At 36.8% G+C, this 72089-nt stretch overlaps 1 protein-coding gene across 5 annotated transcripts; it reads left to right on the top strand.

The window, feature by feature from the left end:
- The first annotated feature begins 11731 nt into the window (after positions 1–11731).
- Positions 11732–59745, top strand: LOC140874568 (eIF-2-alpha kinase GCN2). 5 transcript variants are annotated; one of them, XR_012148145.1, is made up of 32 exons: positions 11732–12078; positions 12848–12916; positions 12999–13058; positions 13138–13243; positions 14985–15089; positions 16711–17106; positions 18235–18366; positions 18452–18538; positions 18621–18707; positions 18799–18910; positions 28428–28545; positions 38142–38196; positions 38380–38549; positions 39308–39492; positions 44931–45076; positions 45148–45397; positions 49709–49991; positions 50106–50199; positions 50380–50460; positions 50554–50610; positions 51773–51904; positions 51975–52058; positions 53018–53126; positions 53208–53344; positions 55167–55274; positions 56495–56580; positions 56683–56785; positions 56852–56974; positions 57927–58066; positions 58288–58323; positions 58400–58498; positions 59281–59744. XR_012148145.1 is itself a non-coding variant. In XM_073277888.1 (30 exons), exons 1-29 carry the CDS (start codon positions 11963–11965, stop codon positions 58035–58037), a joined length of 3702 nt encoding a protein of 1233 aa, XP_073133989.1. In that variant the 5' UTR covers positions 11732–11962; the 3' UTR covers positions 58038–58059; positions 59278–59743. The 5 variants fall into 5 exon arrangements, 2 of the variants coding, with proteins under 2 accessions (XP_073133989.1, XP_073133978.1); XR_012148146.1 differs by having other exon boundaries at positions 58400–58513; XR_012148150.1 differs by lacking the exon at positions 58288–58323 and having other exon boundaries at positions 58400–58513; positions 59281–59745.
- Positions 59746–72089: the final 12344 nt, after the last annotated feature.

Raw genomic sequence — 72089 nt, 5'->3', positions numbered from 1 at the left:
CACGTCGTGGATACTGGACAAATACGGTGGCAAGGCTAACCGATAAGTCAAATCACCGATGCTCTCCAAGATCTCAAACGAACAGATAAATCTAGGAGACAGCTTTCCTTTGAGACCAAATCTGAGAATCCTGCGGAAAGGTGAAACTCTCAAAAATACTTTTTCCCCAACATCGAACTACAGAGGTCTACTCATGGTATTAGCATAACTGGTCTGATGATCCTATGCAGTCTTAATACGTTTCTTGATCTGATCAACAATATCTGTGGCCTGCTGGACTAACTCTGGTCCCTCGGCCTGTCTCTCCCCCACTTCTTCCCAGAAAATTGGAGTGCAACATCGTCGCCCGTACAACACTTCAAAAGGTGACATCCCAATGCTACAATGGTAGCTGTTGTTGTACACAAACTCAATCAATGGCAAATGATCCTGTCAGGCTGAACCAAAATCCATAGCACACGCCCGAAGCATATCCTCTAAGGTACGGATAGTGCGCTCTGTCTGTCCATCAGTCTCCGGGTGATGGGCAGTACTCAAACTGAGAGTAGTGCCCATGGCACGCTGAACACTCCCCCAGAACCTGGAAGTAAACCTGGGGTCTCGATCGCTGAAAATGCTCACCGGCACTCCATGAAGTCAAACGATCTCCTGAATGTACAACCGAGTCATACAATCAACAGTGTACTCTCGACTATAGGAAATGAAATGTGCTGACTTGGTGAGTCGATCCACCACAACCCAGATAGCATCACAATTTCTCGAAGATACCGGCAAATGGATCACAAAATCCATCGTGATAAGCTCCCATTTCCACTCAGGAATAGGCAGACTGTGAAGCAAACCTTCAGGTCGTCGGTGCCCTGCCTTGACCTGCTGACAAACCAAGCATTTCGAAACATTTGGATATATGCTGCTTTTCATTCCTTTCCACCAAAACCGAGTACGCAGATCTTTGTACATCTTGTTGCTCCCTGGATGAATACTCAACTTAATGCGATGTGCCTGAGACAAAATCTCCCCCCGCAGATCCTCATCCTCCGAAATCACAAGCCGACCCGACAAACACAAAAAATCGTCTGACTGATAGTGAAATCCAGAAGTACTACCCTCATTGGCTAGATTATTCAAGATAGCTATTTTCTTGAAGTCCCAGAATATTTATGTAAATGTTTACTTGTCTGATTTGATTTATAGTATTTTCTATCTTGAACATGTTTTATGTATTACATGTGATACTTACAGATTTGTTGGTATCATTGAGTGATTATACGCTCATATGATTATATGATTGATGTGTTCAAGGTGTTTTATAGTAGTTAATGCATACAAAACATGTTGCATTCATCTTGAACTCCAGCCAGTAAAGCACAGAGGGTTGAAAGGCCTAGAGTGCATATGACATTTGGAGGGCTGTAGTTGAGTGGCACGGAATGTAGACTTACTTCCAGAGCTAGAAGACTCACTATAGTTGCACCAAAGTTAGGGAAAATGAAGTATTCAACTTCACCTCGATTGGGTGAGTTGGTATTTGTTGAAGATTTTATTTCCTCGGGATCCCAAAACTACGATTTATTGATATCAGATTTGATAGCCTATTCCTTGGCACATGCATTGCATTTATGCATTAACCTAGAGATTTCTATGGTTTAGAATATGTGTTTATAAATGCTAGCATGTTATGTTATGACATTCAAGATTTGAATGAGTTTATATGCTTGTTATTGAGATGAACAAATATACTATCATATGTTTATTTGATGTATATGCATGTTGTTCATACTGAGATTTATTCTCACCGGAGTTATCCGGCTGTTGCTTTGTTTGTATGTGTGCATTGCATCAGGTTGGGGCATGATCAAGCTAGAGTTGACTTGGATAGCTCGAGAAGAGAGATAGCATGTGGTGATTCGGGTTTTAAGCAGATGACATGTATTTATGATTTGGTAAACATGTTAGAAAGCAAAAATCTTTGTATAGGTTGTTTTTGTCAAGTATTGATTTATACTTGAGAGTTCATGTATTCTAGATCACTTGATATTAGTTTGAATGCATTTAAATTATCTAGAAGCATGTTTAGAAGTTTATATGAATTATGTATGAGTTTTGGAATCACATTGTACAACAAAAATTCATTTTATTTTTCTAGACAGGGTGCCCGCTCGATCGAGTAAACTCCACGGATCGAGCGCGGCCTGTGTTTGCAAAAACAGAGTATTGAGCTTTTGGGCTCGCTCGATCAGGTGATTTCCACCGATCGAGCGAGGCCAAAATTGTTTCAGACCCGAGAGCTGGAATTTCTTGCCCGCTCGATCGGGTGAATTTATCCGATCGAGCGAGGTGCTCAGTTTTTTAAAAAAAAATTTAGCTCTTGGTTTGAATATTCTTTTATTGTTCGATTAATTGTTTATTAATCGTTAATTGCCCTAAGATGAGATTAGCAACCCGGATCCCCACAACAGGTGGTATCAGAGCGTAAAGTCTTGGACTAAGCTAGAAGTTGAGCGGGGTAGATTGAGTCGCATGCATTTATAGTATTGCATGATTATGCTTTACTTGCTTTACAGAATTGTATGCGATGATGATTGTTTGATTGAAAACTGCTTGCTTTATCGATGTGCGAATTACATGCTTATATGCTGATATGTATGCATGATTTCTTGAATTCATTAGAATAAATGAATTCGTTGCCAGCATGTATTATGTGAAAAGCATGAGAATTTGCAAGTATGTGTTCTATTCAGAAGCATGAGATTATATGTATGTTATACTGACATTGTATGTTATAATCTCTGTCATATATATTGATTCTGTTATTGAATAAGACAGCTTATGTAGATAGCATGAGAACCCCAGACAGAACAGAACCTCAGATAGAACAGAACCGTGTTGAGGTAAGGTTTTGAACCGATTGCACTGAGGAGTATGTTAGTTGAACAACTCCAAAGCTATTGATCATCAACTCAGAAAGATACAGAATATGATATGCCTAGACATGGGTTGATTTGAAGAGCTGGATCAGTTATTCAAGAGAAGAATATTTAGATGAAAATAGACTCAGCTTGATTTTATATCAACTCTAGGACTTAGCAAGAAGTTGGTGAAGTTGCCAGAAGAAGTACTGAAATTGTTTGGCAGGTAAGTAAACAGAATTGTTACTTTCCGTATATGCTACAGAAGATAGAACAGTAGACTTTGCAGAATAGAAGCATAAGTTGATTTCAAGCCAGTAATAGAAGAACAAAATCATGAACCGGTAGTACGAGGCAGAGTTGAATTGTTATTCACGCCTCTGTAATTATGAAAACACTATGATCATCACCTTCACTAAACTTTCATAGCAGTATAGCTATGAAGCAAGCGATAGTGACAATAACAGCAAAGATTGATTTAGTCTAAACGCCAGCAGATGAAGACATATAAGCATAACTCCCCCAGCTGAAACAGATCAAGAGAAAATTTGAATGATAGATAATGTCATAAGCAATAAGCAAGTACAGAAAATGAGGCTCAAGTTGTATCAGATAAGAATATTATAGGTAAGTGAGTTAATTCTAGTTAACCGCTTATATATTGATTGCATAGCATACATTCATAGATCAGTGATTTGTTATGTTATAATCTGTATCTGATGAGCCTTTATTCATCGTATTTTCTGAAATTTTGCCTTTGAGTAGATGGAATACATTTGTAAGATGAGTCATAGAAGATGAAATACAGAATTGAGGAAATAAGATTGAATGTGCTGATATCAGATGTGAGATATTAAGCTAGAATGCATTATAGATATTAATGCAATAACTGAGTACCAGCTACCAATTGATTGAATCCGTGCACTAGACATAACTAGCAATTTATGATATGAGTTTCAGACATTAGATTTTATATTTCGGTACTGGTTATATCACGACGACCGTGGAAGAATGTCAGTAGATGTTTAGTCGATATATTGAACTAGTACAGAATTAACCTAGAATTGACAGCTATGTCAATGGTTAGAATGTACAGACATAGTTCAATGACATATTTCGACCTTTCTACAACATGAATGCAGTTCTATATAGAGTAAGATCTCGTACGAAGGTATTATGGCAACTCGTATAGAAGAGCATTACGTGAACTAAAAAACTTCAGAAACAGCTAGCAGATTGCGTAGAAAAGAGTTATGTAGTACCGAAATGATGATTAATTCTATGACAATAAGTTACGTCGAAAAGATTATATTCGACTATTGTCAGTTAATAATTAATAAATGAACTCATATCAATAGAGAATAAGAAAAATCAGTTACAGTTGAGCTTTTTCTTCAATTTTGCTGAAGCTATTACATCATAGAAATCATGATTCTTGAATTTCTTAATATCGATTCAGAGGTTGTGTTATTTGACCTCGATTGATATTGATTGACTCTTATTCTTTGCTAGAGTCTACTTTGATTCACTCGCTGTCATTTAAAATATTTGATTTTGACTGACATTTCCTTGAGCGAGTTCCTTTGATTTGAAATTTGAGAATTATTGATTATTTGATGTGTTTATTCAGTGTATCTTAATGTATTTGGCTCGTAACTGATAGAAATTCTACAGATCTGTACTTGTTGAATGTTTATGCTTGACAAATACATAAATGATCAGAATTGTTGCGATCCAAGCTAAACTCGAATTGGTTTGGAACGATAAAAGCAACATATTGCTTGAGAACGCTAGATTAAGATAAGAGATAAGACAGCAGAGCAGAACAGATGAATTTTTGCGGTGAATAATTGTTTGATTATGCCAGATATTCTAGATATGGAATATCAGATTCTGAAAGAGGCATATGACAACATGTCTAAACATGTATGACTTACATGTAGTCATTACTTGGAAATCAGTATTGGTGAAAGAATTGAAAGCAGATACGACATAATTAACAGTACCAATACAAAAATTCCAGTGAAAGAAGCAGAAAAGAAGAACTCAAGTGGTTTCTGTAACAGATTGGTTACATAAGAGTTGAAATCAGATCAACTTTTTGAACGACTTTGGTTTGCATCTACTTGAATCGTCATGATTTTGCGATTTAGAGTGTAGTAGATTTCGACAGATTCAAGAATATGTTGTATTAGATATGATACAAACATAAAAAGATACTTGTCATGTATTTAGCAAGATGATCAGATTACAGGAATTCTTGAAATCTATTGTCGAGATAGAGACTTTAAATTTGTTTTCTAGATTGTGGCATTGATTGACAGATGTTCTGAGTGTTTGATTGTATGAGATTTCATTATACCATCATCTGATTAGTGGACTATCAGATGTGATTATCCAAATTTCCGAGGATATATGCTCAGAACTATAGTACTAGATTTGGTACTAGTTGATTGATTATTTGCCACGTGATTACTATGATTCCTGTGACAGCTATTTGATAGATATAAAGACAGTATTTTGATGATTGATTGATCAGAAACACAGAATTGTCTTTATATTGAAACAATCTTACAGAAATATCAGCTATTAGACCAGCTATGAGTCACGAAATGATAGCGAATGTGCAGATTGCTTTGAACAGAATAAGAATAGAGCAGCATTAACAGAGCTAGTAGATGAGTAACAAATAGAGATTTGAAGCCTGAACAGAATGATCAGTTAAGAAGTTCTTTTTCGAGCATCATTAGTTTCAGAATGAGGTTTCAGAATTGATTCCGATGAGTAATTGACCTAGCTTATTGATTAATACTCGAATTGTCAGATAGATGAATTATTATCCATATGCATTGGCTGAAGAATATCAGCTAGAATATGTATGTGCATTCAATTCAGATACAACAGAAGTCGATAAGATTGTAAGCAATACAGACTAACTAATGCAGAGTTAGATCACGAGAAAGAGCAACTTAGATATAAGTTGACTCAGTGATTATATGTATTGCCAAAGCAATCAGAAAGAAGATTAGGATACGATAGAAGAGAAGATATCAGAATAGATATCGAAAGCTCAGAGAATTGAAGTCAGTATTACTTCAGTCAGCTATATAGCTTACGAGAATCAGCAGTAAGATCGAATGCGATTTCGAGGACGAAATCATTCCTTAGAGGGGAGGAAATGTAAGGCCCAAAAATATTAAGTTCTTAATTACGAGATTTAAGATTTAAATTCCGAATAAGAGAGAAAAGATGAATTTAACAATGTATGGAAATTAGAAATTTCAATTTCGGGTCAGAAATATTTAATTTGAGGATTTTCGGATTTTAAGATTTTAATATCCGGAATTCTTAAATTAAAAGATTAAAAATATTTGAATTGATATTTATGGAATTTAATATGTGAATTCCAAGATGATAAATATCAAAGATTGAATTTGAGAATGAAATCCGAGCAAGGACCCATTTGCACATATTGAGTAATTTAGGGACTAAAATGCGATAAGGTCCAAAATGATTTAATTTTAATCCAAGAATATTTAATTTGAGAATATTTAGAGTTTAGAATTAAATTCTAATATTTTTAAATGATTTAGGATTGAAATTGAATTAAATCGCTTGTTCATGGACTGATTTGCAATTAGGCCAAAGTTCTGGGGCTAAATTGCAAATAATATATATATATATATATATCTACTTTGAATGTGGGAATCAGATTAATTCAGCCCAAAACCCAGAAAGTGGCCGAGAGAGGAAGAAAAAGGGTTCCAAATCCATTTTTGTCCCTTCAAGTCCCGATTAAATTCAATCCGCTCGGTAGAATTTCCGATTAAGCATATATTTGCGATCACAGCTCCGAGTGCTACGTTTGGACGTAAGTTTTGTGAAGTTCTACCATGTTTGAATTTTAAGTTGTTATGAGCATTAAGATTTGATTGTATAAGCATGTTCTAGCATATACGACGATAACATATCTAAGACGGATCGAGAAAAGATCGTCGTTTGAACATGATTTCGATTTTTGTAAGAATTTTCAGAAATTTGAAGTTTTAAGGCTTACATTTTCGAGATTATGCTATTGAATTGGTGATGATATTGAGTTTAAATGATTAACAAGATGATGTTTATGCTTTTGGAATTTTCGGTTTTAATCCGTTACGCCGCCGGTTCAAGATTTTGACTTGTTATGCATTCTAAATGTCTAGAGCTCATATTCAAGTTTATTGTGGATGAATTGAATATGATATTGAGTTTAGAATGTAGATATGATGATATTTGAATCGAAATATTTATCGGACTCGAATAGTTGCGACGTTGGTTTGAATTCTGATTGTCTTAGCAAGATTTGAACTGAATAAGCTCTAAAGAAACATCGATTCAGATTGGAAATTGATGTTCAGATATGGTATAATCTATTTCAGATTTGAATTGAAGATTATCGAAGTTGAATCGACGAGTTCGAGTTCGAATGACTTGAAGTGTTTGAGATTGAATCAAGAACACCTTCAATTAGCAAAGATTGAAATGAGCAGAATTTGATGACAGATTTGGGTAGCTTGTGTTGATCAAGAATTGACAGAGTGTCAGATCTTTTAATCAGAATACAGGTATGAATAGACATTAATAAGATGGACAGAATAACTCGAGATAGTTTTTGTTTATCGAGTTGCCTAAAATCACATACATGCATTTTTTCATATATGTTATGGTTTACGTTTACATAAATGGGATAGATTATTCAAGATAGCTATTTTCTTGAAGTTCCAGAATATTTATGTAAATGTTTACTTGTCTGATTTGATTTATAGTATTTTCTATCTTGAACATGTTTTATGTATTACATGTGATACTTACAGATTTGTTGGTATCGTTGAGTGATTATATGCTCATATGATTATATGATTGATGTGTTCAAGGTGTTTTATAGCAGTTAATGTATACAGAATATGTTGCATTCATCTTGAACTTCAGCCAGTAAATCACAGAGGGTTGAAAGGCCTAGAGTGCATATGACGTTTGGAGGGCTGTAGTTGAGTGGCACGAAATGTAGACTTACTTCCAGAGCCAGAAGACTCACTATAGTTGCACCAAAGTCAGGGAAAATGAAGTATTCAACTTCACCTCGATTGGATGAGTTGGTGTTTGTTGAAGATTTTATTTCCTCGGGATCCCAAAACTACGATTTATTGATATCAGATTTGATAGCCTATTCCTTGGCACATGCATTGCATTTATGCATTAACCTAGAGATTTCTATGGTTTAGAATATGTGTTTATAAATGCTAGCATGTTATGTTATGACATTCAAGATTTGAATGAGTTTATATGATTGTTATTGAGATGAACAAATATACTATCATATGTTTATTTGATGTATATGCATGTTGTTCATACTGAGATTTATTCTCACCGGAGTTATCCGGCTGTTGCTTTGTTTGTATGTGTGCATTGCATCAGGTTGGGGCATGATCAAGCTAGAGTTGACTTGGATAGCTCAAGAAGAGAGATAGCATGTGGTGATTCGGGTTTTAAGCAGATGAATGTATTTATGATTTGTTAAACATGTTAGAAAGCAAGAATCTTTGTATAGGTTGTTTTTGTCAAGTATTGATTTATACTTGAGAGTTCATGTATTATAAATCACTTTATATTAGTTTGAATGCATGTAAATTATCTAGAAGCATGTTTAGAAGTTTATATGAAGTGTGTATGAGTTTTGGAATCACATTGTACAACAAAGATTCATTTTATTTTTCTGGACAGGGTGCCCGCTCGATCGGGTAAACTCCACGGATCAAGCGCGACCTGTGTTTGCAAAAACAGAGTATTGAGCTTTTGGGCTCGCTCGATCGGGTGATTTCCACCGATCGAGCGAGGCCAAAATTGTTTCATACCCGAGAGCTGGACTTTCTTGCCCGCTCAATCGGGTGAATTTATTCGATCGAGCGAGGTGCTCAGTTTTTTTTTAAAAAAAAAAAATTTAGCTCTTGGTTTGAATATTCTTTTATTGTTCGATTAATTTTTTATTAATCGTTAATTGCCCTAAGATGAGATTAGCAACCCGGGTCCCCACAATGTGTATACTCAATTCTTAAAAATATAGGATGTAACATGCAATTAATTTATCCCATATTTGGTTGAATAATCAAAGATAATTTATAGTTGACGCCACTGTTGTTTTACGCTTAACCCTTGTTTGTATATCAGTGCCATCTTTTTTCGGGTTGGTTAAAAAAATAGGACTCTCATGGGTATATTTTAAAAAACAAGGATCTTGACTTTTTTTTTTTAAGAAAAAGGGAGTTGACCGTTCTGTACACTTTCTCCCAAACAAAAAATAATAAACCAAAAATAACTTGGGTCGACTAACCAAGACAAAAAAATTGGTTGACCCAAACTTAAAAAAAATGCTTGGTCGACCCAAGCATTCATTGTGCTTGGGTCGACCATATGCTTGGGTTGACCCAAGCATTTAAGTGCTTGGGTTGACCCAAACATTCAAGGTTTATGGTCGACCCAAGCATATCCATATGCTTGGGTCAACCCAAACATTTTGGGTTGACCCAAGCATATGCTTGGTTGACCCAAAAAAAAGCTGGGTCGACCCAAACATTTTTTTTGGGTGGACCCAAGTCAAGTTAGTTGGGTCGACAAGACACAATTGATACTTGGGTTGACCCAAGTCTGGGTCTTGTGAAATTAGCGAATTCATATGTTAATATATGTATAATTATATAACATACTTGTGATTTTATTGGATTCATATGTTAAAACATTTACGATTATAAAACATATTTTTAGATTATTGGATTCATATGTATGTATCATTGTAGAACATAATCATGAAGTTAACGGATTCTTATGTTAAAACATATATCATTATAGAATATATTTGTGAAATTAGCGGATTCATGTGTTAAACACGTGCGATTATATCACATACTTGTCAAATTAGCGGATTCATATGTTAATATATGTACGACTATATAATATAGTTGTGAAATAATTGGATTCATATATTAAAAATGTATCATTATAGAACATACTTGTGATATTAACAGATTCATATGTTAAAACATGTACGATTATATAACATATTTGTGAAATTAACGGATTCATATGTTAAAATATATACGATTCTAGTTCAACATATGCTACAACTTAAATTGTAATTCACCCAAGTGTAGGTTGTCTGCAAGTAATATACTCGTAAGTATGAAATCGATCCACGGAGAGGATGTTGTAAGTTTTAAGTTTAATAATTATATATTGTAGTTGAAAATATTATTATAACATTTAAGTACATAAATTATAACGTGTACAATTATATAACATATTTGTGAAATTAACAGATTCATATGTTAAAATATATACGATTATAGGTCAACATACTTGTGACATTAGCGGACTCATATGGTAAAAGATATACGATTTTAGAACATATTTGTGAAATTAGCAAATTCATGTGTTAAAACATGTACGATTATAGAACATACTCGTGACATTAGTGGATACATTGTTAAAACATGTACAATAATCAATGACCGTGAAATCAGTTGATTCTTATATGTATAATCATATAAAATAACCGTGAAATCAGTTGATTCTTATATTAAAATATGTACAATCATATAACATAATCGTGAAATTAGTTGATTGATATGTTACAATATGTATAATCATATAACATAATCATGAATCAGTCGATTAATATTTCACAATATGTATAATCATATAACATAATCGTGAAATTGATCGATTAATATGTTACAATATTTATAATCATACAACATAATCTTGAAAAATAATGGATATATATGTTATACTAACTAATGTTATAGTTTGTGAAATAACTGGATTCATATATTAAAACATGCATGATTATATAATATATTTGTGATATTAGCGGATTCATATGTTAAAACATGTACGATTATACATATTTGTGAAATTAGTGAATTCATATGTTAAAACATATACGATTATAGGTCAAAATACATATGAAATTATCGGATTCATGTGCTAAAACATGTACGATTATAGAACATATATGTAAAATTAGTGGGTTCATATGTTAAAACATGTACGATTATCGGTCAACATTAGTGGATAAAAACATGCATGTGAAATTTGCGGTCTCATACGTTAATATGTACGAATATAAAACATACTCGTGAAATTAGTGGATAAATTGTTAAAAAATGTACAAATATATATCAATAAACATTAGACAAAATTGTGTAATTACATGTCAAAATTATGTAATTATCGGTCAAACTTGTGAAATTAATGAATTCATATGTTAAAATGTGTACGATTATAGAACAAACTTGTGAAATTAGTGGATCAATATGTTGCAACATATACGATTATATGTCAAAATTATGTAAATTTTGATCAAGATTGTAAAATTAGCAACGAAAAAATTATTTAACTTTCTAATTTTTTTTACAAACAGAAATGTTAAAAATACAAATAAATGTGTTACAAACAAAAATGTATTATGGAATTGATAATCAACATAGTCTCTTATGTATCGCATCCCGAATTTAATGAAACATGATCTTTTCGCGGCACGCAATGCTTCTTTCCGCAACGCTCATTTGCGCGCTACGAAAACGTTTTTCCACAATGTGCGAAAACATCTCGCAGCACAAGTTGGGTCGACCCAAGCATGAGTAAGCTTGCTTGGGTCACCCCAAACATAAAAAAAAATTTTGTTCTTAAAATCTATTAAATATTTTTTTTATTTTTTATTAATTAAACACAAAGATATATAAGTAAATGATGCTTGCAATCCTTTTTTTCAAATAGCATAGATTTCACTTCCTTCTCCCTAAATATCCCATCTTTCTCCCCCATTTCCAACCAATTTGCAGAACACCTCTCCCACCACCGATATACCAACAAAATCGACTGGATTCGGTTTCATGTTCGTTTGAGTCGAAACCTAGTGAGTTTTCAGAATCTCACTGTGAAAATGCTCAAGTTTGATGCTGACATCGGTGATTGTGGTGATAATTGATGATTTGATTTGAGAACACAGAGTCTGAACAATGGGGCGTAGTTCGAAGAAAAAGAAGAAGCACGGCGGGAGAAGAACACAGTCTAAGGACCATAATTCAATTGCGGCGGATAGCAGCGAGATTTTAGCTGAGGAGCTCACCGCTCTGTAAGTCTTCTGCATGTTATGTGAATGTGTTATTTCTTTTATGATCGTATACTGACTGTTGAAAAAATCTATTCTGTAATTCGTTTATAGCTATCATTATTATTATTATTATTTTACTGGTGACTGTCAAAAGTCCTTTTTTTTTGACCTTATGCTGTTATCCATGCGACAATTCTCAACTCTTCAAGGCATGGATATTCTCTGAATATACTGATTCTTTTTGTTTCTGTATAGATGATTTGTAGACGAACTTGTGACTTTCTACCTGGTTTTACTTGTGGTGACCCAAAAAAGGGTTTCAATCTCAGGATATAAACGTAAACATTACCATTTCATTTTGTTTTCTCTCCCAGAAACTCATCGATATACTTTTATATTGTAATCCAAGACTTTGTATTTTAAAATACTCAACAAGCCATTAAAACACGCACTCTATCAATAAATGTTACCTATTTTTACATGACCTGATATCTGCACTAGCAATTATCTCCTCGAAAAAAAATCAAATTTCTAGAAAACTTATCTGTGGAAATGCTGAAAAAATATCAAATTTCTATAATCTTGCATCTTGCTTGTGTTTATACTGAAGACCTTTTTTGCGATATAACTTTCTGCAAGCGTGTCTGGTTCTTTTGGTGAATATGCACATTACATTACGATACATAAGTGTATAGAAATCTATAAAACATTTTTACTTTGGCCAGTACGCTTCTTATAAAATTTATAAAATTTTGTAGCCTACAACTTATTCTAGTTCCTCGGTATATAGGTCTGCCATATTTCAGGAAGATTGTGAAGTTGTTTCTGAATCACCTCCCCAAATCGATATCAAGCTCAGGTTCTTAATTCAGTAATGTCCCTCCAGACATACAACAGCGTCTCTATTATTTTTAACCAATGCTTTATGGATGAAATAATAGGCCATACTCCAAGGATACAGGATATGAGGAGCATGATATTTCTGCTGTGCTTTCCGTGAGGTTGGATGATTATTTCCAGTTAAGTTGTACCAAAATCAATTTCTTCTTTTTTGCTGACTCATGTTCATTCTTATTTTAGATGTTTACAGGGTTATCCGTACAAATGTCCAAAGCTGCTGATAGTACCAGAGAAAGGTTTACTGAAAGCTGATGCTGATAACCTTCTAGCTCTACTTTATGATCAGGTCGTGGAACTGATATTTGTTCCTTGTGAAAGGCTAAACCTTTTGACCGTAGAAAATGCTCTGATTGTCAAAGGATGGTCTGCATGTGATTTTGTTTCTTAAAGTTGAACTTTATATTTTGTAAATGCTGTCTATTTTTCGAATGTGAAGAGTGCATGTAGACAATTATACAGTTTTTGGCTTTTCACTTGCATATGCCATGCGGAGGTGCTAGATGTTAATAGCCAAGACATTTACTTATATTTCAAAATAATTGTTGTCATTGTTCTCCTAAGGCCTTAATTGGTTGCCAAATATAAACATAAGTTGCCTAGAACACTTTCTTTTCAATATTAGTATGATGGCATGCTATTGTTTCTGCTCATTTGGTCTTTTTACCGGGTTCCTGATTAAGCCAGTTTTTTCTAGTAAGACTTGAAATAAGATGGGTGTCTTAGTCTGTTAGTGATTGTTGCGGGCTTGGTTGGTTACTGTAATGTAACATGTGGTGGACAACTTCTGTTTTAAATGGAGGATAAATTTATCTTTATGTCTGTATGCGATTAATGAAAATAAGATGCATACTTTGCGTTGACAAAAGGATAGAGTCAATATATACACAATTTCAGTGGATGTAGGGGGGCAAGGGAAGACATTTCATTAAAAATCCAAAATAGTGTATGCAACTGATAGACTTACCTCTAATTATTAGAATTTATTTTTAATGATTGTCACCCAGACCCCTTCACTGTAACCAATTCTGGATCACTCGCTCTTGAGAGCATAGGCCCTGGAGTTAACCAAATACTGTTCCTGAGGTGTGACAAATGCCAAGTACGTATAAGTGAAAAGACAACTAATTGATTGAAATCATTCACAAGCCCTACAATCACATACCCAAGCAATAAATGTCGTTTACCCTGCCACATGATACACACACCCCCTATCAATGTATATGTGCATCTAGATCACACTCCTACGTCAATAATGTATGTGGCCATGGTATGTAATGGTAACTCAGGTCCCCTCACATACCTAATGAAATACCGACTACAAAGTCAGGGCAGATTGTGGCTTTTACAACCTTACAACCCCTTCACAATGCTCTCAACTGACCATCATAGGATTCATAACCCGAAGTGTATGACGTTATACCAACTGAAGTTTACGGTTATCAACATATTTCAATGCAATACCTATTCTATGAATTACCTCAATTAATTGTAACATTAATCGATCTTCTAACACATACATAATGATACATAAGTAATGTTTTTACTCAAGATACAACCTTTAGAGAAATCAACAAAGTATAACATCTAACCCAAATTCACATGAAAATCCATACAATAACAATTGCAACATGTCAAAAATATTATTGTTGTAATGGAGAGAGTTTTTTTTTTTTTTTTTAATTAAAACTACCCTACTTAATTCATAAATAACCAATCGTGGCTCAAAATCGAGGGTATGACTGATAAATCACGGAATTCCTACTGACTTAGTTCATACCCCGAGTTTTAGTTCACATGCTTTGGAACTTACAATCCTAAAACTATATTTTAGAGATGTCACTGGAAGTTTAACATTTAATGACGCTGATGAAATTATGTTGAACGGATTTGATAGAGTGAGAATTCTTTATTATGTTGTCCTTCATGACACTATTCCTATTTTTCACTGGATTTATGCACCATTTTTCCTGTAAAATTTAGCTCTTCATTTCCATTGCTGCTACTTAAAAATGTTGGAACCATTGCAGGCAAATTCAAATGCTAGAGAAGGACGTGTGATGATCTACAATTTAGTCGAAGCTGCCCAGGAATTTTTGTCTGAAATTTTTCCTCAGAGGATTCCAAGAGAATTGGTAAACAACGTTCTAATTGATTTTAGTTTTTCTGGTTTATTGCAGGACATGTTTACCTTTATTTCTTGCCATAGCAACATTGGTGATTATTTGCTAGGAGAGTGCTTAAAATCCTTCATCGAATGAAAAATTAAAATCTGAAAAGGAGCTAAAAGATAATCCTTTTCTTTTTTGTTGGGTGGACATTTTAAGAAGATTGTAGACAGGAATTGGTCTGTTTCTTCTAATACTTAACAGAGATCCTGGGCACGTTTCTTAAATATTCGAACTTTGTCCACTTTCTGGGTAATACAAATAAATCAACGGCTCATCTACAAAATTTTGAAAAACAGGAAAATTAGTTGGCATTTTACAGAAAGAAAACCATGACTGGGTAGAGTTTTTAAGAATGTTTCTATCTCAAATTTATTAAGAGATTGAGCTTTTGTTTACTGTTGATATGATTAGGGAGTCGATCTTTTCTTTTGTCATTTGCGGATTTCATGTCCACCTTTTATATTGATATCTTTCACATATATAATGTATTATCGTTTCTTTTAAAAAAAAAAGACTCTGTAGAGTTTTTAATACAAAACTATGTTTTGTGGTATTGCTGTTTAACCATTAGTAGAAGGCTCTGTATTGCTTTACTTCTAAGGGCTATGTGCCGATACAAAATTCCTTTGCCGGAATCGTCACAGACACAGATGAAATCATTCACTACCACTATCGTCCCCTATTACCCAGCGTATTCCATAACCACGACAAAAAAAGAAGAAAAACGATAAATATAATCACTCATTACAACATGCATGTGCGAAGGCTACAAAACTCATGTCTATATAGACTAAGATAATAGAAAAGTACCACATATTGTTCAAGTTCATGTCTTCTATCGAGAAAGGGAGTAGATAATCATGGTCTGAAACAAAAAGAGTCTGGTGTAATACACAATGGGAAACTGGCAGAGAGGGTTGAAAACATCAATTTGATACCACAGAATTGTGCAAGGGTTTTTTTAAGAAATAATTATGATATAAATAATTTATCAAGTTTTTCTTGTAGCACAAGTTGTGATCCAAAAAAATTATTGATTTATCTATTATTTGTAATTTAATTATCTTAGACAGGATGTTTGAATTTTATTATTTTAAAATATTTACTGAGTTGATAAGTGATGCCCATGTTATCACAATCAATGATAGATCAGTAATTTTAATAGTCGATCAGCGGTAGGACTATAAAACACCAGATACAACATAAATAGGGAAGTGTTATGTTACACGGAAAAGCTTCTTTAAATTACTTATGAAGTCGGATGCTAAAATTACATGAGATTTGTTGTGGACGGCAATGCAACAAGAAAATTTGTGATACTAGAAATCTCAAAAGATCGTAAGAGCTATGAAACTTGCACTTGGTGGAGACTGAACTCTCCAGTCCTTTTGTGATAGAGAACCTACACTAACATCCATCTTGCTCGGGTTTTGCTATTTTTTAAAATCATTTTTGAAGGTCCAAGAATTTTTTCAACTAAATATCTGTTCCAAGATTTACACTTCTGTTAGAATGGAATTTGTTTATTCAACTTTGGTGTGTCTATACTTGAATAATCTCTTTTTGTAATTGGTTCTTCTTGTAGGTCCTGAGCGGTGGACTACATGAGAGTCATCAGCTCTCCCAGAAGGATTCTACTGTCTCAAGTGGCACAATCTGCTCTTTTGTTGATGGTTTTGTCTATAGTCACGTTGATCTTTTTAGTGGTTCTGGAGAGTCATGGCATTGGAATCTAGGAATGGACGAGAGCAGCAAAACAGTACCTCCTCACATGTTTGAAGGTCTAAAACAAGGAAATCTTGATATGAATAGACAAGTGAAGAAGCACACGGAGTCGGTTGTTGAGAACAATAAGCAAAGTACTTTACTTGAGCAGGCGCTTAACTTAGGTGCACTGGAAGAAAAGAGTGAAGAAGAGACCGAAAGTACGGATTTGAGTACCAGTGAATCGGGTGAAAATGGCTGCACTGGCAACATTAAGGTAGCATGTTGGGGATGATCATTTTAAGATTGACCTCCTTGTGTAAGAGAGTGCTCTGAAACTTGCTCCCTGCATGACTAAATTAAATTAGAAATGTAAGGCTGCAGATTATGCAGTTAAGGAATGTATATTTAAAGACCTACTCTACAAAGGTCCAACCATATTATAGATTCAAGAGAGTCAATATTTATCCTATAATACTTCCCCACAAGCATGTGTTAGTTTTACACTGGTCACCCATGCTTGTTTTGAAGAAGATGGGTGGCTCTTTAAATTAATAATCTTCTCCTTAGGCTTCCTTTAATATCATGTTATACTTATGCACAATTGAAGGATGTGGAATGGATTAATTTCACGAGTTTATGTGGCTTGCACACATTCTTTTGAAATGCATAATTTGGACTAGATTGAACCATTTTTATGATGGTTGCAGGCAGCCTTCCCGTAGTGACGCTGATACTCGTATCAAAGCATTTGTTTGAAAATGCCAAGGTTCAAATAAGAATAGCTGAAACCCAGATTAGTTAATCTAGAATTTGCAAAAGGCTTCCAAGGCCTTTGTGATTTGTTACATTTGGATTCAGCATTCTCTTCACCATCATATGAGCAATTGTAATTCCTGGTCGGTGGAATGGAAAGTTGAGGGTCTATTGTGATGCAAGCAAAGACTTGTCTTCCCTTCATAGGTCAATGACATTAGGTTTTATAGTTACTTGAGTGCCAATGTTGAACGTTTGCTTTCTTCAAACTGATGGATAGTTCTTCCTTTTTTGGAAATGCAACATCTAAACTGGAAACCTTCACTGTATTCGATACAGAACATATTAAACTCTGAATAATACATAGGCATGTACAAAGGAAACTGTTGAATTTCATCATTTTTACAGCACTTACTCATCCATTATAGCTCGCCATAGTTGCTTTTTTGTTATATTTTTCTCATTGAATCAGTTATTTCTGTAAAATACTTCATACACGTATCATATCACTTCATGTGTTCTGTAAGAGATTCTAGATTCAAAGAAGCTTTCTGCTCTACCTTCCCTTTTTTCCTTTTTATTTTTGAGCTGCTATATGTTTTTTGTTCCTGGAGCATCTTTTGACACATGATATTTTTTTACTTTACAGGATATTTTTGTTGAAGGAAATCTGACCAAAACTGAGTATGATTATTTGGATGATGAGCTTTCAGATTCGTTATGCTCTGAACCTGTCACTCGTGATCAACCTACTCAGATCGCAGAAAGAGATCTGCTCATGGTGATTTTCTCATGGTCCCTGGCTGTTTTTTCTTACAACTCTCTGGATATCCACTTCAAGTATGGGCTAAGCTATGTTTCCATAGGCTCACCTTCTTCGTATTGCTTGTGCACCTAGAGGACCACTTTCTGATGCTTTACCGGACATAACATCTGAACTCCTCCACCTGGGGGTGCGTGGTTCATTTTGTTTTATTAAAAGACCTTAAAAGGCCTTTTTGAGTTATTTTTGGCTCTAACTGTCATTTTTCTCAGATTGTTTCTGAAGGCGTACGAGATCTGGCTATCAAACCATCATCATCTTTTGACGAGATTTTTCATCGTGTGTTTAGGAAGCATATCGTTAGTCAATTATGCAATTTTCTGAATTATGCAGGCTGAGTCTCCATGTATTCAATGATGTCATTCATTTCTCGTGTATCGTGTTTTACAGATTTCATCTACGAATGCCCCATTTTGGAGAGCTGCTTCGCATTATGGATCACAAAATTCTTCTACTCTAAGTTCCCGTTATTTAGGTGACTTTGAGGAACTTCAGCCACTTGGTGAGGATGTTTATTTTTATTAGTTTGATCTAATTGGATTCCATACATTTCAGCATGTTACCTTCATAAATTGTAAAATGCAGTTGAAATTATTTGACTGTTCAACTTTTAGTTCGACATTGGTGTGTAATAAGAGAATCCTTCCATTTCGAACTTTCTGTCTAAAGGATCACTTTAATGAAGCTAAACTGTACAAGGTCAGGGATGGGGTCATCTTGTACCAAGGCAAATATTTTTTAGCCAAGAATTATACCCTTGAAGATTTAATGCTACAGGAGTTCCATAGCGCTCTTTCTGGTGGTCGTGCAGGTGCACAACACACCGACCTGCATGCGACACTCTGTGGCAAAATGCTATATTCGCGAGACTACAAATACTCCAGTGAGAAACCTTATTGTCACTACAACACACAGAGGTACTGAGAGCGAGTTTGGGAAGATCTTGCAATGGACTTCGTCACAAACTAAGGGGTACACTGCCATTCTTGTGGTAGTTGATAGGCTAAGCTCATTTTAGTCCTCTACCAACCTCATATACAGCTAGCCAAGTTCCGGAATTATTCTGTTTTATGGTTATTCAACTACATGGCATCCCTCGTTCCATCATCTCTGATTGCGATCGAATTTTCACATGTCAATTCTGGCAGAAAGTGTTTGAACTCATGGGGACTCTATTAAGAACGAGCTCAGCATACCGCCCGCAAACTGATGGGCAATTTGAGGTGCTCAATCGTTGTTTGGAACAATACTTGTCGGTGTTTGCAACGGATGGAGCAACATCTTGGTCTAGTTTTTTGTGTTAGGCAGAGTACCATTACCAGATACGCCACCAATCATCTATCAGATGACACCTTTTAAAACCACCTACAGTTCTTGCATATATGAGAGGTAATACAGCATTGGCAGCTGCGGAACAAGATTTACTTGCACGGGATGAAATATTGAAAAACTTCGGCAGCATTTAGCACAGTCCCAATAGAGGATGATGCATCTAGAAGATTTCCATGTCAAGAAAAAAAAATTGTGGTGGATCATCTACTGCTAGTCAAGCTTACACCATATCAGCAAACAACAGTTAGCTTACAATGTTAACATAGGAAGATATTCCTCTTCTCAAACCAATAGATTCGAGGTGCTTAGTGTTGAGCCTGGAGTAGAGGAAAATGCCTCTATTCGATTATTCTAAGATGATCCTTGAGCAGGGTGGTGCTCTAGAGCTTTAGGTATTATCCTAGATCAGAGCGGGGCTCTTCAAATAGGCCATGCATGAAGGAAACATGGATTGGCCCTTAATTGCGAAACTTGAGATAATGGAACCATGGGTTTAGCTCCAACTATTTATTTTAACCAATCAAATGGGAGTTCTTGGAAAGGGGTTGACGAGGAATTATTGGATGAGCGACTAGTGTATTAAAACAAAGGGTATTTGTGAAGAGAATTGGGGGGGATGATTTGGATCTTGTTGTGGGCTCAAGACATCAAACTCTTCTTCTGCGACGACTGAAGAGTTGCTTAAAACTCTAATATGTGCAAGGTGGGTGTTATGACTCACGTCAAATATCGATTCGAGATTATAAAACCAAATGAACAAAGGAACAAAAATGACTATTTTGTATTAGGAAGCACGAAAATCCCAGAGGCAACCCTCTGTACAAAATGGAATTCCCTAGCTAAGTGCTAGTTACTCTCTTTACAAGAAATCAAATCTCTAATGCCTCTCATACCAACTAACTGCTATTATATATTCTCTTCCCCTTCACGTGTGTTTCATTTGTTTCTCCTAACATACGCTTTGATTGTCTTGGGCTTTTCATCTTCAGTCTCACTTGGGCCCTTTGAATTTGATGTTCCTGGGCCCAATGGGTCAAGATATTGCATATTTGAATCTGGGCTCATAACAGTACCGGCCTCCTCAAAAATCGCTTTGTCCTCAAGGCGAAATTCAGGAAATTGTCTTTGGAAATCTCCCAGGTTCTCCCATGTTGCTTCCTCATCAGTTCGTCCCTTCCATCGTACTAGGACCTGTTGATAGGGCTGCCCTGCTATGTGTTTAATCCGCCCTGCTAACACCCCATCAGGTTCAAATGTCATAAATAAATCAGTGTCCAGTTCATCTGGTAATCTGATCTTGACATCATGGTTACCCACTGCTTGTTTCAAACACGAGACATGAAAGACCGGATGTACCCTAGACCCCTCAGGTAACTGTAACCTGTAAGCCACTGTCCCCACCTTCTTTCCAATCTTAAAAGGCCCATAAAATCTGGCTGCTAACTTCTGAAAAACTCTTGTGCAAATCGAGTTTTGTCGATGTGGTCGCAACTTCAAATACACCATATCACCTTCCTGAAAATCAACATCTCTCCGCTTTTTGTTAGCATGCTTCGTCATATGTTGTTGAGCTCTTTCAAGATTATATTTCAGCTGCCTTAATAGCTCATCTCTATCCCACAAGGCCTGCGATACAGCTGCTACCACTGTCTCGCCCGGAAGAAATCGAATCATGGCAGGTGGTTTGCGTCCATATACCACTTCGAAAGGACTCATGCCCGCGGATATGTGATAGGAGGTATTGTACCAATACTCGGCCCAATACAGCCGCTGAGCCCAATTCTTGGGTTGCTCCGAACAGAAGCAACGTAAATAAGTCTCAACGCACTTATTCAATGTCTCACTCTGTCCATCGGTTTCCGGGTGGTATGAAGTACTCATTTTCAGTTGAGTCCCTTGCACCCTGAAGAGTTCGGACCAAAAAAGACTCATAAATACAGCATCCCTATCACTCACAATCGTCTTTGGAACCCCATGCAATTTCACCACGTTTTTTATAAACACATCCGCCACTGTACTAGCTTTGTAGGGATGTTTCAATAAAAGAAAGTGTCCATACTTGGACAACCTGTCGATCACAACGAAGATAACATCATATCCCTTTGACTTTGGAAGCCCAGTAATAAAATCCATTGCTAAATCCTCCCAAATCATCACTGGAATAGCCAAAGGTTGTAGCAAACCCGCTGGTTTTGTGGCTTCATACTTTTGTTGCTGACAAATTACGCATTCAGCCACAAACTGACGGACATCCTTTTTCATTCCTTTCCAAAAGAAATTACTCGCCACTCTTTTATACGCTCGTAATGCCCCGGAATGGCCTCCAACTGGTGTGGTATGAAATTCATTTAACAACTTGGAAACCCACTGCGACGAACGGGGAACTACCAATCTGCCTTTGTGCAACAAACACTCGTTGACTAATCGATAATGTGTGCAGCCCTCATTATCCTCCCGGAGCTTATCAATAATTTTCCGCAGTTCTTGATCTTCCCACACTGCCTTCTTAACTTCATTTATCTCAACCCATTCTGCTTTTGTTAAAACACCCAAGCCGCCTTTGTCCTCTCTCCGTGACAAAGCATCTGCTGCTCCATTATCCATACCAGCCTTATGCTTAATTTCAAACTCATAGCCGAGCAGTTGGCCAACCAATATTGTTGGTCTGGAGTGGTTATGCATTGTTGAAGGAGGCTTCGTAATGGTTTATGGTCCGTGAGCACGATAAACTTGTGCCCTAAAAGGTAATGACGCCAATGTTGTACTGCCAAAACCAAAGCCATTAGCTCTCTTTCATAGGTGGATTTTGTTAAAGCTCGATCGGCCAGCGCCTTGCTGTAGTAGGCAACAGGTCTGCCTTCTTGTGTCAATACAGCCCCTAGACCAACTCCCGATGCATCACACTCAACCACAAACTCCTTATCAAAATGAGGCATTCGCAGAACCGGAGCAGTAATAAGTGTATTTTTAAGCTTAACAAATGCATCTTCTGCCAAATCGTTCCAGCAAAAATTGTTTTTCTTTAGCTGGTCGGTAAGAGGTCTTGCAATCTTTCCATAGTCTCGAATGAACTTCCTGTAGTAACCAGTCAACCCAAGAAATCCTCTCAAAGCCTTTGTGTTTTGTGGTCTCGGCCAACGACTAACGCTTTCGATTTTGTTTGGATCCACCATCACCCCCTGGTCAGTGATAATATGTCCCAAGTATTCAACTTGACTCAACCCAAAGTGACACTTTTTTTGATTCAAAACAAGCCTGTTACGCACCAACACATCCAACACCGTGTTCACATGCATCAAGTATTCCTCCCATCCTTTACTATAAATCAATATGTCATCAAAAAAGACTAGCACAAATTTCCTCAGATAAAGCCGAAATGCCTCATTCATCGTGGCTTGGAATGTTGCTGGAGCGTTTTTCAGTCCAAAGGGCATTACTATAAATTCATAATGCCCTTCGTGCGTTCGAAACGCTGTTTTAGGAATGTCCTGAGGTTGAACACGAATCTGATGATACCCCGACTTGAGATCCAACTTTGAAAAGTATTTAGCCCCATGCAATTCATCAAACAACTCTTCAACCACCGGAATTGGGTATTTGTCGGAGATCGTAATATCGTTTAAGGCCCTGTAATCAACACAGAAACGCCAGCTGCCATCCTTTTTTTTCACCAAAATAACAGGACTGGAGTATGGGCTGCCACTGGGTTGTATGACACCCGATTTGAGCATGTCTCGCACCATGCGTTCTATCTCGTCCTTTTGGTGGTGGGCGTAGCGATATGGCCTCACAGAAACCGGTCCACATCCCTCTTTGATGTTAATAGCATGATCATGTATTCGTCGAGGTGGCAAGTCGATAAGTTCTTGAAACACCCCTTCATATTTAGCGAGGAGACTGGCCATATCCCCATGTAAATTTCCTTGCTCTGCCTCCAGTTTGCTTCCCCCACTGTCATTCCACTTTACTGAAACTGCCCCACAAAATTCCACCTCCCGTACTTTAGCAATTGACTTGAGAGATACCACGGATCTTCTAAGTGTTGGATCCCCCCGTAGAAGCATCGTCTGCCCTTTCCAAGTGAATCTTATCTGCATATTGGCCCAGTTCAGCATGACATCGCCTAATTTGCGTAGCCAGTCAACTCCTAAAATGAGATCAAGCCCACCCAATTCAAACAAATACCCTTCGATTTGTATCTGGCAAAGACCCAAATCGACTTCCAAATCTTTACACATCCCTTGACTTGCTACGCGAGCCCCATCGCCAAGACACGCGCCAAATCGCACTTCCTCATCCACCTTAATCCCCAAATCAGTGATCAAGCTTCTCGAGATGAAGTTGTGGCTAGCGCCACTATCCACCATTGCCACCACATCTCGGCCCGCCACTTTCGCTTTCATTTTCAACGTCTGTGGTTGATTAATTCCACTGACTGAATACAATGGTAATTCCAAAGTGTTGTACTCGGTGGTAGGAGTTTCCTCCCACGTTTCAATCTCACCCTCTTGATGACCAATTTCCTCCACAGCTGCCCCCTGTTCGAGCTCGCATGTTTCCCCATCTTCCTCGGCCAGAATGGTTACCTTTAAACTCTTATTCACACAACGATGCATAGGATGGTATGGTTCCCCACATTTAAAACACAACCCCTTCTCCCTCCTGTGCAAATACTCTTCGTGTGATACTATCCATCCCTGTGCAATACTCTTTGTGTGATACTATCCGTCCCTCACGGTTCCTCTGTATCGGAGCCTTAGATATTCCGCCATTGTTCCCACCAAGATTTGATCGCGATCCCCCACTGTAAGCTGTCGTAGCTAGCGGCCGACGTTGATACCCTTCTCCTGGACTCGCCGCCTTCCCGACAATCTGTGGTTGGGGATGATTAAATGGGCGATCCTTATCAGTGATGTGGGCTGGACTAGCCCAACCCGTATTCATGGGCCTTCTCTGTTCATAACTCATACTCAGCCCATTTCGATTTTTTCCCCGATCCAACACCTTCCCAAACAACTCCACCTCCAGCCCTCTGGCCAACAACATCGCGCGATCCACCGTTCGCGGATTATGAACGATCATTCGCCGACGAATCTCATGCAATCCACTCAGAAAATACCCCAGACACTGCTCTTCTTGAACGTCACCAAGCTGCGCGACCAACACCTCAAAGTGTTCGATATAAGTTTCGATCGGTTGATGTCCCTGTTTCAGCGATGCCATCAATTCAAATGGGTTAGCATCATACCCCCCATATCGTTTAATTAATTCTTCAGCAAATCGGTCCCACTTCATGTTGGGAATCCTCGCCTTCATCCAGTGGAACCAATGGACGGTGGATCCCTGCATACACACGTAAGCCAACTTGAGTTGACATTCGATCGGAGTTTCATGAACGTCGAAGTATTGCTCCACCTTCCCCAGCCAGCCCATCGGATCCTCGCCGTCAAAACCTGGTAATTCAATCCTCTTTAACGCCCTTCTCATCTCCTCCTTATCCTGTCTACCATCATCTCCTCCTGGCCCCTCTTCCTTTCAATTGTCAGTAAGTGTAACACCACCCTGTCCCTTGAGCAACTGCTCCATCAACACCTTCAGATCATTAAAACCTCCGAGAGTTTGATCAAGTTTATCTAGCCTGCCTTGCACCTGTAGCATACTCTCCTGCAACCCATTCACTGATCGTTCCATCGTTTCAAACTTCGCATCATTTCGTGTGCTGGCCATTGCCGTCGACCGTTCTTCGTATCCGGCAGGTCGGACCAATGTTATGACTCACGTCAAATATCGATTCGAGATTATAAAACCAAATGAACAAAGGAACAGAAATGACTATTTTGTATTAGGAAGCACGAAAATCCCAGAGGCAACCCTCTGTACAAAATGGAATTCCCTAGCTAAGTGCTAGTTACTCTCTTTACAAGAAATCAAATCTCTAATGCCTCTCATACCAACTAACTGCTATTATATATTCTCTTCCCCTTCACGTGTGTTTCGTTTGTTTCTCCTAACATACACTTTGATTGTCTTGGGCTTTTCATCTTCAGTCTCACTTGGGCCCTTTGAATTTGATGTTCCAGGGCCCAATGGGTCAAGATCTTGCATATTTGAATCTGGGCTCATAAAAGTGGGTCAAGGCCTTAAGGCCCACATTAGGAATTGAATGAGCCAGTAACATGACCATTCTTGCTTTCCGCTCTTGCAAGTCTGGATAAGGGTAGACATTCTATTCTGAGCCATGGAGCTTCTATGCTGATGACTAGCCGAAGTGATGGATAAATTGGATTGCGGCGATGGGCCGTATGAACATGATTCTTCCCCTGGGCCACATAACCGTCCTTTACTAAGATTCAGTAATACTTAAGTTTGTGAGACAGAAATTGGCAATAATCCTACTGTTGAAAAGAGTAGTAAGTTTAGTTCTTCCAAAGCTAGTTCCTCGGATGTTCCGATTTTTGCAGCAGGGATTCCCACCCGCTTTTCCAAGAAAACGAATAAGATCAACCAACCTTGTAAAATTAGAGATCAATTATTTCTTCCAGCTCAACTAGTAGAAGAGCCAATTCCAATTTCTAAAACAATTTGAACAAGGAACAAGGAAGAAATTGTGGACAGAAGAAATTCAAGACTTTGAAGTGGATTCGGTGTGGGTGACTCCCTTGACACTGACTTCGGTCTGAAGCTTTATCATTCTTTAGAATTATCTGATGGAGAGGTAGAACAATTTTAAAGATTGAGAAGATCGTCGGATCTTCATAGGATTGGTTCTTCCTTAAATTTGTGATTTTATTCGAAGAAGTGTGGGGGATGTTGCAGATAATAAGAGAATCACTAGGAGGGTAGATTGCATGCTAATTGGCGTCGTTTTCTAAATCTGTTTTAGTTAGTTGTAGCTTGTAATCGAAAGGTTCTAGTCTAGTCTTTCTTATATGTTTTAACTTTTTTATAATTAAAGTAAGCCTTTACACAAGGCATAATGACCATTCTAAAACCGGCTGTTTCGGTTCCAGAACGGACGATTTTGGTTCCAATGAAAGGTGGAGCAGGATCAAACCTCTTAAAAATAGTTTCGATTCCAGTTTTGTTATGGTTTGGACTGATTCGAACTGAGATTTATTATTTTAAACTTAAAATTACGAAAAAATAACTGTACAACTCGTGATAATCAAATTAATTATTTAATACTTACTATAAGTTATATCACAAAATACCATGAATATTTAATTTTAAAAATTAAATTAAATTTTCTTTATGTAAATTAATTAGTCTAATAATATAAATAAGTTTTCTGTGTACTATTAAGACCTTAAAATTGTTAATTAATTTATGTTTTTGGTTATGGTTTCTAACGGTTCCAGTTTATATTTTTAGGATCCAGAACTGAACCACAAGACCTTAGTTCTGATTCCATTTTTCAACATAACTGAGAAATTGTCTTGGTTTTGGTTTCTGAAATATGGTTTTTCGAAGAACATAGGATTTCATTTTGTTTTGGTTGTGGTGCTGTTGGCTAACTCTTCTTTTGGCTAGTAGAGCAACTCTTCATAGTTCTCACTTAGTTAACTTTTGCGGTAGGCACTAACTTGGTAAGGTAGTTCCTCGCTCTTCACTCTCATTACATAACAAAGTTCTCTCTCAATTCTAAGCATTAGACATTTGGAATTTGACCTTGAAAGTGTTTCTTATGTGCACAACTATCTGCTTTCTTGACAGTTTAGAAAGAAAGTTTTCCGGGTCTTATCTCTGAAGGCATATTTAAATTTCAAAAGGATTATGTATTCACAAGTTGGTTAGTGCTTTATTGAATAAATGAATGCTTCAGCAGTACCACTACCATTAGTGTTGTGATTTATGGTTGTGCGCAAAGTGTGGGGATGATGCTGGATTTCTTTAATTTGAGTTTTGAAATCTCTGCAAATACATTCATTTATCTCATCACTTTACACCAATAAATTCGACAATTTTCTCTATCAATACAATTCATGTACATTTACAGTAAAGCATGCAGTTAACTTGATATTAGTCTGTGTACGTAACTTGATATTAGTCCTTATTCAGCAGCACAACTCACAAACATACGTGACACTTATGCAAGCAGCACAAATGGCTTTTGGTCACTCACTTTACTTGCTGTATAGTGTTGGCTTTGCTGTTGCTGTTGCTGTTGCTCAGTGTATCCTCAGAACCAAAACATGGCGCAACACTTTCACTTAGTTATTAGGAAATCCCTAGCCAGAATTGCATGACAGTACTACCACCATGGTGGCAGATGCTGTGCAATTTGTTCCGATTTTGCATGTGTATATATATATATATATATATATATTTTTTTTATTTTTTGCATTTGGTGCTGGTCTATATAATTGACTTGTCAGTTTACTCTTTCTTTCTTTTTTTCTTCGTGGGTTTTTTTTGATGATTCTTCCCAAATTATTTCTCTCTCTTTTAAGTTGAGCATCTATACTTGAATTCCTAGAGGTTTGGCCCAGCTCAATTTGTAATTTGCTATTTCACTTGGTATCGCTAACTTAGCTTGTCATACACAGCATGTTGATATAAATATCTTTTGTTCTTTAAATTCATATGCAGTGTCTCTGATTCTGTCCATCGAATTGTCTGTGTGATCCTTTGACGACCATTTGCAGTGTTATATATTCATTTGAGTAAAATAATACATTTTCTGACAGGTCATGGAGGATTTGGTCATGTTGTGTTATGCAAGAATAAGCTTGATGGCCGGCAGTATGCTGTGAAGAAAATTAGGTTAAAGGACAAGAGCCTGCCTGTAAATGACCGTATATTGAGGTGTGTGTCTGCTGACCTTCTTTGAGAGAAATCTCTTGCTCAACTCTTTAGAAGCATGATTGCCTACTCGTGAAGCTTTTTCCTGTTAACTAGTTGGTCTTTCTTGTTGCTGACGATTGGTTATTCAGTGCGTATAAAATTGGGTGAAATTGTTGTTTAATTAATTGGCCCTGTTTGAGAAGCATGAGAGTGGACTTGATTGGGATATTTCAACTGGTTGCATTGTTGAGATGTCAGCCCTGAACTTGTGTTCATCACTTAAAGTTAGTTGTACTAAAAAGGGAAGAACTTGTGTTCACCACTTAAAGTTAGTTGTACTAAAAAGGGAAACAATCTTGAACTGGCATGCTAATCCATCTAGTGTCAAACTTTGGAATCATTCTGTGGGAGTACTGTCCTTCTGGTAGGTGTTATAGGCATCTGCTACTTCAAGTTACCTCATTTTTATAATTGTGCCTCTCTCTTCCCGATTTTACCTTCTTCCTATCAAAATTACTTTCATGTGTACTTGTCATCGAGTCCTTATTTTTTGTCCCAATGGGCTACAACTTTAATCATGAGAAACTTAATGTCCTAATGACGGGGAAATAATCCACTTCCCATTTGGTATTTGATATTGGATTCTTAAATAAACAAGAACATAATTGCTGGAGAATGAACAACGTTCTTTTTATTATATCACTTCTACTATTTACAATAATTAACTAATCAATATATAGACACACTAACATAATCAAAAGACCGTTGGTTGCTCTACAAGAAATTAAACGAGAAGTGGTGGATAGAAGATTTATTGCCAGTGTGTGGAAATCCAGATTTGTGGATTGGGTTGTTTTACCAGCGGCAGGCAGATCAGGGGTATTTTTGTGATGTGGGATCCAAGATTAGTGTCTGTCAAAGATAATCTAATCGGGGAATTTTCGGTTTCTATTAATATTGAATTGGAGAATAATATTGCGTGGTGGTTTACGGCTGTGTATGGTCCATGCAAGCCGAGCCAGAGGCAGAACTTTTGGGATGAATTGGCTGGGTTAAGAGTCATATGCGGAGAGCAATGGTGTTTGGGTGGGGATTTTAATGTGGTAAGATCATTGAGTGAAAAATTGAACAGTACGACTTTCACAACAAGTATGTGTGGCTTTGATGCTCTGATCCAGGAATTGGAGTTGTGCGATCCGCCTTTGTTGAATGCTAAATTCACTTGGTCGAATTTGAGGGCATCCCCTATTTGTTCTAGATTAGATAGATTTCTTTTCCAGTCAGGTTGAACGGAGATCTATCCATTCCATAGACAAACAGTGTTACCTTGGGGTTACTTCGGACTATTTCCCAGTTATATTTGACACGGAGAAGGTAAAGTGGGGACCAGCCCCTTTCAGATTCGAAAACGTGTGGCTGAAACATAAAAGTTTTAGATCAGCAGCTTTGTTGGTGGAATAGTGCAGAATCTCAGGGGTGGGAAGGGTACAAGTTTATGCGGAAACTTCGAGCTTAAAGGATAATATCAGGAGATGAGAAAGAGAGTGAGGGTATGAGTTCAGAAGAGGTGGCTCTAGAAAGGAAGATAATTCGTTATGAAATAGAGGAGTTATTATGTCGCAGGAACCAAATTAGCAATCAAAAGGCGAAGGTGAAATGGTTGAAAGAAGAAGATCATAACACCAAGTTCTTTAACTCTCTCTTGAGTCATAGGAGGAGTAGGGCGGCCATTAATAAATTGGAAAGGGAGGATGGTTCGGTCACTTGCGATCCGGATCAAATAGAAGACATTTTGGTACAATTCTACAAAGAGTTGTACCCCAAAAATGGGGAAAGGGGCTGGGGAGTTGAAGGGGATTAGAATTGGAAAAACCGTTTTCAGAAGAAGAGATCAAGTTAGCAGTGTTTGAGTGTGATGGTGGCAAGGCACCGGGACCGGATGGATTTACTTTGGCTTTTTACCAAGAGTGTTGGGATATTGTCAAAGACGATCTGAAGAGGGTTTTCAACGAATTCTTTGAAGGTGGTATCATTAATGGTATCACCAATGAAACGTATATTTGCTTGATTTCCAAAAAAACAAGATTCCATAAAGGTAAAGGATTTTAGACCCATTAGCTTAACCACAAGCTTGTACAAAATAATCGCCAAAGTTCTGTCGGGCCGTTTGAAGAAGGCTGTACCATTCACGATAGCTGAGTCACAAAATGCATTTGTAGGTGGAAGACAGATTCTAGATCGTGGCCTCATAGCAAACGAGGTGGTGGATGAGATGAGGTGGAGGAAAAAAAATGGTTTGGTCTTCAAATTGGATTTTGAAAAAGCATACGATAATGTGGACTAGGAATTTCTTGATTTTGTTCTTTCGAAGGAGGGGTTTGGCGTTCGTTGGAGGAATTGGATCAAAGGGTGTCTTTCGAATGTATCCTTTTCAGTGATGATTAATGGGAGACCAAGTGGTAAATTTCATGGACAGAAATGGTTTCGGCAAGGGGATCCATTGTCTCTTTTTTTTGTTTAATTTGGTAGCAGATGTCTTGGGGAGATTGATTGATAAAGCTAAGGCTGCGAGGTTCATTCGGGGTCTCGAGGTAGGCAGGGAGAAGGTGGAGGTTTCACATATTCAGTTTACGGATGACACATTGTTCTTTGCTAAGGAGAAGTGTCACGTGCTGTTTTTAGTTGATGTGGTGAGATCGTTTTGTGGTATGTCGGGGTTAAAAATCAATTGGGAAAAGAGTGGGTTGCTGGGAATTAATTTCGGGGAAGGAGAGGTGGAAGCGCTAGCACAATAATTAGGATGTGGGAAGGAATTTTGGCCTATCAAGTATTTGGAGTACCTCTAGGAGGTAATCCACTTAAAATTTCTTTTTGAGAGCTTATTTTGACTAGCTTGTCGAAAAAATTGGCAAGTTGGAAGTAATCATTTCTATCTAAAGGGGGGAGGTTGACACTCATATCAGCAGTTTTGAATGCCTTGCCGATCTACTTTATGTCACTGTTTCGAGTGCCAAGTGGTATTGCAGATATGATGGAAAAGTATATGAGGGACTTTCTTTGGAATGGAGTGGACGGGGATTCACACTGTCATCTGGTGGCATGGGAGTAGGTTTGTAAGCCCAAAGTTCTAAGGGGTTTGGGAACAGGGAATATTTGTTTGAGGAATAGAGCTCTGCTGGGGAAATGGTGGTGGAGATTTTTAGTGGAACAAGAGACGATGTGGAAAAGGGTCATCAAGAGCAAGTACGACTTACAAGATAATGGTGGGATGTTGGTTTGACTAGAAATGTTACGTTTAGGAGCCCATGGAAGTTTATTTCAAGGTCTTACTCGGCTTTTCACTCATTGGTAAGGGCGGTGGTTAGAGGGGGACTAAAGTGAGGTTCTGGGAAGATAGATGGTGGGGGGAGTCTTCGTTTTGGGATCTGTTTCCACCTTTGTTTCAGATTTCTTATGCACATAATATGCATATTTATCATTTTGTATCAACGGAAAATTCGTTGAATATCGTACCCCTTTCATGGACTTTCATTTTCGGAGGGATTTGAGGGATCAGGAAATTGCTGAGGTAAGCATATTGTTAGGTGAGTTGATGAGAGTTAGATTGATTGATGGGGCTGAGGATGTTAAAGTGTGGGTTGGGGATTCTTCTGGTATCTTCTCGGTTAAATCCTTTTCTGAGTCCTTCTTTCCTAATACCGATCATCCCTTGTTTTCTTTTTTCAATGTTATCTAGAAATTTCCAATACATTCGAAGATTCAAGTTTTTTCTTGGACAACAGTGTTGGGTAAATTGCCGACTTCGGAGTCGATGCAAAGGAGATGGCCTTCATGTGCTTTGAATCCGAATTGGTGTGTGTTATGTCGGAAAGAGAGGGAAACTCAGGATCACATGATTATACACTGTTCTTTCACGTATGGATTGTGGTCGAGGGCTTTGACGGAGATGAGGTTAGTGTGGGTAACACCTTGATCACACAGGAGCTATACGCTACTGATCTTGCTTTTCTTTTGGGTAAGAAGGGGAGAATATTTTGGACTTTGGTGGTTCATAGTGTTTGTTGGTCGGTGTGGTTGGAGTGAAATGGAAGAATCTTTGAGAATATGGAAGAAACGACGGAAGAGTGCTGGGAAAAGATTAAGATAAGGATTGCTATGTGGAGTAGATCTGTTAAAGAATTTCAGAATATTGCAATCTCAGATTTATTAAGGGATTGATCTTTTGTTTATTGTTGATATGATTAGGGAGTCGTTACTTTCTTTTGTAATTAGCGGAAATTTTGTCCGCCTTTTGTAAGATTTTCTTCTCGTATATAATATATTAGCGTTTCTTATAAAAAAAAAACTCTCCCTCTCAAGCTGGGATTAGAAATCTATCATTCCCAGCTTGGACACGATCTCTTGAAACAACGGGCCATTTAATCCTTTGGTGAATATATCGGCTAGCTGATGACCTGATGAGACATATGGTGTACAAATTAAGTCACTGTCCAGCTTCTCCTTAATGAAGTGTCTATCAATTTCAATATGCTTTGTCCGATCATGCTGCACCGGATTATGTGCAATGCTAATAGCTGATTTCTTGTCACAATAGAGTTTCATAGGTCCACTCCTCTTTACCTTTAGATCTTCCAAGACAATCTTCAACCAAAGCAACTCACAAAACCCTTGAGTCATTGCTCTGAATTCTGACTCGGCACTTGACCTTGCGACAACATTTTGTTTTTTACTTGGCCAAGTGACAAGATTTCCTACAAGGAATGTTCAATACCCTGTAGTCAACCCCTGTCATTGACTGATCCAGCGTAATCCGCATATGTGTAGGTCTCAAGTACCATATTGTCATCTTTTTAAAACAAAATCCCTTTTCCTGGATTCCCTTTCAAGTACTGAAGTACCTTGTCAACTGCACGTGAATGTGCTTCCTTTGGGTCATGCATAAATTGGCTGATCACACTTACAGCATATGCTATGTCGGGTCTCGTGTGAGAGAAATAAATGAGTCTTCCCACAAGGCGTTGGTACATTTCTTTATTCACCATTCTGTTCTCCACGACTTCTCCAAGTTTATGATTGAGTTCTATAGCTGTGCTCATTGGTTTACAAGCCAATTTCCTGTTTCTCGGAGCAAATCAGTGATGTATTTCTGTTGGGATATAAATATCCCTTGCTTCGAATATGCTAATTCTATGCCAAGGAAGTACTTTAATTTTCCCAAATCTTTAATTTCGACTTCAGCAGCTAGTCTCTGTTGAAGCCCTGTTTCTCTTTCTCATCATCCTCTGTAATAATGATATCATCAACATAAACAAGCAAAATAGTGACTAACCCATAAATTGAGTGCTTAATAAACAAAGTATGGTCTCCCTGACGTTGTTTGTATCCCATGGATTGCATTACCCTTGTAACTTGTAAGTCTTTCGAACCATGCTCGAGGGTACAAACCTGCCCTTTTCGTACATTTTTCCCATATCCCGGTGGAATGTCCATATAAATCTCTTCCTCAAGATTTCCATGTAAGAATGCATTTTTTACATCAAACTGCTGCAATACCCCATCCATAATTTGCTGCCAAAGATAATAGAACTCTAAATGTGTTCATTTTAGCAACCGGAGCAAATGTTTCTTGATAGTCCACCCCATACGTTTGCTTAGCTACCAACCTCGCCTTATATCTTTCCAATGTGCCATCTGATTTATATTTCACTGTGTATACCCATTTACACCCCACTGATTTTTTTCCCAAAGGTAATTTTCCAAGTGTTGTTTTTTTCCAAAGCTTTCATTTCCACATTCATGGCTTGTTTCCAGTTTTCATTAGACAATGCTTCAGATAGTGTGGAAGGGATGGGAATATTGTTTAAACTTACTAAGAAGCTTTTATGTGATGGTGAAAATTTGTCATATGTTACGACATGGGACAGTGGGTAACGTGGATGGTTTGTGCAATCTATGGTTCCTTTGCGAAAGGCAATAGGAACGTGCAAGCTATGATAATCTATTGAGTGAGGTGTGTGTTCATTGTGTGTAATGAAGTTCTCAATTGTTACCTCAGGTGTAGAGCTCAGTTTGAACTCTTGGGCTTGCACAAGTTTAGGGACCGAGGGACCTTTCCGCCTTGAATATGTTTGACCAAACAATCTTATATTGATTTGAGTAGAGTTCATCTCATGAGGACTTGGGACTGGTTGAGAACTTGGTACAGGATCAGGCTTGTAAACATTTTTTGGGACAGATCGATGGCTTAACAATGGAGGACTAGAGAAGTTAGGTAAGGTTGGAAAAATGAAAGGATCCTCCTTATCTTCCAAATTATGATCCCCTGGAAGATGGAGAATGGAGTAATAAGATTCATTCTCATGGAATGTGACATCAACTGAAACAAATAACTTCTTGGAAGGAGGATGGTAACATCGGTGGCCTTTTTGTGTTGATGAATACCCAACAAACACACACTTGAGAGCTCTAGGATCCAACTTACCACGGCTATGACCATGAACATGAACAAAGCACTCACACCCAAACACTTTTGGTGGCAATTGATTAGTGTGTAGATCAGGAATGGAGATCGTGAGCATCTCGAGAGGACTTTTATCACCCAAGACTTTAGAGGGAAGCCGATTGATAAGATGTGTGGCTGTTAAGAGAGCGTCCCCCCAATAATACCTAGGCATATGGTTCTGAAATAAAAATGCACGAGCAATTCTCAACAAGTGGACATTTTTTCTTTCAGCAAGTCCGTTTAGCTGTGGAGTATGCACACTAGACGACTCATGGATAATGTCTTCTTTTTGAAAATAGGAGTGAAGAACCTGATTGAAATAATCTTTGGCATTATCAGACCTGAACCTTTTTATTTTTACCCCAAATTGGTTTTGAATCATGTCATAAAACGTTGGAATGATAGAACTCACATCAGATTTATGTTTGAGCAAGAATATCCAACACATGCGGCTATAATCATCAATAAAAGAAATGAAACAGCGAGCTCCAGTAACATTTGGAATGGGAGATGAACCCCAAATATCACTATGGATTAAATAGAAAGAACTCGAACATCTTTTATTACTTTGAGGAAAAAATACACGCTTGTGTTTTGCGAATTCACAAATTTCACATGAAAAAGACCCAATATCTAATCCTTTAAATAAACTAGGAAACAAGACTTTGAGAGTTTGAAAGGACGGATGACCAAATCTACGATGTTGAAGCCAAATTTGTTCTTGATTTGAGGAGAGGTAGGCAGAATTAGAGTGCTTGGGCAGATTGTTTGGTGAGTCAAGATAGTAAAGTCCATCCCCTTCCTTAGCATGACCAATCGTCCTCCTCGATGCTTGGTCCTGAAATTCACAATAAGACGGGTAAAAGATCAAATTGCAAGACAAGTCTTGTGTTAATTTCTGTATAGAAATAAGGTTAGTGGACAGTTTGGGGACATGAAGCACTTGTTTAAAGGTAATGGAAGGACTTAATTCGACATGGCCCAACCCTGCTACTGTGATCAAAGAACCGTCAACAGTAGTAATTTTTCTAGTGCTAGGACAAGGGGTATATGAACAGAAAATTTGTGATGAGTGTGTCACGTGATCATTGGCTCCGGAGTCTAAGATCCAAGAGTTGGCAAAATGGAGTGGACACATTGAATCCAATGGAAATAGGAAACTTAAAAAAGCCCTTAACTACTCAATTTCTTCCTCATTGAATTCTTTTGGAGATGGAGCATCTATATGCTCCGGTTGTGCAGTCATATGGGCTTGGCTCCTATTCCTCAGTTGCTTTCCTTTGCTGCCCTCATCCTTGTATGATGGTTTGCCATGAATTTTTCAGCATCGATCTAGAGTATGCCCTGTTTTGAGACATTTGGGACACCACAATTCATCTCTAGAGCCTTGGGACAAATTTCTAAGAGCAGTACCCTTTCCAGAATCTGGTAGATGATCAATGTTCTTGTTAGTGACCAATGCGGAGCTCTCCACACTTTGTGGTTTAAGCATGAAGCCTACTTTCTTCCGATCGAATGATGGGTATAACCTCATTTAAAGATGGAATTTGGTCCCTCCCAAGGATTTGAACCGTGACTTGATCGAATTCAGGGTTGAGTCCCACGAGAAAGTCATAGACCCTATCTTGTTCGATGTAATTTTTCAGAATTGTCGCATCGTCTGGGCACTTGGTCTCGAAGCATCGATAATGATCAATCTCTTCCCACATATTTTTCAGAGTATTAGCATACTCTGTAACAGATTTATTTCCTTGAGTAGCCAAGCCTGTTTGTACTTTGATTTCATAGATTTGTGCAGCATCTCCCTTCTTGGAATATGTTTGGTGAATGCTGTCCCAAATCTCCTTGGCAGTGGTGAGGAACATGCATGCATCACTGATGTCGGGCATCATAGAATTCCAGAGCCAAGCCATAATAAGGGAGTCTTCTTCATCCCAGGCAGCAAACTTGGGGTCCTTTTTGTTAGGCCCACTACCAAGCAGATGGCTGAGCTTTCCTTTACCCTTCAATGTGGTCCTGACGAGCTGAGACCATTTTAAATAGTTCTTGCCATTTAGCCTATAGGCAGAATGGATTTGCTGTAATTCTCCAACAGCTGGAACTGGAAGGGTTTCAGAAGTTTCGACTTTTTCAGCCATCGATAATTGCCCGAATAATAAGCCAGAGGACTTGCAATGTTAGGCTAAAAAATAGCGACAATGGAATCGCGAATCAGATCCGAATGTATCGAGCCTTATGGCTCTGATACCATGTTAAATAAACAAGAAGAACATAATTGCTGGAGAAAGAAGAAAGTTCTTTTTATTATATCACTTCTACTATTTACAATACTTAACTAATCAATATATAGACACACCAACATAATCAGAAAATAGAAACAGAATTGTAATCACTTTAATTAAGGAATCTCCTAATTATTCTAATTTACAATTAATACATAATTTCCTAAATGTCAAAGATATGATTCTGATTATATTTCCATATCTTTAACATGGACTATGGTTCAAAACAGACAATTGAACTTTCACATAAAACTCACAAGTTTTATGCTGTAGAGTAATTTATTTCTCAATGTTCAATATTTTATTAAAGTACAGCAAAAACTTGAATATGTGAACGTCAATGCTGACCTGTACCCTCCAGGTTTAATCAAAACTCTTGGTCAAAAAACATCATCACAAATGTTAAGGTTGTGACAATGTGCTTCAAGCATGTGAAGAGTCAAGAGTTAATGTAATATGTTGACCCTGTGGACAAAATTTTGACACTCTTTAATTTATGGTTTGTACTCTTTCATTTTAATATTAGTTCAATGTATATGTTACCAGATAGATATTTCTTTGCTCATTCCAATGCTGGGTTCTGTTTCACATCCAATTTCGCCTTTATTTGAAGTTTGAACTGTTTTACGACAAATGTATGATTTTCTTTTCAATGACCCACCTTGTTTGTTTGTTTTGTTATGCAATTTTGCTGCAAGCATTTCTTATTTGGCTATTGTGAATGACACCCGCCTCTGGTTATTTTCAGTTTTATCCGTGATATTGTCTTTGTCCCGACTAATATGCTTTTTTGTTGTTATTATGTTGCAAACCTACTATGGTATCGTTCTTAGGGAAGTAGCCACACTTTCTCGGTTGCAGCATCAACATGTTGTGCGGTATTACCAGGTTATCAGTTGGAATGGATCTTTTATTTCAGTCAATATCATTCATTTGCATTTAGGCAATGGTGGCTAAATTCATCGTTTACATCATTATGATGAATCCAATGTAAATAGATAACATAGTTTAGTTTCTTTTGATAAATATATGAATTTGAGCTTTGTAATTTTATTTAAAACAAATTTTCAGGCTTGGTATGAAACAGGAGTTGTTGGAAGCCTTGACAATAGTGCACAGGGTACTAAAACTGACATGAGCTCTAGTTTCAGCTACAGGGACGCAAGTTCTTCGGACGCATTTGGACATGAACAGAAGCTTGAATCTACGTACCTTTATATTCAAATGGAATACTGCCCTAGGTAACTTATTTCCAATTTCCAATCTCCTCTTCAAATACTTTCATTCCCCGCAATATTAAGTCCTCATACAGAGTTTTGAGTTAGCCAATTTTTATGTCATTACTAAGTACTAAGAGCACATTTCCCGAAGCACTAAAATATTTGGATCACCAATTTCTGCAAGTTCTCTGATGACTGGAACATTCGACAAATGTGCCAAATGTATGCTTATGTTTTTGAAGTGTTTTGGTTCTCTTAATGAGAAGGAATGACAAAATCATACTATTACAAAAGATACTGTTTTACAAATATCTGGCAAGCTTCCAAGTTTTCCAACTATGAGCAAACTGTAATTGCATGTCCCTTAGAGACATTGAATTGGGTGAGGCTTGCTGCCCTGTGGAAGAGTCTAGAACTATTTCTTGACATGAATATGAAATACACTAAGCAATCGGCATCCAAACTAGTCATTTGGTAACAGCTTTCAAGAAATTTGAAGTGTTATTTACTTAGTCAACCATCATCAGCCATGTTGCTGCCAACGAACCCCGATATGTAGATTTGGTACAAAATTTGAAGTGCTAGCTAGTTCATAATAATGTGGCACGTCGTTCTAATGTTTGATAAAAAAATGTCTGTTAGTTCTTTACTTTTACGTGCATTTGCTTTTTTAAAATCTATTTCATATTGATGATGTGCATAATTTCCTGAATTGCCTCAGCTTATTTTCAGTGATACGTATTGTTGACTTATTCCTTACTAGATCTATTTTTCTGAAGGACATTGAGGCAAATGTTTGAGTCATATAATCATTTTGATAAGGAACTTGCATGGCATTTATTCCGCCAAATTGTGGAAGGCCTGGCACATATTCATGCACAAGGAATTATTCATCGTGATTTGACCCCTAATAATATATTTTTCGATGCCCGCAATGACATCAAAATTGGGGATTTTGGACTTGGTAAGTGGCTACTCCTAGCTGATCACATATTGTTGCATTGAATTGGTCCATCTTTCATCAGATTTTGTGGAATTTCTGTTGGCTCATTAAGTAGTTTTTGCGTAGTCACCTTACCTGTGTAGATTTTCTTTTATATTATTTACTAGTAGAGGTTCTTGCAGATCATCTTCCTTGGATTAAGCAAAATTTGTTTTTAGAAATCTGATTCTCAATTTTGAGTTTATTGCTTTTTCCCAAGATTGAAAGATATTTTTTACCATTTTAACGGCTATGGTGTCAATGCCGCTTATATGTTAGTTGGACTTACTTGGAAACCGAGATGGTGTAATTGCACCTGAGGTAACAGTACTTTGCTGTTTATTAGGGTTGTGTTATAGCCTTAGACATGATTTTGGGATATTCTTGAAACCATGCAACTTCATTTTCTTACATTTGGCGCACTTTTGCTAACTTGTTACCTCTTACTGTAAAACGATTGCTGGAATTGTTGGTTGAAATGAATGTCTTTTCCTTGGCTGTTCTGGTTTTTTGTTATGAAACAATCAAACAACTATGCGTCCAATTGTTCAAAATGGTCCATTAACACTAGCTTCCAATTCCAATTTCATCATTTTGTTTCGGTTTTTTCTGTTGCATAGTTAGTTGCATGATTTGTTCAGTGAACAAACAACTATTACAATCTTAAACATGTATTAGGTTATACCTCATTTTCAAATAAGAACCATTTATTTTTATTATCAGCGCGCAAGACGTGATTTTACTGAAAACACCAAATCAACAGTAAACGAGAGACGACTAGGCATAAATTTCTCAAAGACAACAATCGCAAATATTGTTAGGGACTTGGAGGATCACCCCAAGCCCAATATCAAGTTTGTTTGTACTAGAAGGCAAAAAAAGCCCATTTAGTTGGCCGTGGGATGAGGGGAATAAGAGTAAGTGAGAAGTAGGAGTTGGGAGTTAGTTATCAGTATTTTTCCATTGTACTACTAGCTTGGCTAGGGTGTTACAGATTCCAAAATCTGGGAATTCTTTGTTCTTCCGAATTATTTTAGTTAATACAATCTTTTCATTATGGCTCCATCTCTTCTCTTTATTGTTATTGTTGGAATCCAAAGAACCAGCCTAACACAGATAGCTGAAATAGTCAAGAGAATAATATAGTAAAACTCCCACCACAAAATTGTAGAAGAGTGCACTTATATTGAAAACCACGTATATAAAGTTTGTTAACCCTCGTATATGCACATCAAGCATATCTTTAGTCAGTAATTGGTACTCTTTGGCATTTGCTAAAGCATTTGCAACAATTCCCTCGAATTATGCGAAAAATATGGATAGGATTCTCCAGTAAGAAAGTACTAATTTGTGCTACAATGTGACGTGGGTTCCAATGTATCTGCAGACAGGGGGAAAGATTTATTCATCCTACAAAGTTACAACCCATTCGAATTTGCCAAATGTTCTACTCTGGTATTTGAGCCAATTCCAATGGAAGTGGAGGAAAACATAATTATTGTATATCATCTTGTGAAATGCAATACACATATATACACAACAATGAGTATATTAGCCTTACAAAATTACTATCAAAATATTTGATTTGAGTTCTTTTGATATCCGATCAAATCAAAACAAATTACTATCAAAATATTTGATTTGAGTTCTTTTGATAGACCTTTGTTTTCGAGATCAGATAGGTCATGGGAAGTAGCGCACATATTCAATAGCGACAATCTTTTTATTCAACTTATCTTTGATGAAGTGTTGATCAACTTTGACATGCTTTGTTCGATCACAACGAACCGAGTTGTGCGCTATATTGGTGGTTAAATAATTGTCACAATAAAGCTGCATAGGATCTTCATACTCTACTTTCGGTTCTTTCAATACTCTTTTGTTTGGATACTCCACGATCCCTTGCTCTGTGCTCTGGCTCTACGCTACTTCTTGCAACAACAAATTGTTTCTTAGCCAAGTTACTAAATTCCCCAAGCCAATGTACAATACACGAATGCTGACTTTTAATTAGTAATGAAACCTACTCAATCTGCGTTGGTTAATGCATGCACTCTTCGGTCATTTTTTGCCTAGGGAAGCCCTCCCAAGTGTTTGTTTCAACTTTCAAGTACCTTAAAATTCTATACATTGCATTAAGGTGTATTTGACATGGTGAGTGCACATATTGGCTCACCAAACTGACACCGAAAGTGATGTCAAGATAGTGCGGGATAAGTAGATGAGTTTCCCAACACGATGTTGATACCTGCCTATAGCCACTAGTAGGGATGATAATGGGCTGGGTTTAAACTTGACCCTGCGTTAAACCCATCATGTCCGAGGGACTGAGACGGGTCTAAACTCGGTCAAATGGATTGCGGAGTGGGTTAAGACCTGGTCATCGGGTCAGGTCCGGGCCGGTAATGGGCTTAAATAAACTGCCCTTGTACATATTATAATAATAATTTATTTATATTTTATCTTATATTGAATTTAATGCCCTACTCTCTAACCCTAATGCACAATGTGCCTTCCCGGTCCCTCTTTGAGATGAATATCTTTTGGTTTTGTTGAACTTATTATTAAAATGTTATGGTTGGAATACATAATATATTAATTTTTTGAATTTTTTGTTGGGACCCGCTGGTTTTTGGGGAGGGGTGGGGCGGTCCCCGGGTCTCCGTTGCCATTCCTATTCCTTGCCATTGGGCTTCCTCGAACATGAATCCTTTGTTTCCTAACTCTATTGGTGTCTTGGTTGGTTTGTAGCCCAAAATACCAGTTTCATCTAAGAAATTGAGATACCTTTCTTGCTACTCGCTATCTCCATCCCTAGAAAATATTTCAGTTCACCAAGATCCTTGACTTCAATCAAACTCATTTGCCATTATCTGCTTAACATTCTTTATCTCTTGGGTGTTGTTTCTTGTGACAATTATATCGTCTACACAATCTGAGAATGATGATTTTACCTTTCTTGGAGTGTCTAATGAACAATGTGTGATCGAAATAATTCTTCTATATTATTTTGTGAAATACAATACATATTGTTGAAGAACATTATGTTTTCTTTTTGCGAAATGTCGGGTTTGAAGATCAACCTGGATAAGAGTGCTTTGTTGAGCATTAATTGTGAGGCCGAAGTGGAAGTAGAGATGGCTAGAGATTTTGGTTGCGGGCTGGAGTCTTGGCCCATTACTTACCTGGGGTACCTTTAGGAGGAAATCCTCTCAAGATATCTTTTTGGGAGCCGGTGTTGTTCAAAATGTCAAAAAAGCTGGCGAGTTGGAAAAAATCTTTTCTATCGAGAGGAGGTAGACTAACTTTGATTGAGGCGGTGATGAATGCCATTCCGTTGTATCAGTTATCGCTATTCAGAATCCCTAGGAGGGTGGCGGGGACCATGGAAAAGTTAATGAGGAATTTTTTGTGGGATGGGCCGGACAGGGACAAACATTGTCATCTGGTATCTTGGGAAAAGGTTAGCTTGCCAAAGAGTAGGGGAGGGCTGGGGATCGGCAATGTCCGTTCTAGGAATAGAGCTTTGTTGGGTAAATGGTGGTGGCGTTTCTCGGAGGAGGGTAATTCGTTGTGGAAGAGGATTGTGGCAAGCAAATACGATATGCATGAGAATGGATGGGATGCGGGACTGGCAAAACATAACACTTTTCGGAGTCCCTGGAAGTTCATCTCTAGGATTTATCCGGATTTTATTCAATCAGTGAGGTTAGAGGTCAAAGGGGGAAATAGAATTAGGTTCTGGGAGGATTGTTGGGTTGGGCAATTCTCTTTTCCGTTTTTGTTTCCTTCACTTTTTCAGATCTCTAGCGCTCATAATAAATCCATTTCTCATTTTCTTTCTAGCGACTCCATCTCTTCGTTAAATTCTCCTTCGTGGGATTTGCATCTTCGTCGTAATATTAGGGATGAGGAGCTGGGCGAGTTGTCTAGTTTGTTGGAAGTTTTGGGTAGGGTTAGCTTAGTGGAGGGAGGGGAGGATGTTCGGAGGTGGAAGTGGGTTGATTCAGGAGTGTTTTCAGTTAAATCCTTCTTTGATTCCTTCTTCTCGGATGATTTGTATCCAAAATTCGATCTTTTTCACATTATCTGGAAGGCTAAGATTCCCTCTAAGGTAAAGGTATTCGCATGGACAGCGGTGTTGGGAAGATTGCCGACTTGTGATGTGATTCAAAGGAGGTTTTCGAATTGCTCCTTGAGCCCTAATTGGTGTGTATTGTGCAAACAAGGGGCAGAGAGTCAAGATCATTTGTTGGTTCATTGTATATACACAAGTTCCTTATGGTGGTTGCTGCTGCAGGAAGTGGGTTTGTCATGGGTGGCACCAGGTTCCACGAGAGAGCTATTCGGAGCAGATTTGGGTTGGTCACTGGGAACTAGGGGCAAATTTTGTGGGGTGTTTTAGTGCATTGCGTTTGTTGGATTGTTTGGCTAGAAAGAAACAGAAGGATCTTTGAAGATGAAGAAGATTCGATTGAAGTTACTTGGGACAAGATAAAGTTGAGCGGATCAACTTGGTTACACAATATAAAAGAATTTCAACCTTTTGCTATTTCAGATTTGTATAGGGATTGGAGCTTAGCTTTGAGCTAGATTTACTTGAACCTCTTTTGAGGATTAGTGGATCACTGGTCCACAATTTGTACTTTAATTATTTTAATTATTAATAATATTTATGTTTCTGATCAAAAAAAAAATATATATACACAACGAGAATGTTTGACCCAACAAATAAGGAACTACTAATATTTTCCTGCCAAACTTAAAACATTAGATTATCCTATCAAATCAAAACAAATTACTATCAAAATTTTTAATTTACTACAAATTTACTAATCTACAAACCTGAAGAAGCGAGGACGGCGTAACCCCTGATCATTCCGAGTAATACAACCCGCAGACAACTCCCTTGGATTCCTAAGAGAGCAGGGATCTGTATTAAGTTTGAGAAACCCAAAAGGAGATTTAGGCCTTAATTGTCTCAAAAAATTGAGACCCAATACACACGTGTGATCCACCAAGAATGTATGGATACCTAAGCAAAACAATGAAGGCTTCAAATAAACCTTCATTTGCTTTCAAATTTTTTTGTTCGCACTATCACTACATCATTCTTAATGAGTGTAGTTGCGAAAACACATGTTCAGATTTCATAGAATATCAGTAACTTTCATAAAACTATACCAGATATACTTTCAGATAACAAAATATTGCATCAACTTCCGTACATGTCTTGCCAAACTTACTTTAAGAAGATCTATCCAAAACTTTTGAAGTGGAAATAATAAAAATGGAACCACATACCTTCAGATATCTCAATACAATTAATCTGAACACGACATCTCAATCTCAAAATATCACTTTTGACTTTCGTCAGTATTTTTAGTTGGAACTTACAGATTGGCTGTCCTTGTATTTAGCAAAGTTTTTGAAGCTGGAGCAATTGGATCAAGATGTAGATGCTGCTGAAATTGTTAGGTTATCCGTTGATGGAACTGGTCAGGTTGGAACTTATTTCTACACTGCACCAGAAGTAGAGCAAGGATGGCCGAAGATTAATGAGAAGGTTGAAGTTTAATCATTTGGATAATTTTTTCAGTAATCTTCGAGTTTTATGAATTGTCATTCTATGTATAGGTTGACATGTACAGCTTAGGAGTTATGTTTTTTGAGTTGTGGCATCCATTTGACACTGCTATGGAGAGGCATATTGTGCTTTCTGATTTGAAACAGAAGGGAGAGCTTCCTTCTACCTGGGTTGATGAATTTCAAGAACAAGCATCCTTACTAAGGCGCATGATGTCGGCAAGTCCATCAGATCGTCCATCAGCCACAGAACTACTGAAGCATGCTCTTCCTCCACGAATGGAGTATGAATTGCTAGACAGTAAGTAAAAGATATTTTTATAGAACTTCAATCGAGTTTACAAGGATAGCAAGCAAAGCTGAAAAACGATAACCTCATTTACCATTTTTTTGCCATTTATTTAGATCAACAAATTTATGTTTGCAATGATAAACTTTTGTTGACGTGTCCTAGTGATAATTTTGTAAAAATCTACAAGGATTAGATGTGCTGCTTGAAACCGGATACTCTTGCGTATAATGTTGTATTTTCATGGAACACTCACCCTTGTTTTACCTAAGTTGTTACAAAAAATAACATTTTTTTGCCATAAAAAAAGTAAAGAAAAGAATGTGTACATTAGGATTACATCAGTTCAGTTGTAAATTAAATATTTGATAGTATTCTGATTTTATTTGATAAGATAGTCAAATCTTTTAAGTTTGGTAGGAGAATATCAGTAATTTCTGATTTGTAGGGATTGTCTATTCATTGTTTTGCATATGTAGGTATACAATGCTTCACAGAAAATATATAAGAAATATATTTTTCCCAATTTCTACATGGTACCCACGCTAGCAGCTAATTGAGGTTTGTACAGTAGCCGCCACCCACTTGCCCCATCAACACGACCCTAAACGCTAGCCACCGTCAATTTCTCTTCGCACTGCTCCTACGCAACTCTAGCCACTGCAGTCAATTTTTTCTTCGCGCTTCTCCTGCTAGAGTAGAATCATGCTAGAGTCGGCTGTACGAAGTATTCTTATCCCTAGTACAATCATGTTAGAGTAGGCTGTTTGCAATGCTTATTGCAGATTTATCATCACAATACAACATCATTGTTGCCTTTGACATTTAATTGTAGCTCTTGAAGTACCATTTTTATCCACAATATCCACATTCTCCTTTTGTCATGGCTCAAACTTATCTCTTGCAATATTTCGTGTCACCACGTTTTGCTTTTTGCTTCGCCAAGTGACATTCCCATAAGAGAGAACAATAACTAGAGGTTGATCTCTTAGCAGAGATGGACATCGCCGAGACTACATCTATGAACTCTTCCACACTTCTTATGCCGTAGGAAGAAACAGAAATGTTTTCCAAATTGAAGTTTCCATTAAATTGATCAACCAGACGATCAGGAGGAAATTTTCAGATTTCCATGTTTCTTGAGCGACCGTGGTTGTGGGTTCCTTTATTTTTTTTTATTTATAGGAAACGATAATAATATTATATAAATAAAGAGAGTGAAATTTACAACTTGCGAACCAGTGGTCCAAAAAAAGATTCTAGAAAAGAACCACCAAATAACCTAACCCAAGACTAAACTCCAATCCCTATACAAATCTGAAACCGCAAAAGATTGAAAATCTGTAATCTTATGAATCCAAGTAGATACTCTTTAACTTTATCTTGTACCATAGCTCTCCCAATGATTCTTCTGCGTCTTCAAAAATCCTCCTGTTTCTTTCAAGCCACACTGACCAACAAACACAATGCACTATTACATCCCAAAATACTTTACCCTTTTTACCCAGCAAGCCACTAAAGTCTGCAACAAATAGATCCTTTGTAGATTTCGGTATCACCCATGATAAACCCATTTCCTTCAAAACCAAGAACCACAGAGAACTCGTAAAAGGACAATGAATAAGCATATGGTCCTGATTCTCTACCCCTTGCTTACACAGCACACACCAATTTGGACATAGAAGACAATTCGGAATCATTTTTTGAATCATTTCACAAGTCAGTAATCTTCCCATCACAGCAGTCCATGAAAACACCTGAACCTTGGAAGGAATTGGAGCTTTCCAGATTGTTCGGTAAAGAGGAAAATGAGAAAACAAAGCAGCCGGAAAGAAAGAACCGAAGAAAATTTAACCGAAAAAAAACCAAAATTATCCCACACCCATTTCCTGACATCCTCAACCCCCTTAACTAGACTGACCCTCCTCAGAATATCCAACAAAGCTCAGATCGAACATCTCTTCATCCCTAAGATCACGACGATAATGCAAATTCCAAGAAAGAGTGAGAGATGAGGCTGAAAAATCTCGAGAAAGAAAATGAGATATAGACTGGTTGTTAACCCTAGAAACCTGGAAAAGAGAAGGGAAGAGATCCTTAAAGGAAGAAACTCCTATCAAACAATCCTCCTAAAATCTAATTTTGTCACCCCCTTTGACCCCAACCCTCATTGACTGAATAAAAGCCGGATAAATCCTCGATATGAATTTCCATGGACTTCTAAACGTATTATTCCTAGCTAGCTCCGCATCCCAACCATTTTCCTGTAAGCCATATTTACTAGCAATAATCCGCTTCCATAGCGAATCCTCCTCACTCGAAAATCGCCACCACCATTTACTTAACAATGCCTTGTTTACCTATTCCCAGGCCCCCTCTATCCCTTGGTCTACAAACTTGGTCCCAAGCTACCAAGTGACAGTGATTTTCCCCGGGCCATCCCACAGAAAATCCCTAATAATCTTCTCCATGGAATCCGCTACTCCACGTGGAATCCTGAAGAGCGACATGAAATACAAAGGAAGAACATTCATAACTGCAGAAATCAATGTGAGACTACCTCCTTTCGAAAGAAAAGCTTTCTTCTAACTAGCTAACTTTTTTGACATCTTAAACAACACCGGTTCCCAAAAGGAAACCTTTAGTGGGTTCCCTCCCAATGGAACCCCCAAATATCGAATGGGCCATGATTCCACCCCGCATCCAAACTCTCTTGCCAACCCATCCACAACCTCTACTTCACAGTTAATTCCCAACAAAGCACTTTTTTCTAAATTTAGTTTTAAGCCACACATATCGCAAAAAGAATACAAAATGTCCATCAGCAATCTCAAATGTCCCTCGCTCTTCACAAAAAACAAGGAGTCATCAGCAAATTGAATATGAGAAACCTCAACTCTATCTCTGCCTATATCCCATCCTTTAAGTAAATTTAGTGACTTTGCCTTGTCGATCAATCTTCCCAAAACATCTGCAACCAAGTTAAATTGAAAAGGCGATAATAGATCTCCCTGCCTTAATCCTTTCTCTCCCTTGATTTTACCACTCGGTCTACCATTAATAATTATCGAATAAGTCACATTCTTAAGGCAGCCCTTGATCCACCTTCTCCACTGATCCCCGAACCCATTGTAAGGAGCACGAAATCCAAAAAAACACCAGTCTATGTTGTCATAAGCTTTCTCAAAATCTGCCTTGAAAACCCAACCACTCTTATTCTTAACTCTGAATTCTTCCACCATCTCATTAGCAATGAGGCAGCAATCTAGGATCTGTCGATCTTCAATGAAAGCAATCTGGGATTCTGCAATTGTAGTAGCCACTACCTTCTTCAGTCGCATAGCCAACACTTTAGCGATTATCTTGTAAATACTAGTGACTAAACTAATAGGTCGAAAATCCTTAATGCGCCCTAAATCTTTTTTTTTTGGGATCAAGCATATATAAGTTTCATTAGTCACTCCATTTAAAATTCCCCCCTCATAAAACTCCTCAAACACCTTCATCAGATCCCCTTTGACTGTATGCCAGCATTCCTAGTAAACTTCGATCGAAAAACCATCAGGCCCCGGAGATTTCGTTCCATCACAATTAAAAACTGCTTTTTTTATTTCTTCCTCGGAAAAAGGAAGCTCAAGCTGTAACATGAATTCTCTATCAATCGCACTCCACTCCACTCCACCGCCTCAATACCCCAGCCCCCACTTCCAGATTTACTGAACAACTTACGATAAAAGTTTATCACTTGCAAATTGATTTGTTCACTGTCTGTAACATGGGTTCCTTTATTTCTCTAGTGAGATATCCAAATTTACCTTTACCATCAATCACAAGTTTGATTGATTTCACAAACTCTAGATATTCTTTTATGTTCAATTTGTGAATTAATTGAATTGGGGATTGGTTCATTCCACTATGATTTACTGGGCCAGATTACCGAAATGATTCCATGCTGACCACTGAAGATGAATTTGTATCAGTTTCCAGTGCAATGTAATGGGTACCACAAAAAGGAACCTTCAGGCTAGGTTAGAATTAACCTAGATAACATGAAATTTGAGAGAAAACAATAGATTTCACAGGGAGCAATATAAAATATAATATTCAGTGAATCCAAATCTTAGGATATCTAATTATGTCTTTCAGTTTTTCTACATTTGTTTCATTTACTTGTTCACGAGATCTAGCTGATGCTATTTGCTCCTTTTTGAGTTTTGGTAAAATTATTAACCTTACTGGGATAGTTGACTTACTCATGTGCTATTGAGAGACTTGATACTTGATACTTGATATTGCTTAGGATTTTTTCTCTTGGATATGCAGATGTATTGCGTACAATTCATAGTTCGGAAGACACGACTATTTACGAAAAACTTGTATCTGCATTTTTTGACGAGGATATGCCAAGGATGAAGGATGACCATGAGAATGCTGGAAGATTGAAATTGTCACAAAACGATACTTCGTCGGTCCTTTTCACGGATGTGGACACTTCTAATCGTCGCTCGATTATCAACATTGCTATCGAAGTTTTCAGACAGCATTGCGCTAAGCATTTGGAGATCTTACCAATGAGAATACTGGGTAACAGCCCTATACCAAATAGGTATTATTCCCAGTTTTTTTATGATTGTCTTTAGTATCTCTTATTTGCATGCATAACTTTTTTATATGTTTGTATCTGGCTGTTTTTGTTGCCTGTTCCCTAATTTCATTCAAGGAACACTGTCAAACTTTTGACACATGGAGGAGCCATGGTTGAGCTTTGCCATGAGCTACGCCTTCCTTTTGTGAAATGGATTGTTGCAAACCAGGTTGGGTTTCAATTTTTTCTTTTGATGTTGGTTCATGAAAAAATAAGGTCTTTATTGCTAATATTATTTGGATATGGTTGATTTTTGCGAATCCAGATGTTTGTAATGCTGCTAAATGCTGAGTTATATTTATTGAATGTCTTTGAACTGGTAAAGAAACTGGATAATTATATTTTGCAGAAATCATTTTTCAAACGCTATGAGATATCTTATGTATACCGAAGAGCAATTGGCCATTCACCTCCAAATCGTTACCTCCAGGTTTCACTGATATGCTTGGAAATCTTCTATTGGTATCATTGTGGTCAAGCCCGAGTCATAGTTATTGATTTACATGAGATGCACTGTTTACAGGGTGATTTTGATATTGTTGGAGGAGAAACTGCGTTGACCGAGGCAGAGGTCATTAAGGTCCTAAGCTTGTCCATAGCTTTATTTCCTCTCTTCTTGCCCCCTTCTCCCCACTTTTCCATAACTTTTGCGGATTAACAGAAAAGTGTAGAATACACTTAAGCGGCAGGAATAGAAAGAAAAGGGAGAAGTAACTGTTTTGGGGTTTTTATTTGCCATTTTAAATTGGAGTTAAAATTTTAATATATAATATGATGTCATTTGCATCTTGGATAACAAATTTTGTGTTGTAATTATTTTAAATCAAGTTATGACACCAAATTTGGAACGCATACTATTTCCTCAATATGATGTTTCAGAATTTCAGTAGCTTTTACTAGTGCTTTTGCTTTTACCTTTCCCCACTTTAGCCTCTTCTTGTGCAATCAACAAGACCTGGGAAGAACCCCAGAAAACTTAAAACGAAATAACTTGCATTTACACTTTAAATCTGGCTGTATCTTCTTCTTTCACCATTGTGCTAAAATTAAATTGATTGGTGAAGAGCATTCTTGCTTGCTATAAACATCCTCAACCTTGCTGTTTATCAGTGATCTAAAAATCGGCCTAGGCGCTAGGCGCCGGCCGACCGCACCGAAAAAGTGCTAGTTGGCCAGCCTAGGCGGCCTTAGGCGGGCTCTAGGCGGCCCTAGGCAGAAATGAAATTTTTGTTTTTGGGCTTTTAAATCATAAGCTCAGCAAAAAACTGATAGAAAAATTTTATTACCCTTCCGCGAAAACTCTTTCAACGTCTTTTTCATAGAAAAAGAGAAGAAAAATATGGAGAATAATAAGTAGATAAATTTATGGAGAAGAAGTAGAGTAAATTTGTGGAAATTTATAGGTTATGTAATTTTTAACTCATTTTAAATTTATGTTATCGTGTAGGAGTTATAATATCTGATTTATTATGTTATACTATGGAATCAGCCTAGCGGCGCCTAGTCCCCGCCTAGGCACTAGGCGCTGGTCTGCCGCCCGACTAGCGCCTAGCGAATTTTAGAACCTTGCTGTTTATTTGATCAAAGTCTGGGTAACTTGAGGGTTTCATCATGATTCATGAAGTGAGAGTAAGAACTGTGAATTACTGTTAAACATGCTATTTTTCTGTTGATCTCTGTCTGTTGCCATTGTCGTTTATATTTTGAATTAGATTTACAAATTTATTGTTGTTAAATTGTAGGCTACGATGGACATTGTAACTAAATTTTTCCAATCAGAATCCTGTGACATTCATTTAAATCACGGGGGCTTATTAGAAGCAATATGGTCTTGGACAGGAATAAAATCAGAAAACAGACAGAAAGTTGCTGAGGTATGGATCTTTAGTAACTTGATCAATGGATTCTGTAGACAGGAATGTATTTTCATTTTGTTACTTGCAGCTTCTCTCTCTTCTGGGTTCTTTGCGTCCTCAGTCTTCTGAAAGGAAGTCAAAATGGGTGGTGATTAGGCGCCAACTTCGGCAGGTTTGCACATACAGGAAGTAGATTCTTAAATCAATAGCATCTACAATTTGTTCTCTTTCTATATCCTGCTTTTGGACTTTTTTTACGTATCAAATCTGTTTCTGTTAGTAAGAGAATTTGAATTGAACATTGAATAAAGATTAACGAACAACTTGGTTCACTGTAAGAGATTTTAATCTTTTGAAAATATAACATCTTGTAGAAGGTTATACAAACTTAAACTGGCTGTAAGGAAAATGTAAGCTTGAATTTAATTGAGAAACCTGTAGAAGAATTTTTATGCTTGTAATTTTTATATGCAGGAATAATGAGTCACACACTCACTCTAGTGTCTGTTCTAGTGTTGTCATAGTGCAAAAGTACTCTTGAAAAGGTTTTTAGGTCTCTTGTGAGATTTTTTTTCCCTTAATTGACTAGATTCTTTGATTATTGTTCGTTCAAACTTTGCCAAGTTATTTTGATCATCTCCCCCTTTCGTTTTTAGTTTTTTTTATCTGAAATATTTTGGAATCAACTTTGATAATAGTGAGATTATAATATATTTTTGATATGTTTATTTTAGTTTGGTCAGTGTAAAGATTTTCTATCGTATTTGTCTCAAGATTTTTTCACAATATATAGAGGGTTGATGATTGTATTTTGGGAGTGTTTTAGTACAAGATTTAGCTCTCTGGGCATCATGTCATGGATGTAAGTTTTCATGATCGACCCATGCATTTTGTGTTGTATAGCATTTCTCACTTCACTATATTTCTACTACTTAAGATCCACATTTACCTCGTAAATGTGTGAAATAATATCCGTGATTGAAGTCAACAGTAAGCCTTAAAAATCATAATTATTTTAACACCACTTTTATTGAGTATGTGCTTTTTGAATCAGCATCATTGACATGGTCAGCGGCCATCAATTAAGTTTCTATTTGGATGCTGAATATCATTCGTTGTTATTGTATGCAGGAACTCAATCTTGCTGATGATGTATTAAATAGATTACAAACTGTCGGATTAAGATTCTGTGGCATTGCAGAGCAGGCACTTCCCAGACTAAGGGGTGCCCTGCCTGCAGGTATATTGTCATTGATTTACTTGCTTCTATGGCCCTCTATGATCTTACCATAGATGGATTTATATTACGAGGCTGTTGCAGATAAATCCACGCGCAAGGCACTAGACGATTTGTCAATTGTTTTCAACTACTTAAGAGTTTGGAGGATCGATAGACATGCTTTTCTCGATGCACTTATCCCCCCGACGGAAAGTTATTACAGGAACTTGTATTTCCAGGTACAGAACAGTCTGGACATAGAGCAGCAGGAATATTTCTTTGATATTGAATATTCATTACCAAGTGTCAAATTTTGATTTTAAAGAGCAAGCTGGATTGAAGCTGAAAACCGTCAAATCTAGAAAATCAGAATTAACCTAATTCAATAATAATAGTAATAGTACACAAGCACAGTAATAGAATCTAAATAAAAACTCATCCCAACTTATTCTAGTTGACCTGCACTTTCTATTCCCTGATTTGTATTTCAAATCTGGACTTTATAAGCACACTTTGATCCATGGCCACCATTGTATTTTACCATGATTCCATCATTTTTCATGTATCTAAAAAAGACGGAAGTTTCCCAATCTCTGTGTTCCAAATCATCACCATCATTTTTTATATCAAAAGTCAAGACAGCAAGAAAGTCTTTGGTCTCGGACAATAGGGATGGTTTGAGGAAAGAAAAGGAAGAAATATTTATGCATCATTTCATCTAATATATAATTTACAAATTGCATATAATAGTAAAATATATATTTGGTTTTTTCAAATTATAATTATAAAGAGTAATATAACAATATTGATACTGTTATCATGTATCATAGATATAAGATTTTGTGAATCTTAAATAAAGAATGCAACAGTTGTTTTCTTTTACGTTGCATGACTCACATCCCACTTGGGTCTGTTATTAATTAAAAATGAGGAAAACTAATGGTGGAAAAGTTTGTCTTACGGCCATTGATGCATGATGACGTCTGGCTCAAGGGTTAGCAAATAATATTCCGAAAAAATAGGTAAGCTTAATAGTGTTTTGCGGTGTATTGGGTAAAAAATTATGATAGAATGTGGTTTGAAAGATTGTATTGAATTTGATGTATGCTTGGTTTTATTTTATGAAGAATTTTTTATGTATTTCATGTAAAGTATGTCGGGTTAGTGATGTCACACAATATATTTCATAACAAGAAGTTAATGACATGTTTAAGATATATCCCTATTGTTTGCACTCTCACAAATTGGAACATAAATATCCGTCATGATTAACTTGGTAATGAAATCTTCAAACCTCGGTTGAAAGTGACCCTTTTTTAAGATGTCAGCTATCTGTTCCTCAGATTTTATGAATATCATATAGATTTTGTTACATAATCATACTACTAAAAAAATTATTATAATTGTTGCAATGTTTCTGGAGTCTGTATATCAATATTCAGTTACCAACTTTAAATAAATCTGACAAATATAGCAATTTTTCCATTAGGGTTGCTGTTAGGTACATGTCCATTTACATGATAGAACTGTCAAGTCTCAATTTTTTTTGGTTAAATTCGGTTTTCCTTCGTGTAACAGCACTATTTTGTTTGTTGGAAATTATTTGGGTAGGGATTGACATTCTGTCATGGTCCCAGGATTTTGATAACATTATGGGGCGATTTAAGGGGTGATCATGATTCATGATGTTTTGAGGCTCGATGGAGAGAACCTGATCTCTTGGTTTAAAGACTCATTAGGAGAGAACCTTAGATCTCGTAACACAATATTGTGATTAATTTTTCTGATAATTTTAATTAATAAAATCAAACTCTATTTATAATAGAGTACAATGATTCAATGAGAGAAAATAATATCCTAACATAAATAAAAGATCACTCTAACTATGGAATGATCATATTATTTAAAACTTAAATAAAAGACAAGATAACAACGAATCCTACAAAAGATTATAACAGAATAATCCTTTGGGCTTTTAACTTTTATTTATTGGTGCAATGGAGGCTCATGACACATTCTTTCTGTAGTTCTTCATGATTGAGTATTCATTTTGGTGTGCAGATATATTTAAGGAAGGAAAACAATCCTGTATCATCAATGGAAGGAACACTTCTTGCTGTCGGCGGTCGTTATGATTACTTGCTTCAAAAGATGGCAGATTCTATATACGTAGGTGTCTTGTGAATTTTGTCTTTCCATATTTGCATCACAATACTTATTATATGTGATTATTTTCGTTTGTTTTCCAAACCATGGTTGACTCTTTGAGCTAATTTCATGTTTTGTATACACTGAAATCGAGTGAATACATGACAGTCAGATTCTATTGGGGGTATTACATTTCTTACTATTTTTTAGGTGATATATTTATCAAGCATGTAAAATCTTTGCTTATGACTTTCTTTACATTCTCCCTTCAAGAGACAATGGGTATCTCTCATAGCCATAAGCTTCCATGTTCCTGGAGGCCTTTATATGGCTCTAATAACTTCATAAAGATTTAGTGTGTGCGCTTAAATTTCTTATAAAAGATAGGTATATCTAGTTTATGTTTCTTCCAGCAATAGGAGATTATGATTTTCTGATATTAATGAAACACAATTTGGAATCCGTGACTGATCGGTGGCGTGTCAGGTTTTCTTTTCGTCAAAAATTTTTAGTTAGCTTTTTTGTTATAGGGAAGCTGGACTCATGAGATAGCAGTGTAACTTTTTCTGTTTATTTCTAAGAAATTAAATTTTAACACTAATCTGGGTATGCGAAGATAATGTTATGATTCTTCTTGTAAGAGATGCATTTGATATCCTGCTGCTCCTCTTTTGCACTTGTAAAGAGGAAATTGCTCAAGTGTAATAAGGTTAAACTGAAGAAAATTATCAATTACTAGCTCTTACATGATACTCTTGTGGTATACCATTCCTGTCCTCCACTTGCATCTGGTGGCTTGAAATATTTAAACAAGTAACTTACTTCCTGAACAAGTTTTATGATCAATGTGCCTCAAAATAGCTTAGACTATAGTTTCTCTTCTGCAACAGAAGTTGCAGAAGTTAAAAATATTGGCCTCACTTCTCAGTTGCTCATGTTCTGGCTCATGTAAAATCTTTTATGGATTACTGCCGGACTTCAGATGCCAAATTAAGGTTTAATCATGAGTTTTTCTAGAATGAGACTTTAATATTGTCCTTCTTGTGCCCATAAAGATGTTATAATTAGGATATCAGCTGATTTGTCATTTAATTCAAATATATCTACTTATTTTTTGTCATTTTACTCCAGAAATTTCACAAGCAATCTAATCTTGTAGGCATATTATTTTCCCTGGCGGTGATTAGAGACATGAGCAAACATTATAATATTGTGCTTTTGGTTGTTCCTCATGTTGTCAGATATCAAATCCTCCTGGTGCAGTTGGGACCAGCATTGCACTAGAGACTATTTTGCTGCATTCCTCTGTGGACTGTAAATTGTATAGGTAGTTTTTTCTCGGAGTATTTTCCCCTTATGGACCATGCTGTAACTATTTTCTGCCAGTTGTTAAATTCAACTAATGGCCTTAATTTTGTAACTTGAACAGAAATGATGGTGGCATTCACGTTCTTGTCTGTTCAAGAGGAGGAGGTGGTTTATTAGCAGAGCGCATGGAACTCGTAGCTGAACTGTGGGAGGACAATATCAAGGTCAACATATTATATATAGTTCAGATATCTGAATGTAATCTACACTTTCTGATGCGTTTATTTCAGGCTGAGTTTGTCCCTGTACGTGATCCAAGCCTTACTGAACAATACGAATATGCAAATGATCATGATATCAAATGTTTGGTTGTCATCACCGACACTGGGGTATCTCAGAAGGGTTCACTGAAGGTTGGGCCGCTAACACAATTTATTCTCTCCCTCCCTCGCCCTCTCTCTCTTTCTCTCTCTGGATTTTTATGGTTAACAGTTACATGCAGTCAACCTCGAGAAGGTGGCTGTATGATCTTCGTCAAATTTTTTGCCTGCATTTCCCTGTTTTTGTTTTTAGTCAGTTAAATTTTAACGGATGTTTTGTAAAATTCTCCAGGGTACAATAACTTGTACCAGACACATTGCTCATGGCACTAATACAAAGTAGGAGATTACATCATGCATTTTCAGCTAGTAGAAAAGTTTGGGGAGCTTAATATTCTTTTCATGTTTTCAGTATTCTGACTACCACCTTTTGGATGATGTGAAGCTTGAAATGTCTATATGCAAGGAGGGATCAATGAACATGTTTTTAACTCCATGGTCTATTTCCTTCATTGAATCCTTTGTTTTTTAAAATTATTCAAATACCATAATACTTTTTGCTTGCTGGAGAACATTTGTCGATGGATGAATGGATCAATGAACAAGTTTTGAACTCCATGGTCTATTTCCTTCATTGAATCCTTTGTTTTTTAAAATTATTCAAATACCATAATAATTTTTGTTTGCTGGAGAACATTTGTCGATGGATGAATGGTTAAGCGGTCATTTCAGTGCTGCGAGCATTTTGATAAATTTGTGATTTTATTTTTATAGTTGTGATAGAATCCAAATATTAGCCCATGTTTATTTGTTCCAGTGATATACCTGCTTGGGAAATCATCATTTACTATGTTGTTGAATCGTTTCATTCTTTATTTGGCCTTCTGAGATTGTTAGCTTGTCATAAGAGAAATCGTACATTTACTCCATTTTTATTGATTGCATTAACAAAACTATTTCATGTATGATGTATTTTATTGTCTGTTCTTTGATTATATTTATATATTTTCGCTGAGTTGCTAATTTTTTCTAGCTTGTGACTTAGGTTCGACATCTAGAACTCAAGAAAGAAAAGGAAGTTGAGAGAGAGAGCCTTGGTAGATTTCTATCAGAGGCAATGACTACTCAATTTCGAAACCCATCAATTTGGAACTAGGCTTGTTAGTTTGTTGGTCACGGTTTCAGGTCCGCCCCTACCCTTGACTTATCAATGTGTCTTCTCTGCATATTCTTTTGACTTTTGAGCTGTCATCCTATACTTATTTCTGCTTCTTTAAAATTTTACATTAGTAAATGACACACACCTTGGTCCCAAGTCTCTTGAGAGTACGCATAAGATGACTTGTGATGTTGAATTATTTGATGGCATTGCCCTTTTCATTTTTTCCTATTAATTTCGCATGCAGTTTTCATTGCGTTACTAAAATGGTTGATACGTTCAGGTAAAAATACATGCCTTAATCATTGAGAATTGATAATCCAAGTTCTACACATTTTAACTTCATGTTTTCAAAGTAGGGTGCTTCAGGAACTCTTAGTAGTTATTTTCTAGGAGTGAAACCAATTTCTCTACAAGAAGTCTAGGGATCAAAATTTACTTCGAGCAAGAAACAAAAGGTTTGGTGATAACAGGTTACTTTTCGCCTTCTTTTGTTTTTTTTCCTTGACCAGGTGGGGAGGATTTTTAGTTCAATATATAATGCACAGAATCAAAGATGTATGTACACAAGTCTTCCTACTTTGCACTAGACTAGGCCAAGGGCCAGGTCGAGCCGGCGGTCCGGTTATGGCTCATGGGTGTCAAACCCGTCGACCCGGCGGGTTCGAACCGCTGGGTTGGACGGCCTGTAGTCTGGTCACGGCTCACGGGTGTCAAACCCGTCGATCCGGAGGGTCCGAACCCCTGGGTTGGACGGGTTCGACTCGGTGGGCAACCGTTTTTTTAAAAACAATATATATAATGAAATGCGTGTGAATGTGATTGACTATAATAAAATGTAATAGATTTTTTATGCAAGATGTTGAAAGTTGAAATGTAATAGATTTTTTTATTGAGATAATTAAATATTTGATTGAGTTTTATAAGTTCAATTATGCAAGTTTTCTTTTTTTTATTATTTAAATATTTATTAAAAAAATAATTTTTTTTGCAAAGTAAAAGGGTCGGCCCGGACCCGGAACCGGCGGTTAACCGGACCCGGGCCCTGACCACCGGTTCCAAGACGTGGACCGTAACCGGCCACGGGCGGGCCGGTGGTTAAGGGTTGGTCTTTTGTTGACCTGGCCCCGGCTCGTGGCTAGGTCTACTTTGCCCTCGAATCTGTGATAAAATCATTTCCATATGCATCTGCAATGAGGCACTTTATCTACCTCTAATTATTGGGTTGGTTTACTAGCAGGATCTCAAAATGGAAACAGCGAGTCAAATATCCTTTTGGCGGCAAATTTAGTAAATGTTTAGTGTTGCAGTGTTCATTCAATGGCCAAATGCAAATTTTGTAGATGAATAGTGGTGCCAGTGTTCATCCAATGTCCAGTTGCAAATTTTGTAGATATATAATAGTGCATTATTTCATTCAATGGTTAGTTTCAATTTTCCGGTCTAAATTTCAGGTATTTACTGTATTTCGTTGTAATCTCTTTGCTGCTTTCGAAAAATGAGTCATCTCTATTAAATCACGATATAAAATCGTTTATACTCTTGTTTAAATGATGGCTGATGAAATGGGACGACTGAATTTATAGAGATGGATATTTTGAATGGAATGCAATTGTTCTGGACCTTGTAAATGCTTTGTTTTGAGGCTGGAAATTTTGTTGCCCCAACATTTTGTGTTGATTGGATAAATGATTAAAGGAGATGTGATTATTCATTTATAAGCCAATGAATTTTTTTTTAAAAGTAGATTCATTCATAAACTTAAAAACACAAGTCTTGGTTAGCCAATACAGACAACCAATTTGGATCAAGTCCAGAATGCCAATCAAGGCAACATAAAGAACTAAAAGCTTCTCGCGCCAACGAATGAGCCACCCTATTAGCCGTGCGCCTCGTGTTTTAAGGAAAGAAATCTGCGTGAAAGAAGACCTTCATGAACCTCCAAGATTAAGTTACCAACCGTCTCTAGGACCGAGATCTTGATTCATCGCTTGAACCGCTTGTATGGAATATGAGAATATGCACTCTCTAGAAAAATCATTAAGCCTGCAGAACTCCATGCCCAAACAAATCGCTGTCAATTCCGCTGATTACACCGAACTTGAATAACCAATAACTTTGGCTTTAGCTCCTAGGACCACACCATTACAAGGTGAAGAAACAAAATAAAATGACTCATGAAAATATTAATTTTTTTTTCATATATAGATTGGATCAATTTATATCAAAGATATAAATCTATGAGATTGTCTCTACAAGAGACCTACCACAAAAGGAACAACTCTATTTGGATGGTTTTCAGATACATAATATAAAACAACGATTTTTTTTTAAAAAAAAATTATAATATTTTGGAAATAAAATACATTTTTTTAGGAAATTAAAGTACATCGTTTTTCTATCATGAAAGCGTGTGTATATCTATTTATGATAGGGATTAATGCATACGGCCCCCATATAATGTTCTAATTGGCTCATAATTCTTCGTATTATTTTAAGTGACTCTATGGTCCTTTTGTATTTGAAATATTAGCTCACGTGCACCCCCAACCACTATTTTGTTTTTACACGCGCGGAAGATGCAAGTGTTGATTGTATGTTGCCCATTTTTTAACAGTCACTTCCTAAAATACCCCTCCCCTCATATATTTTAATCAACAATTACTTGCCTTTATTCTTATTTCCCTTCGTTGTCTTCTTCATCCTCATTGTACCAGTCAAAGCCATGGAATCCGAAGCATGTAGAAATCCAACCACGAAGCCCATTTTGGATTTAAAGTACCCGATTCCTCCATTGTGTGGATGCTACAAGAGAGTTAAAAATAAAGTTGTGATGTCCGAGAGGAAAAAATCAAAAGGTATGTTGTACTATAGTTGTACCTTGAACAATTGTGGGTTCTTAGGATGGTGCAAGCTCGAGACACACACGTTGGTACCAAATGGTGGCGAAGAAGAATCAAAGAAGACCAATTGCAGTAGTTTCAATTGTTCTAAAACTAGAGTCAAGGATCCTGAAGAGGGCGAAGCTAACTCCAAGGAGCAGGAAGTGATGCAAGATCCATTGGTACTGGTTATGTGCATGTTTCCTGGGTTGGCTGTGCCTTGCTTTTCCTTGTGCTCATTGGCCTTCTTGTTAAGTGATAGGGTGTTTATGTAATTGGTAGTTATCATGTGTGTTGATTTATTAAGTACTGGAGTTGTAGTTATGGTAGAATTTTGGTGTAGTTCTTGTCATGCCCCGAAACCCTGCTTAGTTGACATCGACGTTGTTTAACAATTTAACATTGAAACAACAAGTCTCGTAGCACAATTCTTGCCAAAACCAGTATATTTCATAAAACGAAATTGTATTTACAATACGAAACATGAGTGCAAAAGCGATAATATAAGGAAAACTAGATTAAAGACAATTCTAGAAGTCTTCTTTTTTTGAAACTTCATCACCAGCCCCAAAACATGTCTTGTTCCGCCTCGTCCACTTGATCTTCATTCTTATCTGGGGAGAAAAGTAAGGGATGAGCGTTTTGGGAAACACTGAGCAAGTGGGGGGTCGATCGTAAAAGAGAATATCGAAATGTAGATATAATATGAGTTCAAAAGTGTCATGCCGCAAAACATGTCACAACAGTAATTGAGACATTAGACCAACAGAATTCGAAAAAGATCAAGGAATCATATCAATAAAAACAGAAAGTCAACATACAGAAGGCACTGAAACTTTATTTCATTATTCATGGTTCGTTTTTCTGTCCCCTATATGTTACTTCTCTAAAAGACGGGGCCATTGTTTTGGTTTTATACCCACCGAAGGGGAGCATATAATTGTTTTATACCCACCGTGTAGGGGCCATGTAATGGTTTTATACACACCATGTAGGGGCCATATAACGTATCATATTTTTTTTCCACTTCAAAATCAAATCATAACAGTGTTGTTTCAAAAACCTCAAAGTATAACGAATCATTCAAAAGAAACATATATTGTTCAAAGGACACAAAACAAATGAAATACAATCAAATGAAACGAAACTCTAAAAACATAAATCAGATACTTATCAAAACACGAAATAATTGGTGTACGATCAGATTTTCAAAAATAGGAATATCATAATTTTAAAAACATATATAGAAGTCCACTTATGAAGAAGTACAAGTGTGCAAAATTTATATCAAGAAATATACATACAAAAGTCTACTTTTAGAAAATACGAAAAGAGATATGAGATGAAAGGAAAGGATAACGAATGAAGCATAGGATTAAAAATTGTTTCAGAAACATAAGTCCACTTACCTTGAATCCAATGAGAATGTGAGTGAATGCTATGGACATAATTTTTACTTCAAGCCTGGTAGTTCTACTGTGAAACTTTGGATTGATTCAGACAATAATTCAGAAAACACTCTTTGCTCGATTATTTGCACAAGCTACTCTAGTTTTGAAACTAGTGAAGAATAACTCTACTAAACAACTACTGAAATGCACGAGAATCACAACTCTTTCTGTTAGAACCTAATGGGGGGGGGGGGGAGATTTAGGTTCTATTGGCAACTTTAGCAATTTAAAGCGATTATGCAAATACGCAAGCGGAAGACTTAAAACAATCAAAAATAAATGCGTAAAAGAAATAAAGCGATAAATGAGATAGGATATGTTTATGGAAGTTCGACGATAAATCGTCTACGTCTCCCCTTCTTGGTTAAGATCGATTAACCAAGGATTCACTAGCACTTCAACTTCTTGGCCTTGATGGCTCCAAGGATAGCCGTAAAACTTGACACGATCACCGCGCCGATACAACTCGATACTCTTGGCCTTAAGGGCTCCAAGGATAGCCTCAACACAAACACTTGGCTTCACACTCAAGTGCTTACAATGATAGCACAATACACTTGTCTTCACACTCAAGTGTTTACAACAATAGCACAACCAACTCACAAACTATTTTTACAAACACTCTCAAATATATCACACAAACACTTTGATAGTGAGAAATTGCTTGCAAAGAAGAGAAGAGATGAGTTGGGATGTCTCCAAATGAACTTGGATGGCCTCTATTTATAGTTGGCAAAGATTTGAATCTGATTTGAGTTCTTGGAGCATGTGTTAAGAAGTCAAGGAGTGACAAAAAGTGTTCGGCGCCGCTGCCTACTTTTTCCCAACACTGAGCGGATTTTGTGGAAAACTCATATCTCACAATCTAACCGTTGGATTGATCTGAAATTTAAATTGAAGCCTTAAAACATTCGGATCTTCGTTCTGAACGGTAAAGATTTGATTTAAATAATCAATCTTGCCCAGTATTTTTCGGAAGTCGCTTCATCATGTTTTCAAACTTGTTCTGTGCAACAAATTTGAAAAATTTGTATCTCCCAATCCATCCGTTGGATTGATCTGAAATTTGGACAGAGGTTGTAAAACATCCAAAATTTGAATTGGATTGGTGAAGATTTTATTTGGATGTTTTAATCATTCCTAGTTACTTTTTGAATTTGATTCTTTATTATTTGCTTCATGTTCTGCAAAAATAGGTACTGTGCAATCTTTGTGGAAAAAAATCATAACTCCATATCTAGCCGTTGGATTGATATGAAATTTTTATATAAGTTTGAAAACATCCTGATCTTGATGTTGATCGCTGAAGATTTGATTTGGGTGTCTCAAGCACGTCCAGTAATTTTCAAAAGTTGATTCTTCATCCTTCGCTTCAAGTTCTGCAGAAATAGGTACTGTGCAACCTTTGTTGAAAAATCATAACTCCATATCTAGCCGTTGGATTGATATGAAATTTTGTTATAAGTTTTAAAATATCTTGATATTGAGTTTTATTGGTGGAGATTTGATTTGGATGTCTCAAGCACGTCCAGTAATTTTCAGAAATTGATTCTTCATCCTTCACTTCAAGTTCTGCAGAAATAGGTACTGCACAACTTTTGTGGAAAACTCATAACTTCATATCTAGCCGTTGGATTACTCTCAAATTTGGACAGCACATGTAAAACTTCCTCATAATGATTATGAACGGTGAAGATCGGATTTCAATGCCTAGAAAATTCTCAGTAATTTTCGGAAGTTTTTGCTCCATACTTTGGCTTCTTTTTGTCTTTTTCTTCATATCTCTTAACAATGTTTTATCCATTCAATGAGCAATACAAGACTTTATAAATACATGTATAGCTTCAAAATAGCTTGCAAGAATTTAATCATCAATAAATCTAATCTGTAAAATCTCGCTTTAAATGGTCAGTAACAATTAACCTAGTTTTGTAATCATCAAAACATAATATTATGAGACTTGTTAATGTATTAAAAACATTAATCTCATAACACGAGATTTGTATGCGTTTAAGGCGTAACAATCTCCCTCTTTTTGATGATCACAAAACTTGGTTAAATAGGAGAAATAAATGTACAATATTAAATAAAAAATTTAAATTTGTAAAATATAATTGCATGAATAAAACTCCCCCTAATTTAAACAATTAGTTAAGAAGAGAATTAAAAATTTGTTTATCAAATAACCAGTTTTATTCTTTATGCATTTAAGCAAACTAACTCTCTCCCTTAGTTAAAGTATTTAACCAGACTAATTCTTTCCCTTTTTATGATAATCAAAAATACTGGAAAAGTAAATGCAAAACATGATAATTGAATATAATTTCTAAAATGCAACACATAAATTTCACATAAAATGTGAGCTTTATAACTTTGAATAAATACAATTAATTTGTATTATCCAAAATTAAGTTGCTCGAATTTTATATTAAGCTCCCCCTTAATATGACATTAAATTTATTTATGTCCACAAGTGATTACAACTCAATCATGCCAAGTTCACCACGCAAACGAATAAAAGTATTTTCATCTAGTGGTTTTGTAAAAATATCAGCAATTTGATTTGACGTGTCAACATATTGAAGTTCAACTTCATTTCGTTCGATGTGGTCACGAATAAAATGATGACGAATGTCAATATGTTTGATGCGCGAATGTTGAATCGGATTCTTTGTAAGACATATGGCGCTAGTGTTATCACAAAAAATAGGGATTTTTGAAAAAGAGACGCCATAGTCGAGCAATTGATGCTTCATCCAAAGAATTTGCGCACAACAACTACCAGCAGTCATATATTCGGCTTCGGTTGTTGATAACGCAACACAATTTTTCTTTTTCAAAAACCAAGAAACTAAACAGTTTCCTAAAAAGAAACAAGTTCCACTAGTGCTTTTTTTGTCCATCTTATATCCACCAAAGTTGGCATCACAATATGATTTTAAATCAAAAAAAGAATTTTTCGAATACCACAAGCCGAGATTTGGAGTATTTGAAAGATATTTGAAAATGCGTTTTAAGACGAACAAATGCGATTCCTTTGGACATGATTGAAATCGTGCACACAAGCAAACACTAAATATAATGTCCGGTCTACTAGCAGTAGCATATAATAAGGAGCCAATCATACTACGAAAGGAAGATTGATCTACAGATTTACCATTTTCATCCTTGTCGAGTCTGATTGCTGTGCTCATCGGTGTGGATGATGATTTTGTGTTCTCCATCCCAAACTTCTTCAAAATCTCCTTGATGTATTTGCTTTGGTTCACAGAGAACCCATCCTTGCACTGTTTGATTTGCAATCCGAGGAAATAGTTAAGTTCCCCCATCATGCTCATCTCAAAGTGTTCCTGCATAAGCTTGGAGAAATCTTGACATAGAGTTTCGTTAGTAGAACAAAAAATTATGTCATCAACATAAATTTGCACAATCAATAAATCATCTTTGACATTTTTGGTAAATAAGGTAATGTCAATCTTTCCTCTCGAAAAACCATTTGAGAGAAGGAAAGTTGATAGTTTTTCATACCAAGCTTTAGGAGCTTGTTTCAAACCATACAAAGCTTTATTTAGTCTATACACATGATCAGACAATAATGCATCAACAAAGTCATCAGGTTGTTCAATGTAAACTTCCTCTTTTAGTTCACCATTCAAGAATGCACTCTTAACATCCATTTGAAATAGCTTAAAATTTCTAGAGCAAGCAAAAGCAAGTAGCATGCGAATAGATTCTAGTCTAACAGATGCATAAGTTTCATCATAATCTATGCCTTCTTCTTGACTATATCATTTAGCTACAAGTCTAGCTTTATTTCTAGTGATAGTACCATGCTCGTCAAGTTTATTCCTAAAGACCCATTTAGTACCAATAATAGATCTATCATGCGGCCTAGGAACAAGATACCAAACATCATTACGCTTGAATTCATTCAATTCATCTTGCATAGAAATAATCCATGAATCATCTAATAAAGCATCATCAATGCACTTAGGTTCAATATGCGAAACAAAAGCAAGATGATTGCAGATATTATTAAGTGAAGAGCGAGTGGTTACTCCCTTCGAAGGACTTCCAATGATAAGATCTATAGGATGATCTTTGTGAAGCGTCCAATCCTTCGGAAGTGGTGTTTCCTCAACAGAAACATCTATATCATTTAAGCTTGATGAAGCCATCTCTTCTTCGAGTAATTCTACATCATCATTGTTAGTGCGAGAGACTATAGACATAGATTCATCAAATACAACATGCATAGATTCTTCAACAAGTAAAGTACGTTTATTAAATACTATAAAAACCTTACTTGAGGTAGAATATCCGAGAAAGATACCTTTGTCGGATTTGGCATCAAATTTGCCAAGGTTGTCCTTACCATTATTATGAAAGTAGCATTTTGATCCAAAGGCCCGAAAGAATGAAATGTTAGGCTTTCTCCCTCTCCATAATTCATATGGAGTTTTCTTGAGAATTTTCCTTATTGATACACGATTGATAATGTAACAGGCAGTGTTCATTGCTTCAGCCCAAAAATATTTTGGTAGAGAATGCTCACATATCATGGTCCTTGCAATCTCCACAAGTGTCCTATTTTTCCTCTCAACGACCCCGTTTTGTTGAGGAGTCCTAGGACAAGAAAAATTGTGACCGATGCCTTTCTCTTCACAAAAATTTGTAAAACTCTCATTTTGAAATTCAGTTCCGTGGTCACTACGGATCTGTTTGATAGAAAGATTTTTCTCATTCTCAACTCGTTTGACAAAAGTTTTAAAATAATCAAAGGCATCATTTTTGTGGGCTAAAAATAGTGTCCACGTGAAACGTGAAAAATCATCCACAATGACAAATGCATAAAGCTTCCCTCCTAGGCTAGCGTTCCTCGAGGGACCACATAGATCTAGGTGAAGAAGTTCAAGGGGCATAGAAGTTGATACAAAATTTTTGCTTTTAAAAGATTCTCTTGTGTGTTTGCCAAATTGACACGCATCACAAACCGAATCTAATTTTAAATTGAGTTTTGGCATACCAACAACTAAATCAAGTTTAAAAAGTTTTTCTATGGTACTAGGACCAACATGACCTAGTCATCTATGCCAAAGAAGATTGTCATCAACATTCAAGGATACAAGGCTTTTGATATTTGATAAAGATAAATTATTTAAAGAAATCTTGTATACATTTTCATTTCTATATCATTTGAAATTTATAGATTTGTCAGTCGTGAGTGATATAGTGAAGTGTTGGGGAGTGAATTTGACTTCATAACCTCTATCGCACAATTGACTTATGCTTAGTAGATTATGTTTAAGCCCTTTAACTAGGAGTACATCATCAATCAAGCAAGATTTAGATATACCTATTGAGCCGATTCCTTCAATTACTCCTTTGCTGTTGTCTCCAAAGGTGACAGTTCCCTTCTCTTTTGGTTTGACGGATTGGAGTAAATCTTTGTTCCCAATCATATGTCTAGAACATCCACTGTCTAGATACCATATGCTAGAAAGAACAGTTTTCCTATTTCCCTGCAAGAATTGATTTTGGTACCCTTTAGTTCTTTTGGGTCCACAGTGTTAGAAAAGAGAGATACAAAATAGACTTCTAAGAGTTCAGTCTCTCATAGCAACATCATCGCCACTTTCTAAGAGTGCTCCCAGTAGTAGGTAGGGCTATGGCCTCTTTAAAAACCTATTTCCTTGGACAGAGCAGCGTTCATCAGGAAGACCAGTCGCAAGTCAAGGCAGTTTTAACCGGTCTATGATGAACTCCCTTAGATCATGATCTCATAATGCTGACTGATGAGTTGTTAAGTACTCTTAGGCCTTCATTTCATATAGCTCTTTTGATCATATTAAAATCTTAAAGATCTATATTTATGTCTAACATGACCAATTTTACAACAATAAGAGCATGTAGGGGGTGATCTCATTTTAGCTTTAGCAATGAGACTAGTAAAGTCTATTGATTTCTTTTCATACCCTAAACCGCCTCTATCAAAGCTACATTTCTGCATCCTAAGTAGATTATTCAATTTATTACTACTAACATTGAATTTGTTAAATGATTTTTTTAAGTGAGCTATTTTATCCTTTAATCTTAGGTTTTCATGCTCCTTAGATTCTAATTCATTTTTAAGGTTTTTATTTTCCTTTCTAAGAGATTTAGTCATATCATACATGAGTTGATATGCATGAAATAGTTCATCATAGGAAGGTACCTCGTCATCGTCGTCGGAGACGATGTCATTTCCTTAGCCATGAGGCATATGTTGGCTTCCTCCTCATCGCTATCTTCATAGGCTTCCATCTCAAATGTCTTATGTTTGAGCTCTGGGAGGTCAATCTTTGTTTCCTTGACCTGGTTGGTTCCCTCGTGACATATCTCCAATTTATCCCATATTTCTTTAGTTGAGGAGTACATTGATATTTGGTTGTACTCGTTCATATCTAAAGAACAATGCAAAATATTCATATCTTTAACATTTTGAGAAATTAATCGCAAGTCCTCCTTGGTAAAGTCATCCATTCCCTTAGGAATTTTAATCCCTTCAACCTCTTTCATTGGTTTGTAGGGACCTTTTACCGTAACTTTCCAAAGATAATAATCTACGGATTGAATATATAGGAACATTCAATTTTTTCAATATCCGTAGTTTATGCCGTTGAAAAGAGGAGGACGATTGATTGATTGCCCTTGAGCATAATCGCTCGCTAGATTTGCCATAGAGCCTTTTTGAAATATTTTTCAAAAGTGTGGCTCTGATACCACTTGTTAGAACCTAATGGGGGAGAGGTGGGGGGGGGGGGAGGGATTTAGGTTCTATTGGCAACTTTAGCAATTTAAAGCGATCATGCAAATACGCAAGCGGAAGACTTAAAGCAATCAAAAATAAATGCGGTAAATAAATGCGTAAAAGAAATAAAGCGATAAATGAGATAGGATATGTTTATGGAAGTTCGAAGATAAATCGTCTACGTCTCCCCTTCTTGGTTAAGATCGATTAACCAAGGATTCACTAGCACTTCAACTTCTTGGCCTTGATGGCTCCAAGGATAGCCGTAAAACTTGACACGATCACCGCGCCGATACAACTCGATACTTTTGGCCTTAAGGGCTCCAAGGTTAGCCTCAACACAAACACTTGACTTCACACTCAAGTGCTTATAACGATAGCACAACACACTTGGCTTCACACTCAAGTGTTTACAACAATAGCACAACCAACTCACAAACTATTTTTACAAACACTCTCAAATATATCACACAAACACTTTGATAGTGAAAAATTGCTTGCAAAGGAGAGAAGAGATGAGTTGGGATGTCTCCAAATGAACTTGGATGACCTCTATTTATAGTTGGCAAAGATTTGAATCTGATTTGAGTGCTTGGAGCGTGTGTTAAGAAGTCAAGGAGTGACAAAAAGTGTTCGGCGCCGCTGCCTACTTTTTCCCAGCACTGAGCAGATTTTGTGGAAAACTCATATCTCGCAATCTAACCGTTGGATTGATCTGAAATTTAAACAGAAGCTTTAAAACATCTCAATATTTATTCGGAACGGTGAAGATTTTATTTGAACGAATCAATCATTCCCAGTAGTTTTCGGAAGTCGCTTCATTATGTTTTCAAACTTGTTCTGTGCAACAAATATGAAAAATTCGTATCTCCCAATCCATCCGTTGGATTGATCTGAAATTTCGACAGAGGTTGTAAAACATCCAAAATTTGAATTAGATTGGTGAAGATTTTATTTGGATGTTTTAATCATTCCCAGTTACTTTTTGAATTTGATTCTTCATCATTTGCTTCATGTTCTGCAGAAATAGGTACTGTGCAACCTTTGTGGAAAAAATCATAACTCCATATCTAGCCGTTGGATTGATATGAAATTTTTATATAAGTTTGAAAACATCCTGATCTTGATGTTGATTGGTGTAGATTTGATTTGGATGTCTCAAGCATGTCCAGTAATTTTCAGAAGTTGATTCTTCATCCTTCGCTTCAAGTTCTGCAGAAATAGGTACTGTGCAACCTTTGTGGAAAAATCATAACTCCATATCTAGCCGTTGGATTGATATGAAATTTTGATATAAGTTTTAAAACATCCTGATATTGATTTTTATCGGTGTGGATTTGATTTGGATGTCTCAAGCACGCCCAGTAATTTTCAGAAGTTGATTCTTCATCCTTCACTTCAAGTTCTGCAGAAATAGGTACTGCACAACTTTTGTGGAAAACTCATAACTTCATATCTATCCGTTGGATTGCTCTCAAATTTGGACAGAACATGTAAAACTTCCTCATCACAATTATGAACGGTGAAGATCGGATTTCAATGCCTAGAAAATTCCCAGTAATTTTCGGAAGTTGCTGCTCCATACTTTGGCTTCTTCTTGTCTTTTTCTTCATATCTCTTAACAATGTTTCATCCATTCAATGAGCAATACAAGACTTTATAAATACTTGTATAGCTTCAAAATAGCTTCCAAGAATTTAATCATCAATAAATCTAATCTGTAAAATCTCACTTTAAATAGTTAGTAACAATTAACCGAGTTTTGTAATCATCAAAACATAATATTATGAGACTTGTTAATGCATTAAAAACATTAATCTCATAACACGAAATTTGTATGCGTTTAAGGCGTAACACTTTCTCTTGCTCGAAAAATTAAAGGTGTGGAGTGATTTGGTGGGTCATTTTCCTTCAAGGTTGATGTGCTTATATAGTGGTCTTTGGGTAGCTGAAGGGGCACACATTTATAGCCCATTAAGTAGTCATAAACATCCTTATACATGGTCATAATGACTCTTTATGATGAGGGATTCATGGCTGAATAATTGGTGTCATTAACCTTGGTTTTATTGTCCATTTATAGCCTCATAATGGCTGATCATAATGGTGAATATGGGGGTTAAAAATGGTTTTCATTCATATTCAAATTAAGCCTTAAAAGTCAAATTGAATTGACTAGAGTAGTGTGGTCAAAGTATCTTAATTGTAGGGAGAGTGACAATTACAATCTTGTACACTTGTTAAGTCTATTGGCGATTTGAATTACATGAAGTGATCATGCATGCATGTGGAATTTCTAGGTCTTTACATCCATCCCTTTTTATTGGAAGTTTTGTAATGACCCGCATCCAGAATTAACGATTAATGAGTAATTAATCGTAGGATCATGTTGAGATTAAGTAAAACATGATTAAGGAAATTCCAAATAGATTAACAGAGTCCAGAAATGGATCCAGGACACTCGAAAATGGCCGGGAAGGTTCCGAGGGTTCGGAGGATCCGAACATGAGATCGGAGGATCCAAACTTGCATGGCCAGCTGTCCGAGAAAAATACGTCATTGGTGATGTCACTGATGGGACTTCGGATCCGATGATCCGAAGTCAGGATCGAAGACTCCGAAGTCGAGTTCGGAGGCTCTGAACTTCGCCTATAAATAGAGGGCCGAGATTTAATTTTCAAATGCGCCTTTCCTCTTTTCTCTCTCAATTCTTAGCCTTCTAACTTAGATCTAGGGATTCTAGGCGTCCTTTTGGGATTCCGGAAGTGGCATAGAGATCCAGGCGTCGTAGCGAAGCTGTGGCCTAGTTTTGAGTAGTCGCCATCAGCGGCTGACGCGGACGCAGGTATAGCTATGGTCTCCTTAAATTATTTGGGAGTATGCAATAGCTTAGTTAAGGCTTTTAGAGCTTAATGAATGATGCATG

This window comes from Henckelia pumila, chromosome 1, assembly GCF_033568475.1.
Source record: "Henckelia pumila isolate YLH828 chromosome 1, ASM3356847v2, whole genome shotgun sequence".
NCBI classification, from domain to species: domain Eukaryota; kingdom Viridiplantae; phylum Streptophyta; class Magnoliopsida; order Lamiales; family Gesneriaceae; genus Henckelia; species Henckelia pumila.
This window is presented reverse-complemented; position numbering and strand designations above follow the sequence as displayed.

Excerpts from the sequence above, each read along its gene's own strand:
- LOC140874568 (XM_073277888.1), top strand. The coding sequence starts at position 11,963 with ATGGGGCGTAGTTCGAAGAAAAAGAAGAAGCACGGCGGGAGAAGAACA. Across the intron at positions 18,911-28,427 it reads TGAGGAACTTCAGCCACTTG|GTCATGGAGGATTTGGTCAT; the intron begins GTGAGGATGTTT and ends ATTTTCTGACAG. Across the intron at positions 50,461-50,553 it reads CTCCAAATCGTTACCTCCAG|GGTGATTTTGATATTGTTGG; the intron begins GTTTCACTGATA and ends CACTGTTTACAG.